At 34.2% G+C, this 72089-nt stretch overlaps 3 protein-coding genes and 2 long non-coding RNA genes across 11 annotated transcripts in view; all 5 read right to left on the minus strand.

Moving 5' to 3' along the window:
* Positions 1-23098: 23098 nt before the first annotated feature.
* On the minus strand, positions 23099-25434 carry LOC145957578 (uncharacterized). Its single transcript, XR_014433617.1, has 2 exons — positions 24371-25434; positions 23099-23348 (listed from the first exon to the last, which is right to left on the minus strand). It is a non-coding gene; the product is annotated as an uncharacterized LOC145957578 (long non-coding RNA).
* Positions 25435-37393: 11959 nt separating this feature from the next.
* Positions 37394-42522, minus strand: LOC109816297 (cytochrome P450 CYP82D47). Its single transcript, XM_020381245.2, has 2 exons — positions 39115-42522; positions 37394-38232 (listed from the first exon to the last, which is right to left on the minus strand). The coding sequence occupies exons 1-2, from the start codon at positions 40075-40077 to the stop codon at positions 37603-37605; spliced, it is 1593 nt and encodes a 530-aa protein (XP_020236834.1). The 5' UTR covers positions 40078-42522; the 3' UTR covers positions 37394-37602.
* Positions 42523-58005: 15483 nt separating this feature from the next.
* Positions 58006-62069, minus strand: LOC109816294 (strychnine-10-hydroxylase). The gene is made up of 2 exons (XM_020381241.3): positions 60108-62069; positions 58006-58728 (listed from the first exon to the last, which is right to left on the minus strand). Exons 1-2 carry the CDS (start codon positions 61056-61058, stop codon positions 58099-58101), a joined length of 1581 nt encoding a protein of 526 aa, XP_020236830.2. The 5' UTR covers positions 61059-62069; the 3' UTR covers positions 58006-58098.
* An 836-nt stretch (positions 62070-62905) lies between these two features.
* On the minus strand, positions 62906-67099 carry LOC109816269 (ferritin-2, chloroplastic). 7 transcript variants are annotated; one of them, XM_083073981.1, is made up of 9 exons: positions 66855-67099; positions 66630-66707; positions 66377-66464; positions 66149-66210; positions 65933-65998; positions 65710-65773; positions 64992-65179; positions 64806-64855; positions 62906-63113 (listed from the first exon to the last, which is right to left on the minus strand). In XM_083073981.1, the coding sequence occupies exons 4-7, from the start codon at positions 66206-66208 to the stop codon at positions 65082-65084; spliced, it is 288 nt and encodes a 95-aa protein (XP_082930107.1). In that variant the 5' UTR covers positions 66209-66210; positions 66377-66464; positions 66630-66707; positions 66855-67099; the 3' UTR covers positions 62906-63113; positions 64806-64855; positions 64992-65081. The 7 variants fall into 7 exon arrangements, with proteins under 7 accessions (XP_082930107.1, XP_082930108.1, XP_082930111.1 ...); XM_083073982.1 differs by having other exon boundaries at positions 64806-64917; XM_083073985.1 differs by having other exon boundaries at positions 64806-64917; positions 64992-65099; positions 66855-67097.
* Positions 67100-69600: 2501 nt separating this feature from the next.
* The window catches only part of LOC145957579 (uncharacterized), a 2514-nt gene continuing 25 nt past the window's right edge, over positions 69601-72089 (minus strand). Inside the window, exons 1-3 of the long non-coding RNA XR_014433618.1 lie at positions 71770-72089; positions 71581-71678; positions 69601-70039 (exon numbers count right to left, since the gene is read on the minus strand). The exon at positions 71770-72089 is cut by the window's right edge and continues 25 nt beyond it. This is a non-coding gene — a long non-coding RNA (uncharacterized LOC145957579). The remainder of the gene's footprint in view (positions 70040-71580; positions 71679-71769) is intronic.

Raw genomic sequence — 72089 nt, forward strand, 5'->3', positions numbered from 1 at the left:
CAAAATCCAAACACAAAAACGCATCGGTTAATTCTTTTGAAAAAAGAATCAAATAGAATTAGGTGCATCATACTGCATACATGCATACAGATGATAGGTGTACTGGAAGATCACTTATTCTCTGTTTATCCTCAAAAAAAAAAAAAAAAAAAAAAAAAAATCAATGCGCCCGTATTGAGTTTAATACGGGCGTAACAAGGTGAACGTTGAAGCAACGTTTCGTATTCAATACGACGTATTAAACACAATACGGGCGTATTGACGCTCAATACGGCCGTATTCCATTCAATAAGGGTCGTATTGATTGCCACATTTGTACAATAACGGTAAAGCCAATACGGCCGTATTATATTCAATACGGCCGTACTGGCGAAAACTTCTCTATAAATAAGCCTCCCCCCCTCTCATTTTTGCATACCAATCTTCATTCTCTGCATATTTTGTTTGTGAGTGCACCCTAGACAGCTTCTCAGAAATGGCAGAGTCATCCCGAAAAAGACAGAGAGCCCCAGCTCGACGTGAGATGACGGATCGACACAGGCAACGGCTGGAGCTCATAGAGACATTCAACTTCGAGCCGTCAAGGGTGCTCGACTTTGACCTTCTCCGAGCAGTGGGCTTGGAGGATGACGTCAGGGGTTACTTCGACAGCATAGGATGGGGATTTCTCCTTGATTCCCCTTCTCAGCTGTACTTGACAGCCACGAAGGAGTTCCTGGCCTCCGTCGGTATTACTGAGTCGACGAACAGTTATGGGGAAGATGTCTGCTCGGTTGACTTCTGGATGAATCAGGGGTACCGCTCCTTGACCTTGGACGAGTTCAATGTCCAGGCAGGATTTTTCAGCCGCACTGATCAGCTGGAATTTCGTGATGCCATATGCGAGTGGCCTGATCAGTGGACTCCGGTTGACATGTGGAGATTGCTCACTGGCCGAGAGGATTACCATTCAGGGGTAAAGGGTTCCCGACTTCCGACCGCTCTTCGGATCTGCCACAAGATCCTTACCAGTACTATCCATGGCAGGTCCAAGAGCCCCGAGTCGATTACTCGTCCGGACCTGCTGGCATTATATTGCATGGCCACCGGACGGAAGGCCAACCCTGGATATTTCTTCCTCGAGCATGTGAAGAAGCTGGGGACACGAGAGGGAGGAGAGTCTAGACAGGGGTATATCTTGGTCGCCCCACTCCTCTCACAGCTGGCGGAGACATGGGGATGCCCCGATGGCGAAGAGCCAAGGGCGCTGGCGCCAAAGCTGATCGGTGCTACCACTTTGATTAGCATGAGGATCATTACTAGATCAGTTGGGGGGTTTGTACGAGTAGATGGCCCCGATGCCTATGCCGACATCCTCAATGACCTCAACTTTGAGGGCGATGGCAGCCCACACCCAGAGACCGGCACCTCGCAGTCGGATAGGGCCTACTTTGATGCCCGCTTTGACGCTTTACAGCAAAGCATCGATACTCGATTCGATGCTTTTCAGCATAGCATCGGCACATGGCAGCAGAGTACAGATGCTCGACTAGATACCTTGGTGCAGGGGTTCGACAACCTCTCCGTCTGGATGCATCGCCGCTTCCCGGACCCGCCACAGGACCCGCCGGCAGAGGAGTGAAGACTGGCTTCTGTTTTATTGCTTTTTCATGCATTAGTTTGGTTGGGCTTAGCCCCATTTCTCAAATTTTCCTTGTACAAATTCATTTTTAGTAATGAAATTTGCCACTTTTGAACTCAAAATTCTCTAGCACTTTTAATTTCTGTACAGCAAAAGCCAAAAACATAAAAAAGGCAAAATACAGAAAAAGCCAAATCAGAAGAAAAGGCAAAATACAGAAAAAGCCGAAAATAAAAAAGGCAAGGATACAGAAAATCCAACAAACAGTTTGTACAGAATAACTGAGCCTGGAGAGGCTTACCAAAATACTCCTCATCCCCCAACTGTACAGAGTAAATGAGCCTGGAGAGGCTCGCAGAAATAATACTCCCCAGAGAAAACCTCAACTCAAGCTCATGGAACGAATCCCCAGCAAGAGCTATCAAAGCAAAATCAACGCAATCCCCAATGGAAGTGCGATCATCCAAACAGTATATACAAGTCAAAGGACTTAACACTTCCTCAGTGGAAGATAGCTCTCCGACTCAAAGCGCTGAGTGAGGCTAAGCCTGCAGAGGCTTCCTAAATAATACTCTGGGATACATAAGATCCCTCATTCCCCAATCGCCTACTCAGAGGCATCCCTGCAAAAGGAGAAAAAATCAAAAAATATCAATAAATATTTCCTAAGCGGAATTCGGCATTCAGCCAATCATCAAACATCAAGATAATTCGCCTACTCAGAGGCATCCCTGCAAAAGGAGAAAAATCAAAAAAAAAAAACATCAATAACTATTCCCCAAGCGGAATTTGGCACTCAGCCGAACACTGAACTCCAATTCCTCAGTCGCCTACATAAGAGGCACTCCTTCAAAAGGAAAAAATCATAAAAAGATCAATAATCATTCCCCAAGCGGAATCCGGCTCTCGGCCTATCATTGAATATCAAGATGATCTGCCTAACAGAAGAGGCCAATCACAACCAATGACAAAATCCCCTGGCGGATAACAGCCTACACAGAGGCAACAAAATCCAAAAATTAAAAAGAGTTACCCGAATAAGGATAACCGGGATACTCCACCAACGTCAAAAGGACGTCAGCCAAACATAAGGCATCGCTCAACTCAGAGAGAAAGAGCATCTGTGTCTATACCCCAAGGAGTCAGAAATTCCCCAAGGGTACCAACAATGCAATGCAAGTTGGGGCACAGGAACCTGTGAATGACTGCACATCCCCTAGACGGATCCCTGCGTTATCCAGCCCTCAGTGGCACAAAATCAAAAAAACAACCGTCGAAGCAGCATCGTGGACTGTGGAGACAAAATCATCACAAATCCCTGAAAAGGAGATATTCACACTACCCCGTCGTCACAAACACGGAGGTACACAGCTTCCGGCTCGAGCAATGAGCGAAGCTATCTCTGGAAAGGAGGCACTCACTGCTTACCGTCGTCACAAAGGTACTTAGCTTCCGGCTCGAACAAAGAGTGAAGCTAAGCCTGGAGAGGCGGTACTCACAGCTTCCAGCTTGGGCAGCAAGCAAAGCAAAGCCTGGAGAGGCGAAACTCACACTGCTCACCGTCGTCACAAAGGTGCTTAGTTTCCGGCTCGAACAAAGAACGAGACTAAGCCTGGAGAGGCGAAACTCACACTGCTCACCGTCGTCACAAAGGTGCTTAGTTTCCGGCTCGAACAAAGAGCGAGACTAAGCCTGGAGAGGCGAAACTCACACTGCTACCGTTGTCACAAGGGTACTTAGCTTCCGGCTCGAACAAAGAGTGAAGCTAAGCCTGGAGAGGCGGTATTCACGGCTTCCAGCTTGGGCAGCAAGCAAAGCAAAACCTGGAGAGGCTACTCGACAATTTTCCACCGGAAGACACTACAAGTCAGAAGGTTGGCTTATTACCCGGACAATTGGGTCAACTCCTTTACTTGTCAATCGATGCACTAAAAAGACCGTTTGACTAAGTAAAGGGGGGGCAGCTGTAGACCCCTAAAATTGTCCGGGTCGGAAATAAAGCTTGAAGACTCTCGAAGACTGAAGGAAGATCAGCCAGAAGGACTCCTGGAAGGCCCTAGGAGGGTTCTCTGTAGGTCTAGAGGTCTTAGAATAGCTCAAAATAAGGAAGTGGAGGGAATGAAGCCCAATACGGCCGTACTGAACTTAATACGGCCGTATTGAAGCTTCAATACGGCCGCAGTGAACTCAATACGGCGTATTGAAGTTTCCGAAACTTCAATACGGCCGTACTGAAATCAATACGGCCGTATTGAAGCTTCAATACAGCCGTATTGAATTTAATACGGCCGTATTGAAATTTCTGAATTTCAATACGGCCGTATTGAACTCAATACGGCCGTATTGAAGTTCAAAAATTTCAATACGGCCGTATTGCTTCTGTAGGCCGTATTGCGCCTATTCCCTATAAATATGACGTCAATTGGACGTCATTCCACACTTTCACACTGAGTTTTGACTCCCTCCTTGAGTATTCTGGGGTTTTTGAGCAGTGTTCTGCCCTAGAAATCTCTCTGGGAGTCGATCCGACGAAGTTCTGGAATTCCGAGCATTTAGCTTGGAGATTCGAACCTAGTCGAAAGGAAATCCTCCGGATTTCCATAGTTAAAATTTTATAGGAGGGAGCGAGCGGGCTTGTAGAGCGAGGGAACGCCAAAAAGCTTCCCAGTTTTACTTGAATATAAAAGCACGCTTCAAAGGTTTCTTCTTAAGTCCTTCCTTTTACTGCTTTCTGTGTGTATATTTAAATCTATCATCATGTAGATATTTAATTTACAATCGCTTATAATAAATAGGGGTAATTTAGTAATTTTGCGCTATTATTTAATAAATAATCTGTCATAGGGAACCCGAAAGGGGGCGCTGTGGGGTGCTAACACCTTCCCCACGCGTAACCGACTCCCTTACCCAACTCTGGTTGTAATGGCCGAAGTTGATTTATAAAATCAATTGCCTTATCCCTTTTTCCAATGTTTTGAGTAAAACATTGGTGGCGACTCCATGAACCCTTCCTTTTTATGAAAACCGCTAATCTATGGAGGGTCCCGCTTGGGATTAACATGGATTGGTGAGCCTTTTAATAAAATTGCTCGTTTGACGAGGTCTCAGTTTGAGAATAAGTCATTCTAGCAATCCATATTTTTAAACAAATAAAAGAGTCCAACCATCCTTCGCGAATGCCGAAAGCCCGTTTCGGGCCGGTGGCGACAATCCTTTGAACCATTGCAATATAATTGTTCTCTTTTTGGTTCATTTTGTGTGCAGATATAACTAACCCAAATTCATCTAACAATACCTTAATCCACCTCATTTTTGTGCAGGTATTGAGGAAGAGTGGAAAGTTGAAGACTCTTAGGATTGGAAACCTAAGAAGCTAAGGAGCAGAGAAGAGGTTCTGCGCCGGGCGCAAGGTGATCCGCGCCAGGCGAGCAAAACAGAGTATCTCACCTCTGGGAGCCATTGCGCCGGGCGTAATGTGAATTGCGCCGGGCTTGTCCTAAGGCAGAGAGTATCTGGAAGGCCCCGCGCCGGGCGCGAAGACTTATGAGCCGGGCGCGAAACCCTAATCTGACTCCCCAAGCTCGTATTTGAAGCCATTTTCGGGGGAGAAACCCCCATTCTCACATTGGGCGCCTCCAGGAGCTGCGGAAGGGATTCCCAGGGCTTGGGATCGTCCGTGTGCGGATCTTTCCTTCGGTTCTTCACTTCCTCTTCCATCTCTATTTTGTATTTGCCCTCTTTGTTGAGTGGTTTCACCCATTTTGTGGGGTTAGATGTAGCCAACATACTCTATTGTAATCCTTACGTTTTCAATGATATATATATTTTTTGTTTCATTCATTGTTGTGTTTGTTTCTTTGCTTAATGCTTGCTTTGGATTGATCACCCTTTGCATGATTTAAGGTTCCATTGAGTATTGGGAAATACCTTTGAAATTAGTTCTGGAACATATGCCTAGTGGAGATTGTATCTAGGGATAGAGCTTGACCCATTAGTAGTCTTAAACCCTAGCCCGTAATGCGGGTGTAGGTATTGGGTACTCAAGGGATTGATATTCAATATCCGCACCTAGGCTCTTTCTCTAAGGGATTAGGTTTGAGTAAACTATTGGGTTGACTAAGCAATGAATTTAACAAGAGATTAAGGATACATTAGTGTTACGTTCGGTGAAATCTGACCCCCACAGCCTCACAATACCATTATCCCATTTCTACTCTTTCCCATTCTAAAACTAATCTTTTTATAGTTTTAACATTCCAATAGTCATGCTCTTCATCTCACATTTACATGACAAACTATAAATTGGAATTATTCTTTAGTCACGAATAGTCAATAAATGCTTATTTTACCTTCTAATCCCTGTGGATACGATATTTTTACTACTTGAACGGCCGGTATACTTGCCGTGTTTGAGACCGTTGATAGAATTAAACGAATTTACAAATATTAACAAAAGTGTTTCAACGGAAATCTCAACAAGTTTTTGGCGCCGTTGCCGGGGATTAGAATGGCGATTTAGTATTTATAGTTATTTGTGACTTATTCTTTAACTTTTATTTTCATTTTATGGTAGCAATGAATTGTTGAAGCTGACCTGGGCGCTCTAGTCCTCTACTTTCTCTTGTATGCTAGGTACTATGAACAAGATTGACCAATCCCTCTGAGCAATTATTGAGCAATCATGAGATTGAGCACAAAGCAAGGAGGAACAAGAGCAACAGGAGGAGAAGGAGAGTAGAGCACTTCAAGTTGGTCACCGTCAGGCTCGGGACAGTAAACAAGCGCTTCCTGGGAGGCAACCCAGAGATCTGAACTGTGTTTTAGATTTTTGTTGCATGTTGTTCTGTGTTATAAGTGTTGTTTTGTATTATGTGTTGTGTTTTGTGTTATATGTTTTGTGGTATATGTTGTTTGTGTTATGTGTTAGTTGTTAGAATCATGTTTGAATGGGTAAATATAGGGTACATTTTGTTTGGAATGTGAGGAATGAGGCAATTCTGTGTCTAGGTGGAAATAAGGCCTGATCCTAATTTAAAACCTGGGCAAATTGACCTTTTAAAGTGACTACGCGCCGGGCGTGACTCTTTTGCGCCCGGCCTAGTACTCAATTTTTGGTCTCTGGAACCACCACGCCGGGCGCGTTTAATGCATGCCCGGCGCGATATCAGATTTTGGACCTCGTTGAGTTTTACTGATATGAAGCCCGGCGCATCTGTTTTGCGCCCGGCGCAAAAGCATTCCTGATACCTTGTATTTAACTATTTTTCATTCATGTTTCTTTGTATTCTGTTTGTGTTGCATTGTCTTAGTCCATTTCTATGTACATGCATTTTGTGCTTAATTTTGGTCTAAGGATATTCTCCATTGTGTTATAGTCGCTTGGTCATCACTATGTATACATTTTTGTGCTCACCATTCTTTTTCATGCTTATACTCCGCGACCACTCTTGGTTTCTAGGACTTTCAGGCATATACTGGTTGGCCTGGGGACCAGGCTCCTAAGTTTGGGGGAGTGGAGCTGCTGATGCAGACGGAGCCGTTGATGGTGGAGCAGCCCCTAAAGATGATGATGACCAGACCCCATAGATGGAAGCAGATGGAGCTCACCTTAGTTTGCCTTTGTTTCTTGCAATTTATTTTTCTGTCTTTTATTTTCAGTATTTTAACTATTTTTATATCTATCTCTTTTGGTGATTACTCTGTTGGTTCTTTTTGTGAATAGTCTGCCTTAGCATGGTTTTTAATCTTGTTGATACTTGTTTTGCTTGTGGTCGATTCTGGATTATAGTTTGCTTGATGTTTATGGTGTGTGTACCTTAGACATTTTCAAGTCACATTAGATCTTTAGTTCATGACTAGTTGCATACGGGTTTCAATGTTGATCATAGAACTGAGCTGAGCTTGATAGTTTGTGGATGCATAGCCGGGTGAGGTTTGAGCCTAAACACTGATGAGTGAACTACGCTTAGGTTGCATGATAGACTTTGCTTGAGTTTCCCTGGTGGTTTGCTTATGTTATGCACTTATATGATCAAGGCATTCACACTTCCATATTTTGTTAACCATCTAAGCCAAAAAGCCATATCCATTTTCCACTTGACCCATACCTTCCTAAGCCTAAACACCATACCTTCCACTTGTCCCAAACCATGAAAAATTAACCATAACCCTTGCTTTGGTTAAGAGAGCAAACTGAAGACATCAAATAAGTTTGGGGGAGTTGAAGAATGGGAAATTTTGGGAAGAAGAAAGTATGTGGTCAGCCATTACAAAACAAAATAAATAAATAAAAAAAAAAAAAAAAAGAGAAAAACAAAGCAAAACAAAAACAAAAATATTAAGATGCAAAAATGTAAATATGCATCTCATAAAGGCTAATGGCTTGGATCCGGTTAGGGGCATGTGCTTAATTGTTGTAATGGGGTATGGAGAGGGACATCATTGAAAAATCTTATTTGCTCTCTTAAGCTATAGCACCTTCAATCCTTGAAAAACCATAAAACTGCTACCGCTTGACCCTGCTTGACCCAGATTGCCCTAATAAAGACCTTGTGATAAGTGTCTGCATTTGTTTTACCACTGGTTTCATTTGGAAACGAAGAGCAAAGTTGAATTATGTGGCGTGAGTAGTAGACTAGAGAGAAACACTCACCCTGATACACTAGTGTGCATAGAGAGAAACATTTTCCTAGTGAGGATGCATACACAGATAGTCATTACTCTTCTCAACTCTTTGATCTCTTTTGAAACCTTTGTTTGCACCTTGTCATGTTCTATTGCAATAATTGTGATTGGAAATTCATCTGAGGTTCATGCTTGCGAAAAGAAGATACAAGTGAACTAGGATGTAGAAATTGACTCACTTGCATTGTTTGTTATCTGCTAGATTAATTACCTTTTGCTTGAGGACAAGCAAGGTTCTAAGTTTGGGGGAGTAAGCTCCGAAGACCGTAGGTCGAGGAGTTAAGTCTGAGCTTGCCAAGGGGCAGTGACCTTTCGCGTACGCCTGTCTATCAAGATGCCATGTGTCATAAGTGTCACCTCGCTCCCCGAGACGCGCGGGTGGCGTGTTAATGGGGGGTGACGGTTATGTAGACGTACCTTGGTAATATTAGGGTTTTTACTGTCTACCGACACATTGGCATTGTTAGGGTTTTACCTTGTGATTGCGGCACGGTGACAAGATTGTATTTTTATCTATTTGATGACTTGGCCTCTTTGGACCGATGTGGTATTCTAATGTCCATGTTTGATAGCCGAGCTGAGGAACTCGGCAATAATGAGTTTACTGCTTGGTCAGGCTGGTAAACCTTTGACCGAGTCAATAGATTGTTGAGGGACAAGTCGGCAACTCGGCTGGCCAACACAAAAGGTATTGTATTTACAGGCGTTGTAGGGTGCTAATACTTTCGCTACACGTAATTGACTCCCGAACCCAACTTTAATTTTAAAGATTAGCTTTTAAAGGATTTTTCAATGTTTTTCCCTTAAAATAAAATATTGGTGGCGACTCCATTAAAATTTTTTTTTACCGTCATCCTTTCGTGATTCCGGTTACAACACTCACCTAAAGTATGATCATGCTTGATTAATACATCTCTTGAGCTGAAACATCCACACCTATGATTGGAAGCATAATCGTACATGAGTCATGCACACTCCAAAATTAAAAGATACAAACTCATGTTTTTGAAGCATAATCATGTTGTCTAATATACAAGAACATACTTGTAAGATTATCTTAATTTTAATTATAAATAAGAGTTGTCCATATAACACATTATAGAATCATCTAGTTTTTGGTTTTAGTTTCTATTTTAATTATGCTCATAAGTTTTTGGTTTCACCAAAATTCCTTGTTTAGATTTAGGGAATCCGAGAGCTTCTAAGCTTCACCATGAGTAATTCTTTGTTATTCTTGTTTAGGTGCTTCCATCTCTAGTGTAAGTGCATCTACAAGTCACATCTTTTGGATTCTCCCGTCTAAAATTTCAATCTCAAGGAGGAGATCTTAGCTTTGGAGTAAGGAAAAGGAAGTTCATCTTTCACTTCACTTGCCTCACCCTATTAGAATCTATGATTGAATCCAACTTTTCTCGCATTTTATATCCTTTCATACAAACTTACATTAAGAATGAGACATGTGATCTGTAATCCAATTAAAAATCCTCTAGAGGTTGGTAGCTGACTCTACCGTGCATGAGGTCGTACCTTGCTCTAATATAAACATTTTGTGACAAAAAAATTATTTTGTAATTAATTATTTGCAGTTAAAATTTTTTTGTCCTATAATTTTACTTATTTTATCGTTTAGCCCCTATAGATTTAAAATAAATATTTTTAGTCCTTATACTTATCTTATACAATCATGTTTAGTCTCTATAGTTTAAGATAAATCATTTTAGTCATTATACTTGCACGTTTTTTTTTTAATAAATCTTTTTAGTCACTATCATTATTTTTTTTAGCATTGTTTGTTTTGTGTTAATTTGGTAGAGTTTTTCAATTTTGTGAAGATAAAAAAGTGTCTCAACAATAAACATCACAAGTAAGAGTACAAAAGAGATATGAAACGTTGAGAGACTAATTTAGAGTAATTCAGCAAAATAAATTCTAAAAGACACATAAATTTGAATCAATTCCTTTATAAAGTGACTCACATCAATACAAAAGAAACATTACAAACACTACTAGAAAAATTAATATTTGTGACGAATTTTGTGACGGAAAAAATAGCATCGCTAATAGTGACGCATTTTGTGAGGGAATTTTAAGTTTTGTGACGGACAAGAATTTATTGACTTTTGTGACAGATTTTGTGACGGAAAAATTTTCGTCTCTAAAAAACCGTCACAAATTTCATCACTAAATAAAAAAAAATGTTTATGACGGATTTTGTGACGGAATGAACTTCGTCTCTAAAAAATCCGTCACAAATTTCGTCACTAAAATGAAAAAATTTAGTGACGGATTATTCCCTCTCAAAATTCCGTCACAAATAGGTTAAAATATTTTGTGAAAAAATTTGTGACAATTGTTCCCTCTCAAAATATTAAATTTTATTTATGAAACTTTTATATTTAAGAATTATGCATAATTAAACAAAATATGTTAAAGGACTGAAAAAATTATGAAATTCATTTAATTTAAATAAAAAATTGTTAATTTTGAACATAAGAAACTAAGACATTCATTAAAAATATTTAAAAAAGAACTTGTGAAATAAAAAAAAAGAATATTAATTTAATTTTGGCTTAATTACATTTTTGATCCCTAAAGTATTGTAATTGTGCAATTTTGATCCCTAAGATTTTAATCGGATAATTTTAGTCCCTAAAGAATTGTATTTGTGCAATTTTAGTCCTTTAATTTTTAATTGAACAATTTTAGACCCTAAAAAATCATAATTGTGCAATTTGAATATCTCCCATTAAAAATATAATAATTTTAAAATTTTAATATATATATATATATAATAATTTAAAATTATACAATTATTTGCTTATTTAAGTTAACATATACTATAATTTTTATTAATGTAACAAATGATATATATTTATTATTACTAAATAAATAAAATTTATATATTATTAATAATTTAATATTGCTAATAAATTAATATCAATAATATTTTTAGTATATTTATAGATAAATTGAAAATTTGATAAATATAACTTAGTATATATTAATATACTTTTACAAAAATACAAATATAGTAGATAAGATATGTATATTTATATTTTTGTAAAAGTATATTAATATATAATATGTTATATTTATCAAATTATTAGTTTATGTATAAATATACTAATAATATTATTGATATTAATTTATGAATAATATTATAAAAATATAATATATATATATATATATATATATATATTTTATGTATTTATTAATAATAAATATATATCATTTGTGTGACACCCTCTACTCCACATACCATAACACAAATAACAAAAATTGAATAACATAATCTTTTTCATAATTGAAATACCAAACATGTTTAATTCAAATCAAAACTCATGTATTTGTGGAATTAAATAGATATTCATACATCTCATGCAACAAGGAATACAACAGAACAATCAAAAAGTAAAATATAAACTTGCATAGTTTATCTGTTTCTCTCAGGGTTCTCTTAAGAACCCACAGAGTACTCTAATCCATACAATAAACATCTTACTCATATAATTGTCTCTTACAATTGCATTCCCTTATGGTGTGTTTGGATGAGTAATTTTACAAATTCAAAGAATTTGAAATTCTTGGTATTTGAATTACTTTGATTTCAATTTCTATCATTGTTAAAATATTTTGTTTGGATAAGTCAATTCAATTTGTTTTAAATTTTAAATTGTTAATTTGGATATGATAATTTGATTCTATCATGATAAAATTGCTTTTAAAAATATATTTATATGTTGAGATTTTTAAATAAAATTTTAAAAAAAAATGTTAACCAATTTTTAAATATTTAATAATTTTAAAAATTAATTTAGATAATATTTAATAATTTTTAAAGTATTTTTGAATATTCAATAATTAAAAATATGAAGATATAAGATAAAATATATAAGTGAAATAAGAAAAAAATATGAGGAATTTCAAATTCTTACATTTTTGGGAGAATTTGAAATTCTATTATTTCCAAGAATTTCACAAATGCTTGGAATTCAAATTCTTTGTAAATTCTCCATCCAAACAAAGTATTTCACCTCAAAAATTTAAAATTCTTCAAACAAATGAATTACCCCATTAAAATTCCTCATCCAAACATACTCTTAGGTTTCTCATAGGAACCATAGAGATATTAAAATTATACATTTATATTTAAATATAAGAAAAACAACAAAAAGAAGCATGTATGGTCCGTTCTGAAACCAGAACGGTCCGTTCTGAAACCAGAACGGCCCGTTCTGAAACCAGAACGGCCCGTTCTGAAACCAGAACGGCGCGTTCTGGTATCAAATTTTAAGGTAGAACAGCCACGTATGGAACGGCCCGTTCCGATTTAGTTTTAATAGGCTATTTTAGTATTTTAGAACGACCCGTTCCAATTTGGGAACGGGCCGTTCTGTATTTGCTTATTGTTCATAAATTTATGTGTTAGAACGGGCCGTTCCGCTTTAATTTTAATAGGCTATTTTAGTAGTCTAGAACAGCCCATTCCAGTTTGAGAACGGCCCGTTCTGGGCTACTTAAAAAGCAAAATATTACAAAAATTAATTTTCATAAATATTCATTATTACGATAGTAATAATTATTAAAAACCTTTAAAACATGCTATAAAAGTCGTTAAAATAACTATAAAAAGATAATGTCCACAAATATAAAATAAATAATAATTAACTAATTTAGTTATTTATTGAAAAATATCTTTCTAATTTCATAATTTTTAATTTTAAAATTTATATTTTTAGTTAAAAATTAAAAATTTCTTATTTTTTGTTAATAAAATAATATGCATTAATTTCTTAATTTTTATGCTTAAAAGCAAACATATAAAATAATCTAATTTAGATTTGTGAAAGAAATAAGCATAACCTAAAAAATGGAGATATTTTATTTTGCATGAAAGTTATTAATATGACAGGTATTACTCGATCTTGTGTTTTCAAGTATCCTAATATTGTGAAAAATATGAGTTAGAATTGATTTAAATGAATAAATATTAGAACTATATATTCAAATGTATCACAAAGAAAAAGGAAGGGAAATAACATATGAATTAATTGACATTGTAATAACTATCCACAGTCAACGATAGAATGAAACACCATCAAATTAGGCTCAAATAACTCTAACTTCTCGTTTGCACTCTCAAGTGATAATTTAGAAAGCATGCACACTCATTATAATTTCATGGATTGAAAATGTTTCCCTTAAAATTACAAAATCATTTCAACAAAACTATATTACAAAATCATTTAAACAAATTTATAACAATATAAAACTACTCCACAAACCCGTGTTTTATAGCATTTACTTTAGTATGATAAGATCTTATAATATTATAAGTGTTTAAAATTTAATAAATCTTTGTATTTGTATAATTATTTAAATACTTATAGGATGTTATTTTATTTTAAAAATAAAGAAAAATTATTATAATTAAATTTTGATTGAAAGTAAAATAAAAATATAAAAAGTAACTAATTAAATAAATTTCAAAAATGACATTCTATATCACAATAATATTAAAATGATTTTATATAATATTTTGTTTTAATATTAAATTTATTTTGATTATAATATTTTAATGTATTTTATTTAAATATCAGTTAACATATTTTATTATATTTTCATTTTAATTTATTATAAAAGAATTAGAATATTTAATTTAGCATATTCTATTCATACGTGTATTTTCATTTTTGTTAATTTGACATATCTCTTCTGAACGTATTCTATTCATAAGTGTATTTACACTAATAACACATTTTTTAATATATTTTTAAAACATATTTAGAAAACATAAAATTTAGTGACTTTTATATCCTATGTAATGATTATCTTTCTTTATTTTTGTAGTTTTTAATAAATTCTATTAAATAAAAATAATTACACTAAAAAAATTGTGTTAGAGAGTATGTTGCTGTATAATATATGATTTGTAATTCACTTGTGTACGAAATCATGTTTATTAAATACAAGTGTGTTAAAGTATAATTTGAGTAAATAGAAGATAATTTGAACCACCGGAGTTCAATTCTTATCTATTAATAAAAAAAAGGGGGGCAGTTTCTAGTATTCTTTTTTCGACCACGTTCCTACACGTAGATTAGTAAAAAACCATAAAAATTATATAAATTTCAAAATTCAAAATTAGGCTAATTTTAAAATTGAATTTGAGTTATAATTTTTACAATATTTTGATTTAATATTAAGTGAATAAAGTTGTCATGAATTATTGGGCTTATGGGTTTTTTCCACTTTTGGGCTCCTAAACCTATTATTAGAGACCAAGCCCAACCCAACTAGCTCAACAATTCAACAATTAAAACAAAAAATTTAGGTATTTCATTGTTCCCTCCGAAATTTAACAATTCCCACTCCTTCTGCCTCAACCCTCTCTGTCTCCCCACGCGCCCTTCCTCCAATTTTACTCAAAAAAATTTCACCATTTTCCCCCCAATTTATTTTCACCAAATCCCTCCAATTTTGTCTACATTTCCCCGCGAACACCCTTCCTCGTCTCCCAACCCTTCCCCACCTCTCCCCACACCCTCGAAGAAAGCGGAAAATCCCCCCTCGAAGAACAGCTCCGTCGCGATGGGTCTTCGCCATTGCCTCCACCGCCGCCTTCGACGCCGTGTACGCGCCGTACCCAGGCTTCAGCGCTGCCAACAGCGACGTCATCAGCAGGTTGATCCGCCCCCCGCCGCCGTGCTTCAAGCAGTTGGCCGCCTCCCTCGCGCAGGCGAATCGCCTCGCGCGTTCACCGCGAAGATGCGGTCGAAGGACTCGACGGTGGTGTCGGCAACGGAGGGGTAGGCGCCGTCGTTGATGCCGGCAGAGTTGACGAGGATGTGGAGCGGCGAGTCGAAGGCGCGTTGGGCTGAGTCGAAGAGGGACTTGACCTGGGCCACTACGGCGCGCGGCGTGGCGGAGTTGGCGTTGATTTGGGCCGCGACGGAGTGGGTTTGGGAATGGAGAAGCCTGCAACAACTAAGGTCAAGGAAGCATTATCCAAGGAAGCATTGTTTTGATAAGAATAGGAACTGGCGCAAATGGGTATCCCCCTATTTTCAATTAGTCTAGGGTTTAATCAAGTGTTTTGCTATTAGTTTCACTGCCACATGTCGGTCTAATTGTATTTTGCTTGTATGTTTATGTATAGCCTAATATCTGCTGAACATCGAATACGATTGTGTCATTTAGCCTGCAAAAGTTCAGATTTTGTAATGGTTGATCAATGGGAGGTAAAAAAGCTTTTCCATCTACTAGATTGCACATGTATTTTTTTTTTCTCTTGCATGTGTTAAACTTTCATTATCCAAAGATTTTAAAAATTCAGGAATGATAAAGGTCAAGTTGGTTTGAGTTTAAGCCTAAGGCCAAAAAATTAGGACCATGAACATTGTGTCAATATTAGTCACTATTTCCAAATCTGTCAAAAATAAAATTGAGTGGTCATTAATTATATTGTTTGGCTGAACTATTCCTTTCTAGAGTTGCTTATATTATTTTTATGCAATATGTAGGTGAATGGGGAGTTGCCCATATCTTCTCACTGTGTGGGAGAACATGGTATGTTCTGGTCTTTCTTCCTTTAAATGGATCAGGATCTAGTGGGGTATATTGTGATTTTTTTTAGCTAAAGCTTTTAAACTTAAATCACATAATTGACTGATATGATACACTGTCTTTCAAAATCACCTTTAACTCTTTTTGTGACACCCTCTACCCCATTATTAATATACAACAAATGTAACAATAAAATATTTCTTTTCTTCTTTTTGGGTAAATAAAATCTTTCATAGTTGACAAATATTTCAAATATCACAAGGTAGAAGATTCACATTCGTAACTCATAAATCATAACTACAGTGTAAAAGAATTATAAAAGAAAAGAAGTTAAGATTTTCAATACAATTTAGTGAAAAACAAGAAATCATATATATACAAATAATAATAAAGGAAATATAAATTAACTCCAGTAAAGGTGGCAGTGCCTCCTGGTTAGGAATCAATTTATATTTTCCAAATCATGTAATAAAATATAAATAAAGATATTCATTCTGGTCTTTTATCAAGAACGTTCAAATTACAATTCTTAACATACATTTTCCTTAAATTATAAACTTTATCTACGTTATCTCTTCGTTAGAAATTACAAAGAAGAGAAACTAAAGTTATTAAAACAATAACATATTAAACTAAAATAACTATGCCCCGATGTCACATCCTATCAGAGCATGCCCAATTGAAGCCTTTAAGCCTCATCACCAACATCCTCATGATGCTGATCATCTGCAACACAATTTAAAACATATACAAAAACAACAAGGGAGTGAGAAACATCTCACTCAGTTTCAGGTGCAGAAATAACTGCTAGATAGCACACACACACACACAACATATATAAGTCACATGTAAACAATACATAAATAGTCAATATCACATATATATACTCATTTATCATGCTTATGATGTCATGGACTCAACTCATAAATGCATGCATGTGGCGCCATACGGAAGATTCACAATTCATCGTTGGTGACCCTAAGGTACACCTGGTTACATCACTGGTGACCCTAAGGTACACCTTGTTAGCATGTTACATCGTGGGTGACCCTAAGGTACACCTTGTTAGTCGTGGGTGACCATAAGGTACACCTTGTTAGCATGTTACATCGTGGGTGACCATAAAGTACACCTTGTTAGTCGTGGGTATGCGGCCTCAGCGGCACACCTGGAGTAATATATGCATATGATGCATGTCATACATTCATAATCTCATGGACTCAACATTTAACTTATTACATAATTTCATTTAGTACATCATATCATTATTTGTCATAGTATCATAATCATAGTTTGTCTCAATAGTCCATTCTTAGGTCTCATGTCATTTGTCCATATTTCACATGGTCATGTCATCAATACTCCTCATAAGGTCCGCATAGGTATTCATAGAGAGCATTCTTGTTCATATTAAAACTCATTTATTATTATCATTAATTTCATACTCATTTATTACTTTCAACAAAGAACAAAGTATAATAAATAGAAAATCGGACAGAACAACGGCACCTTTAACAAAAACAGAGTAGAGTAAATAGAAAATCAAACAGAACAACGGCACCTTCAACAAACAACAAAGTAAAGTAAATAGAAAATCAAACAGAACAACGGCATCCTCAACAAGGAACAAAATAGAGTAAATAGAAAATCAGACAGAACAACGGCAAGGGATTGGGGGCCAATCCGACAAACAACTACCCAACAATTATCCCCACACCCCTGAGCGAGGTTCTCACTCCCCCCCTTACCTGGATAGGCGGAGTTGGAACTTGGGCAGGACCTCCTCCTCTGGATCCCCTCTTTCTTTTCCTTTTCTCTCTCTTTCTCTCTCTCTCTTCTCTTTCTCTCTCTAGGATTTCACTTCTTCTCTGTATAAAAATTTTCACCCCCCCTGCCCTATTTATAGGCAAACTGGTGTACCCGGAACGGCCCGTATTGAATTCGGAACGGCCCGTTCCGGATCCTTCGAATTTGTGCAAATTTCTCAACTGGAACGGCCCGTTCCAAAATCGGAACGGCCCGTTCCCAAAAAGCAGAACGGCCCGTTCTAAAACCAGAACGGCCCGTTCTTAATCTCAGCAGAACGGCTCGTTCTCCATCCGGAACGGCCCGTTCTCCATACCAGAACGGCCCGTTCCAGGCCCGTTCTGGGACTACAAAAACCTCACATTTTCAACATTTGGAACGGCCCGTTCCACTTTTGGAACGGCCCGTTCCGAAACCCAAAATATCCCTATAACTTTATTAAAATTACGAAAATGCCATTAACAAAAATAATAATAATAAAGATTTGGGTGTTACAATTCTCCCCTCCTTTTAGAAATTTCGTCCCCGAAATTTACCTGAAAACAGAAATGGATGAGCTTCTCGCATCTTGCTTTCTAATTCCCATGTAGCACTTTCTTCAATATTTCCTCCCCAAACGACCTTAACCAAAGGGATTTCCTTTCCTCTTAGTTGTTTCACTCTCGTGTCATCAATCCTTAGAGGAACCGTTTCATAAGTAAGATTATCCTTCAACTGAATGTTGTCAGACTCAATGATATGGGAAGGATCATGGACATACTTTCTGAGTTGGGAAACATGAAAGACACTATGGAGATTTGAAAGAGATGGAGGCAAAGCAATTTGATAGGCCACTTCACCGATTCTTTTAAGAATTTGATAAGGACCAATGAAACGTGGAGTAAGCTTACGGGATTTCAGTGCTCTGCCTACTCCTGTCCAAGGAGTGACTTTAAGGAATACATGATCACCTTCTTTAAACTTAAGGTCTTTTCTCCTCTTGTCATTATAACTCTTTTGCCTACTCTGAGTTGCTCTCATCTTCTCTTGGATCATCTTAACCTGTTCAGTAGTTTGTTGAACTATCTCAGGTCCTAACATGACATTCTCTCCAGGTTCTACCCAACATAAAGGTGTTCTACATCTCCTACCATACAGAGCCTCATATGGTGCCATCCCAATACTAGAATGGTAGCTATTATTGTAGGTAAATTCTATCAAAGGTAGGAAACTATCCCAACTACCCCCACGTTCTAAGATGCAAGCCCTCAACAAGTCTTCCAAAGATTGTATGGTTCTCTCAGTTTGGCCATCTGTTTGGGGATGGTAAGCTGAACTCAATCTAAGCTTAGTGCCTAAAGCCTTATGCAAACTCTCCCAAAATCTAGAGGTGAACCTAGGATCTCTATCAGACACAATACTAGTAGGAACTCCATGCAACCTCACGATCTCACTGATGTACAACTTGGTTAACCTCTCCAAAGAGTACCTAATATTAATGGGAATAAAATGGGCAGACTTAGTCAATCTATCCACAATGACCCATATAGCATCCAAGTTCTTCACAGTCTTAGGTAACCCAACTACAAAATCCATAGAGATGCTATCCCACTTCCACACAGGCACATCTAAAGGTTGCATCAAACCTGAAGGTTTTTGGTGTTCTACCTTAGCTTTCTGACATACTAAGCAAGCATACACAAATTCCTCCACTTCCCTCTTCATCTTAGGCCACCAAAACATCTTCTTAAGGTCTTGGTACATCTTAGTGGCTCCTGGATGGATACTAAGGATACTCTTATGACCTTCTTCCAGGATTGCTCTCTTAAGTTCTGGCACACTAGGAATGCACAACCTATCCTTAAATCTTAAAACTCCATCCACTCCAATTCTAAACTCACTTTTCACACCTTGATTCAACTTCTCTACCCGACTCAATAAGAAAGGATCCATCTTCTGACCTTCTCTAATCTCATCTATCAAGTTATTAGTCACTCTTAAAGCTCCCAACTTAATACTCTTAGGGGTCAACTCACACCCTAAGCTCATATCCCTAAACTCCTCAATCATTTGCATTTCCCTAATCATCAAGGAAGACATTCTCAAAGATTTTCTACTCAAAGCATCAGCTACAACATTAGCCTTGCCAGGGTGATAATTTAATTGAAAGTCATAATCCTTAAGAAACTCTAACCATCTCCTCTGCCTCATATTCAATTCCTTTTGGTCAAACAAGTACTTAAGGCTTTTATGGTCACTAAAAACCTCAAATCTATACCCAAACAAGTAATGTCTCCACAACTTGAGCACAAAAACTATTGCAGCTAACTCAAGGTCATGGGTAGGATAGTTTTGCTCATGAATTTTAAGTTGTCTTGAAGCATAGGCTACTACCTTACCCTCTTGCATAAGTACTCCTCCTAAACCCAATTTAGAAGCATCACAAAATACCTCAAAAGTCTTACTAGGATCAGGTAACACTAACACAGGAGCACTAGTTAATCTCCTCTTAAGCTCTTGAAAACTCTCCTGACACCTAGAATCCCACACAAAAGGTTGGTCTTTCTTCGTCAGCTTAGTCAAAGGAAGAGCTAGCCTAGAGAAATTCTCTATGAACCTTCTGTAATAACCAGCTAGTCCTAGGAAACTCCTAATCTCAAATACTGATTTAGGTGTTCTCCACTCTAACACAGCTTCTACCTTAGCAGGATCTACAGCTATTCCACCCTTGGATATCACATGTCCTAGAAAGTTCACACTATCCAACCAAAATTCACATTTTGACAATTTAGCATACAACTGTTTCTCCTTAAGGGTTTGAAGAACGATCCTAAGGTGCTCAACATGCTCTTCCCTAGTCTTGGAATACACTAGGATATCATCTATGAAGACCACTACAAATCTATCCAAGTAAGGGTGAAAGATCCTATTCATGTAGTCCATAAAAACACCAGGTGCATTAGTCACACCAAAAGGCATAACTAAATACTCATAGTGCCCATAGCGGGTTCTAAAGGCAGTCTTAGGAACATCCTCAGCTCTCACTCTAATCTGATGGTATCCTGACCTTAAATCTATCTTACTGAACACACAAGCTCCAACTAGTTGATCCATAAGGTCATCTATCCTAGGCAAAGGATACTTATTCTTAATGGTCACTTTATTCAGTTGCCTATAGTCTACGCACAACCTCATGCTCCCATCTTTCTTCTTAACCAATAAAACAGGCGCTCCCCAAGGCGAAACACTAGGCCTAATGAATTGTTTTCCTTGTAATTCCTCTATTTGTTTCTTAAGCTCAACTAACTCTGTTGGGGACATCCTATAGGGTGCTATAGATATAGGTGGGGTACCTGGTACTAAGTCTATGCTAAACTCACTCTCTCTCTCAGGTGGTAAACTAGACACATCCTTAGGAAATACTTCTGGAAATTCTCTCACTAAGGGAATCTCATCTAGCTTACTATCAGTCTCAAGTGTTAAAGAAGCTAAGATCATGTACACTCTTTCATTGTCTTTTAAACAAGTTTCAATGTCAGCAGCACTAAGAAATTCCATACTCTTACATTCACCAAAGGAAATAGATTTCTCAAAGCAGTTTAAAAGGACATGGTGAGAAGATAACCAATCCATGCCAAGAATTACATCTAATTGACTAAGAGGCAAACAAATTAAGTCAACTAGAAACTGCTTATCAGAAACTGTCAAAGGACATTTCAAACACACTAGGGATGTAGTCACAGGACCATTAGTAGGGGTTTCAACAACTAGATCAAAATCTAACAAAGACACAGGCAAATTCAATTTTTGGACACAAAAGACAGAAATAAAGGAATGAGTTGCACCAGAATCAAATAGTACAACAAAAGGAGTCTCAGCTATGAAACAAGTACCTTGTATCAAATTTTCTGACCGAGAAGCTTCAGCACCACTAAGAGCAAATACTCTCCCTACAGTCTTTGGACGCTTAATTTGCGAACCCGATCCAATAACACGTGTTCTTCGTGGTTCAGGACATTGGGTGCTGATGTGACCCTTGCCACTGCAATTGAAGCAAGTAATCTCCTTGTCAAGACACTCAGACTGATTATGACCAACACGTCCACACTTCCCACATCTTCCTGAAGGAGTGGACACAGACCCTCCAACACTTCCAGTAGCACTAACAGTGGATCCTCTAGTAAACAACTTACTTTTATTAGCAGCAGCTTTACTCCCTTGAAATCTATTAGAAGCGAAGTAAGGCTTACTCCTTCCCGAAGTACTAGAACTCACAGCACGGATAGGACCTCCAACTCCTTTATAAAAAGCAGCACGAGCACGGTTGTCATGATCATAAATGCTGCACTTATTGACCAGAGTGGGAAAGTGATATATCTCCTGATAGTTAATTGCAGTTTTCACTTCAGGACGCAGACCATTTACAAATTTTATGCATTTAGCTCTTTCACCACCCTCACCATGGTAGTGTGTGCAATAACGAACCAAAGCATCAAATTTGGCAGCATACACAGCCACTGTGTCGTTCCCTTGATTCAGCTCAAGGAATTCCATTTCTTTCCGACTTCTCACATCATCCGGGAAATACTTCTCAAGAAAGACCTTCTTGAAGTTGTCCCAATTCAAGTGCACCCCTCCATCAATCATCCTCCGAAGTGTTCCTTCCCACCAAAAGTGAGCATCAGCAGTCAACATGAATGTGGCCAACTTCACCTTCTGAGCGATGGGACAATCCATAACATTGAAAATTTTCTCTATTTCTGTTAGCCAATTCATAGCAGCATCTGGGTCATATCCTCCTTTAAAGGTAGGTGGGTGATTTCGTTGAAATTGCTCCAACCAGTTAGGAGTAACTTCAGTCCTATTGTTATTATTCATAGCTTGTGCTAATGCTTGAAGAGCATCGGCAATCGCACGATCATTTCTACCAGCCATAGTCTAAGAAAATAATACAATCAATAAACATAATCAATCATCATACTAGCATACCAACAAGTTTAACAATCAGTTTAGTCCATCATTCATGTACCAAATAAACATAATAAATCAAGTAAGCATAGTAAACTCATAACACACGGTCGATTAGATCGACCAGCTCTGATACCACTAAATGTGACACCCTCTACCCCATTATTAATATACAACAAATGTAACAATAAAATATTTCTTTTCTTCTTTTTGGGTAAATAAAATCTTTCATAGTTGACAAATATTTCAAATATCACAAGGTAGAAGATTCACATTCGTAACTCATAAATCATAACTACAGTGTAAAAGAATTATAAAAGAAAAGAAGTTAAGATTTTCAATACAATTTAGTGAAAAACAAGAAATCATATATATACAAATAATAATAAAGGAAATATAAATTAACTCCAGTAAAGGTGGCAGTGCCTCCTGGTTAGGAATCAATTTATATTTTCCAAATCATGTAATAAAATATAAATAAAGATATTCATTCTGGTCTTTTATCAAGAACGTTCAAATTACAATTCTTAACATACATTTTCCTTAAATTATAAACTTTATCTACGTTATCTCTTCGTTAGAAATTACAAAGAAGAGAAACTAAAGTTATTAAAACAATAACATATTAAACTAAAATAACTATGCCCCGATGTCACATCCTATCAGAGCATGCCCAATTGAAGCCTTTAAGCCTCATCACCAACATCCTCATGATGCTGATCATCTGCAACACAATTTAAAACATATACAAAAACAACAAGGGAGTGAGAAACATCTCACTCAGTTTCAGGTGCAGAAATAACTGCTAGATAGCACACACACACACACAACATATATAAGTCACATGTAAACAATACATAAATAGTCAATATCACATATATATACTCATTTATCATGCTTATGATGTCATGGACTCAACTCATAAATGCATGCATGTGGCGCCATACGGAAGATTCACAATTCATCGTTGGTGACCCTAAGGTACACCTGGTTACATCACTAGTGACCCTAAGGTACACCTTGTTAGCATGTTACATCGTGGGTGACCCTAAGGTACACCTTGTTAGTCGTGGGTGACCATAAGGTACACCTTGTTAGCATGTTACATCGTGGGTGACCATAAAGTACACCTTGTTAGTCGTGGGTATGCGGCCTCAGCGGCACACCTGGAGTAATATATGCATATGATGCATGTCATACATTCATAATCTCATGGACTCAACATTTAACTTATTACATAATTTCATTTAGTACATCATATCATTATTTGTCATAGTATCATAATCATAGTTTGTCTCAATAGTCCATTCTTAGGTCTCATGTCATTTGTCCATATTTCACATGGTCATGTCATCAATACTCCTCATAAGGTCCGCATAGGTATTCATAGAGAGCATTCTTGTTCATATTAAAACTCATTTATTATTATCATTAATTTCATACTCATTTATTACTTTCAACAAAGAACAAAGTATAATAAATAGAAAATCGGACAGAACAACGACACCTTTAACAAAAACAGAGTAGAGTAAATAGAAAATCAAACAGAACAACGGCACCTTCAACAAACAACAAAGTAAAGTAAATAGAAAATCAAACAGAACAACGGCATCCTCAACAAGGAACAAAATAGAGTAAATAGAAAATCAGACAGAACAACGGCAAGGGATTGGGGGCCAATCCGACAAACAACTACCCAACAATTATCCCCACACCCCTGAGCGAGGTTCTCACTCCCCCCCTTACCTGGATAGGCGGAGTTGGAACTTGGGCAGGACCTCCTCCTCTGGATCCCCTCTTTCTTTTCCTTTTCTCTCTCTTTCTCTCTCTCTCTTCTCTTTCTCTCTCTAGGATTTCACTTCTTCTCTGTATAAAAATTTTCACCCCCCTGCCCTATTTATAGGCAAACTGGTGTACCCGGAACGGCCCGTATTGAATTCGGAACGGCCCGTTCCGGATCCTTCGAATTTGTGCAAATTTCTCAACTGGAACGGCCCGTTCCAAAATCGGAACGGCCAAAAAGCAGAACGGCCCGTTCTAAAACCAGAACGGCCCGTTCTTAATCTCAGCAGAACGGCTCGTTCTCCATCCGGAACGGCCCGTTCTCCATACCAGAACGGCCCGTTCCAGGCCCGTTCTGGGACTACAAAAACCTCACATTTTCAACATTTGGAACGGCCCGTTCCACTTTTGGAACGGCCCGTTCCGAAACCCAAAATATCCCTATAACTTTATTAAAATTACGAAAATGCCATTAACAAAAATAATAATAATAAAGATTTGGGTGTTACACTTTTACCCCTTAGTTTGTAATTTGAAATTATGGAACTTCTTATGAGGATAAATTAAGAGGAAAGGGAAATAAAATGAACGCAAGACACTTCTTATAATTAGCATTATGTCTTCATGAAGCAGGTGCAAAATTCAATGACAAGGAGAAAACAGATGACTGGAAGATACACCAAGGCAATCTATGGCCTGAAACTGATGCCTCAGTTGATCCTGAAAAGGCCATGTATGCACCATGATACCATTTCCAATTTAGTAACCTTGTGATACTGCTTTAACAACAATGTTCTCTGAACTCAGAAAATCCTTAACTAATGAATGCTTTGTATGGTGTGATATAGCATGATGCAGGAAAGATGAAGCTAGACAGCCATTGTCAAGGAAAGTAGCAATACCATCAGGCAAACTGAGTCCTTACAGAATGATGGTTGTGGGTCGGCTCCTCCTTCTATTACTCTTCTTTGAGTACAGAATCTTCCACCCAGTTCCTGATGCAATTGGATTATGGTTCATATCTGTGACATGTGAAATATGGCTTGCATTATCCTGGATGATTGATCAGCTTCCCAAATGGTTTCCCATTGATCGTGAGACGTATCTTGATCGTCTTTCAACCAGGTCAAGTGTCCTGAAGTTCCCTGCAGCTTATATCCAAATGGATCTAGTTTCACATTCATTTAATTTCTAGAGAAAGTCTAGGCATGTATTATTTATTCCGTATATAGTTTTGAACCCACCCAGGCATGTAGTTTTGATTGCAATAATTTATATATATTGTTCCTAGAATTTATTAAGTTTTACTTTTAGGTGTAATGTGTTGATGAAGTAACATAGGAGGGAGTCAATATTGAACAAAGATATATTGCTGAGAAGGTTTCTGATTTACTGAAGGTATTTATAACCTTTTTATCATTCAATTTTTATAATTATTACTGTTAGAGTTTTACTATATGAGAACATATGAATATAATATGTTGGACAATAGTAATGAGTTATTATATACAGTTGATTAATTGTACAAATTAAATATGCAAGATCTTGAATCAATAATTGTTCCATTAACATACTATAAACACATTTTTCAATGATTGTTTGCAGCTGATAGGATTATATAGCACACTTAGTTACTTGTTATTAAATTTCAGAAGACAAATGTTATTGTTTAGTCCAGAATAATAGGCTCTGGTAATCGATTACAATACTTGGTAATCGATTACAACGGTTTAAAAATCAAATTTTGAAATTTTCATCTTCTGGTAATCGATTACAAGAAATGGGTAATCGATTACCAGAGAACCTTTTAATAAGTAAATTGCGAACATATGATTTTCATTGTCTAATAATCGATTACATGTATAGGTAATCGATTACCAGACTCTTAAAAACAATGGTTTCCTCAAATTTAGTCATCAACAGTTAGTGAGGGATTCATCCCAGTTAGTGACGGATAAAATCCGTCCCAAATTGTGACGGCATTCTGGCGTCGCAAATTGTGACGGATTCTACTTAATTAAAGTCATCACAGTTTGTGACGGATTTAATCCCTCACAAATTGCGAGGGATTTAATCCCTCGCAAATTGTGACGGATTCTACTTAATTAAAGTCATCACAGTTTGTGACGGATTTAATCCCTCACAAATTGCGACGGATTTTTATTAATTTCTAAACATTTATTATTAGAAATTAGTGACGGAAATTATATTGTTTGTGATGCCTTAATTCCGTCACTAATTGTGACGGAGAAAATAATCCGTCACTAAATATTTTGTGACGCCAAATTTTGTGACGGAATCATTTCCGTCACAAGTTCCGTCACTAATTGATTTGTGACGGATTTTATCAAAATTAGTGACGGATTTGTTCCCTCTCTAATTTTAATTTTTCTAGTAGTGAAAAAAAATTAATAATTGAAACTAAGGGAGGTGTATTGGTTTAGGATTTCATAGGATTTTAAAATACTTTTTTTTTTTAGTAAAAAAGTCTGTTGGTATTCAATCAATATTTTATGCCACTTAAAAACAATCAAGTGGTATTCAATCTGGATTTTCAAGATTTTTTAAAGAGTCCATTAAAATCTATTGGTATTTATTTAAGATTTTTTACAACTTAAAAACAATCCATTGGTATTTAAAAATATAAGGATTTTAAAGGATTGTTATGTTAGAGGGATTTTGAAGGACTTTCTAGTGCTATCTATAAATACCGAATTCATAAAACAATCCCATCCAAACCCATCAGATTTTGGAGGATTGTTTGAAGTGACTTTTCAAGTGCTTCAAGAATTTCCAAGTGAATTTTTTTATCTTTTTTTTCTTCTATGCTTATGTCTTCTCCATTTTTTCTTTGTTAATAATACTATACTATTATTCATTGCTTATATATAATATTGTAGTATTGTTCTCATTCCATTCCCCTATTTTGTGAAACTCCGATATGTAAATGACAGTGTCATTGACTTGCTCTATTTTTCTCTTCGTTCTCTTTAATTGACTTGTTTTATTTTATTCTATTTAGTTTAAAATTTTTTTCTTTTATATAACACAAGAAAATGCTTGAAATTCTAACTTTTAAGTGATAATTTTTTTTATAACGCACATTAAGAAAAAGAAAAAGTGAAAGATGAAATTGATATCATGATCTCTATAATATATTAATATATATATATATATATATAAAAGATGAATTTGAGTTAGAGTTTCTATGAGTAGAATGAGATGAAAATGGATCTTTGTTGAGGGAAAAACCCTCTCAGTATAAAAATTGTGATCTCTCTCATTCCCTTGAGTTTGTTACTCTTATCCCTCTTTTTTTTATGACTCAACAATTATTTTATTTTTTTTACTATGAATTTTTTTAAATTTTTATATTATAAAATTAGGATTTTTTTTATATTTTAAAAAAAGAAAATTAACATAAGACATTACAGTATCTAATTTTTTAGAGTTTATGCCTCCATTAACTTATTTTAAAAAAAGGAAATATTGTTAAAATATTTGTTAGAATAATTTACATTTATAAACATTGTTAAAAAATTATCATATAATATATAACTAAAATACTAATATATATATATATATATACATATATAAATATTTTCTCTGTATCTAAATACTTCTATTTATATAAAAAAATTTATATATCTAAATATTTTCTCAGTATCGAATATACTGATTTTTTATATATATAAAATTATCTTATGTTTCTATATTTCCATTTTTACATATTTTTTATAATGACCAATGTATTTGATCCTTCATATTTAACATTACCTGTTAATAAAGATCATACTTTTGAGCTTATTATTCAAACTCAGGAGCAAGAGTGAGAAGATGTTAATGCTTAGATGACTAATATAGCTATGTATATGTAGGTGAATGCTATTAAGAGGATATGATATTATGGAGAATTATTATTATTATTATTTATCTAGACATTGTTTTTTTTTATATATTATTTTTGTCTTTGACTCTTTTTTAAATTTGAATGTATGAAATTTTTTTTGAAATCTTATCATATGTCAAAAATTCATGAAAATTTTACAAAATCCACAAAGTCTCGTAAAATTTATTAAAATTCTGGTTTAAAAGTCTTGCAGAATCCATTAAAATCATGATTTAAAGTCTTGCAGAATCCTACAAAATCTTAAAAAGTCATGAAAATCCTGTAAAGTCTTTTAAAATCTGCAGGATTTTTTTAACTAAAAAAGTCTTTTAAAATCCTAATTCAATACACCCCCTAAAATAATTAAAAAAAACTTTAAATATAAAAACTAAAAAATTTATTTTGAACTATAACTTATAGAGATTAAAAAAATAAAAAATAAATATAGGAACTAAAAATAAAATAAATAAAATTAAAAGAATAAAAAAGTATTTTAACTGTTATTTTATTATATTAGATTAAATTTTATTAAGTATTTATTTTGATATTTATTATTAAATATAAAATAATATATTATTTAATTAAAATGTAAGAAACAAATTATAAATATATAAGACAAAATGTTATTGGTGGCTGGTCAGGAAACTCTTGGTATGTATTCTTGTCGTTTCACTTGTTTTATCATTTCAATGGGAATATGATTAACTTACACGATTTTCCATGGATAAATTGATATTTTTGTTAAAGGTTTGGTAGAAAATAGTATATGAGATAAATCGATAATGAGGTGGTTGATATATTTTAAGGAATTAATATTCTCATAATCAATTTATTAAGATAAACTTTAAAAATACAATCGTTCATTTATCAAAATTAAGCATTATTTTCTTAACAAATAGAAATCGGCAATATGAAATCTAATTTTTGAAGCAAAATACTCCCCCAAGATCCTTTAGATCTATGAGTACAAAAGGGATAATTTACGTTGATTATTTTAAGCTTTTTACATCAGGAAAAGGTCTGACGTTAATCTGGGAGATGTAAATTTACGTCGGTTGTGATGGCCGACGTAAATTTATGTCGGATATTTTCAAGAGCCGACGTAAAAAAGTTGTAAACAAAAAAAAAATAACGAGTGCAAGCAGAACGGGCCGTTCTGTTTGGAAAACGGGTCGTTCTGCTTGTAGAACGAGTCGTTCTGCTTGTAGAAAGGACCGTTCTGATTGCAGAACGGGCTGTTCCAGATGCAAAAACAAAATCCTCTGCACGAAACAAACTTACAAACTTAAGAATCATGCGAGTTACATACCTTACCTGTAGATGCTCTATATCCTGAATTATCATAGCTGAAAGCATACCACAAAATTGAAAGAAACTAAATAAACATAAAGCTAAATATATCATGCATGAGTTTAGACTTTAGAAACAAAGTAAAAAAGCAAGAAATTTTGGTGTTGGTATGTTACTTTTGACGAAATCGAAACCAAAGAAGAAAGTAAAGAGTGACAGAAAATAAATCCGACCTAAGCGGTTGAGCTTCTTCTTTCTCTCACAACGTTTCACATGTCTCTTGTTTTCAAATACTAACGCGCGCGGGAAGATTAACGGACCGTTTTACGTTGGACCCCCTTATGTCCGACGTAAACAAGTTCACAAAAATTACAAAAATGCCACTATATTTTTTTTACGTCAATTTTTGGTATGTTCGACAATAAAGAAGTGACGTAAAAAACTGATTTTCCACTAGTGGAGTCAGGCCCTTCCCAATAATGTTAATTTAATTTTCATAATATTATATGCTTAAGATGAACTAATGGATAGTTCGGTGTGTTGCTTAAGGGATCATATATATATATATGAAATTTTCAGACCTCCTTTTCATTGAATTTTGGACAGCCTAACACTAATTAAGGTCCATTCTCCTTATGGATCGATCTCCATGCTGATAAACCAAAATCTCTTATAGCAGTCTACATATTTTAACTTTATGTTATAATTACACTATAGTTTTTTGTTGTTGAGGTTTCTATATAAACATAGTACAAATGCAATAAAATTAGTTAATTAACTGGTGCAATACATTATTTTAATTAAGTAGCTTAAATTATTTAAACGAATATTATCCACTTAAATCATTTCTTATTTTATCGAAAAACTGTTAAACTCGTGTTTCCATGAATTTTCCTTTTTTTAAATCATGCAATTTATTATATAAAATTATACTATTTTTAATTATAAAAATTTAATTTAATTCTTATAAAATAAATAAAACACACAAGTCGGTGAAAATAGGGTCTTTATAACTCTTCCTATCTTTTAGGAATTTTGTCATCAAAATTCGAATAAAGATTGCAACTTTTAAGATGAAAATCCTTGTCAAACAAGCCTCAAAATATTTGTAAATAGTTTGATAAAAAAGGATAATTGGTGTTGCGGTCCATCCTCTAACTTATCGTCATTTTTGTGACAAATCTAGCTAGAAATTTGGTCAAATCTAATCTATAAAATATAATTTCTAGGTAACTCAACCAATAAGTTACCATTCATCATCGTTCATTAGTGTTCAATATTTAACATAGCTTTGAGATGATCACTCTCAAAGTTATACAAAGATACTTAGAGTAGATGTAATATAAATAAAAGATTTCTTCTTTTTAAATAAGACATCAATATTTAACTTTTTGTTGAGTAATGTGTTGTCATAATGTGATAATATGATGTTACATATGCTCTTATAAGTCATATTTAATAATATACATGTGGCCCATTACATTTGTAACTGTTATAACATTCTAAGAGTTATTTTTAGTCTATAGATACTACAAAGTAAAGCAAAAAATAATAAATTAAAAGAAATTCAAACCCAAATTATCTTCCTTTTATTAAATTTTCTATTCACAATTTTACAAAAAGTAAATTCTTTGGATGCTAGATACCAACATCACCTCTAGAGTACCACCAATAGAGTGATATTAGAGCTATAGATCCTTGCAGCAAAAAAAAAAAAAGTGAAGAACAATGACCACGAACAACACCCCAACAATTAACAACATAATTTATAGCAATGTCCAAGTTTCTTTATTTGAGGGATAAAATTATGACTTTTGGGCTAAAATTGGAGACTTTATTCACCTCTTTGGATGTCGTTAAGCCAATACAAACAAGGTATGAATATCAAGCCACTATAGTTGCGCAACATGCAAACAGTTGATTTTGGACCTCTTAGTTGGAGGCTAATTTGTAATTTAAATTAGGCCCAACTTTGTTGTGTCCTCCGCATGCAAACATGTATTCGACATTGGTATCTCTTGTACCATTTTATTATATAAAATATTTCTTTGTTGTTAAAAAAAAAAGTTGCGCAACATGCAATATTGAAGAAAAAGAAAATCACATATGATAGAGTTCTTGGGGTGATTCAAAACAAAGTCTCATTGGCCATATTTTCAATGATCATGAGGGCAAAAACAACAAAGGAAGCATGGAAAATTCTTCAACAAGAGTTCGAAGGAGATTCAAAGGTGAGGACAATCAAACTTCAATATCTTAAAAGAGATTTTGCGAATAAAAAAATATATGAAAGAATTGGAAAGTTTAAATGAAAACTTCAATAGATTTGTTTGAATTGGTGAATCAAATGAAGTCCCATGGAGATACAATCAATGATCGAAAAATTATTGATAAAATTCTTATTAGTTTTACTTGACAGTTTGATCCTAAAGTGATTCATAGAAGAAACTAAGGACTTGTCAACCATGATTGTTCAAGGGTTGATGAGGTCATTAAGATCTTATGAGTAAAGATTGTTACGTCGTGTTGAAAAGTTAGTTGAAAACGTGTTGCAATCCAAACTCATGGTATTATCTCAAAATGATAAATCAATATATAGTGGTGAGTTTTTTAGAGGTGATAGATTTGGAAGAGGAAGATGAAGAAACTCATGTGGAAGAAGAAGAAGCTATTATGGTAGAAGATGAAATAATGGAAGATCAAACAAATGGTGTGGAATTTGCAAGAATAATAATCATGAGGAAAAAATTATTGGAACAACGGCAAGCCACAATGTTATAGTTGCAAAAGGTTTGGGCATATTCAAAAAGATTGTCACTTTGGAAATCAACAACACAATTCATTTAGTGAAGCAAAAAATGGTGATGAAAGGAATTGGTTATTTGCTTGTCAAAAGACAACTCAAGAGCATAAGAACATATGATATTTGGATATCGGTTGTAGCAATCATATGATTGAAGATAAAAAAAAGATTTTGTTAACATGTATTCATCATTTGCCTCAAAAGTTAAATTAGGCAATGGAGAGTATGTTAAAGTAGAAGGAAAAGGCAACATTGTAGTTACAATAATGCAAGGAGGTAAGGTGATTCATGACACTCTTCAATTCCAAAATTAGATGAAAATTTGTTAAGTATTGGACAAATTTTGGAACATAATTATTCTTTTTGATTTGAGAATCAAGAGTCTAGAATTTTTTATTCAAAAGAAAGAATTGTTGCTTTGGTTAAAATGAAAAATAATAGAAGCTTTCCACTTTCTCTTGATTATGAAAGAAAACTCAACTTAATGGCCAGAGAAGAAAATAACTTTTATGTATGACCCAAGAAACTTGGCCACTTAATTACAATGGTCTTATGTTGCTTTCCCAAAAGAACACGGTGTTTGGGCTACCAAAAATTGAGAAGAAAAATGGAGTATATGAAGGATGTATGCTTGCGAAACATCATCTCCAATCATTACCAAAGGAAGAAGCAATGATAGTTAAAGAAGTGTTAGAATTGGTGCACAAAGATGTATGTGGTCATATGAGTACCCTTTCTCATGTTCAAAATAGGTACTTTATCTTATTTATTAATGACTTGACTCGCATGATATACGTGTATTTTATGAGAAAAAAATTTGAAGTATTTAATGTATTTGAAAAGTTTAAATTGCTTGTTGAGAAACAAAGTGGTAGGTTCATAAAAATATTGAGAAGTGATAAGAGAAATGAGTATGCCTCTAATGAATTTCAAAAGTCTTGTGAAGATGAAAGAGTAGATAGACAACTTATTGTTGGCTATACACATCAACAAAATGATGTATCAAAGAGGAAAAATCAAATTGTGATGGAAATAACAAAGTCCATGCTGCTTGAGAAGGAATGCCTAGAGGCTATTAATACAACAAGGTACCTACTGAATAGATTTCCAACAAAAGTTGTTTGGAACATGACACCATTTGAAACATGGAGTGGAAGAAAGCCTTTAGTGAACCACCTTAAAATTTTTGGATGTATTTGTTGTGCTTAAATTTTGAAAGAAAAAAGAATAAAGCTTGAAGAAAAGTGTGAAATGCATCTTTATTGGTTATAGTTTCATGTCAAAGGGTTACAAACTTTACAACTTGAAGACTAAGAAGGTGATCATTAGGAAAAATGTCATATTTGATGAGAAGGCTTTTTGGAATTGGTAAGAAGAAAATGTGGAGGAGAATATAGTGTTAAGAATTATTTTGTAACAAAATTCAATAGTTGAAAATGAGGAATTAACCCCAAATACATCAAGTTCTTCATCCTTGTCAAGTGCTCCAAACTTAATTTCATCATCTCCGAGTTCAACTCCTCAAAAAATAAGTGGTTTGAGTGATATTTATGCAAGATGCAATTATTGTGTTGTGGAACTAGAAAACTTTGAAGAGAGAATTAAAGAAAAATCTTGGAGGAAGGCCATGTAAGAAGAAATTAATGTTATTGAAAAGAACATGACATAGGAGTTGATTGAGAAGCCAAATGGCAAAGAAGCTATTGGTGTGAATTGGTGTACAAAGTAAAGCATAATCCATATAGCTTAATCCAAAAAGAATAAAGCAAAACTTGTTGCAAAGGGTTATATTCACAACAACCTGATGTTGATTTTGAAGAGACTTTTGCTCCTGTGTCACATTTAGACATCATTAGAGCTTTAATTTCTCTTGTAGCTCAAAAAAGGTGAAAATTATTTCAATTGGATAATGAAGTCATAGTTTTTGAATGGTGAATTGAAATAAGATGTCTATGTTGAGAAATCTCAAGGCTTTGTGATTGAAAGGCAAGAAAAAGGTTTATAAATTGAGGAAAACTCTTTATGAGTTGAACCAAGCTCTAAGAGCATGGTACAACAACATTGACGATTATTTCATAAAGAAAGGCTTTAAGAGAAGAAAAAATGAGCTTACCTTGTATGTCAAACAAAAAAGTATGATTGATATTTTAATTGTTGCACTGTATGTGGATTACTTTATCTTTATTGGAAAAAATATGAAGTTAATTGAATATTTTATAAGAGAAATGATGGAAAGATATGAGATGAACAACCTAGGTTTGTTGCATCACTTTCTTGGAGTAGAAATTTACCATGAGCATGATGGGGTTTTTATTTTTCAAAAGAAATATGTTGATAAAATATTGAAGAACTTTGGAATGTTTAGGTGTAATCCAACTGATACACCACTAGTTGTGAATGAAAAATTAAAGAAAGAAAATGAATGACTGAAAGTTGGTGTTAGCAACTATAGAAGCCTAATTGGTAATTTATTTTACCTCACTAATTCAAAGCCTAATATCATGTTTGCAACAAGTTTACTTTCTCAGTTCATGAATAGTCCAAATTATATCCATCTAGGTGCAACAAGAAGGGTGTTAAGATACATTCTAGGCACTTTGAGCTATGAAATAAAATATGACAACAAAACTAAAGCAATGTAAGTTGGCTTTTGTGATAGACACTGGGTAGGATGCATGGATGATATGAAAAACATTTCTGAATATGTTTTTTCACTTGGCTCAGGTGTATTTTCAAGGTGTACAAAGAAGCAACAATTTGTGTCTCAATCTTTTGTAGGGGCTGAATATATTTCAATTGGCTTAGCAACCCAACAAGCAATTTGGTTGAAGAGAATACTTGAAGATTTAGGCAAAAATCAAAATGTTGTAACTATCCATTGTGATAATAAATCAATCATTGCAATGGGCAAGAATCTAGTCTACCATGGAAGAACAAAACACATAGTCATCAAACATCATTTTATTTAAGAATCAACGAAGGAAGAATAGGTGAATATGAGTTTTGTAAGTCCAGTGATCAACTTGCTGATATTTTCTCAAAAGCTTTGCTAAAAGACAAATTTAAGAAAAGATACATTTGAAGCACTTTGAGCTATGGAATAAAACATGACAATAAAACTGAAGCAATGTTAGTTGGCTTTTATGATAGTGACTGGGCAAGATGCATAGATGATATGAAAACATTTACAGATATGTTTTTTTCACTTGGCTCAAGTGTATTTTCATGGTGTGCAAAGAAGCAACAAGTTGTGTCTCAATTTTCTGTAGAGAATGAATATATTTTAGCTGACTTAGTAACCCAACAAATAATTTAGTTGAAGAGAATACTTGAAGATTTTGGTGAAAATCAATATATTGTAACGATCCATTGTAATAATAAATCAATCATTTTTATGTGCAACAATCTAATTTACCATGGAAGAACAAAACACATAATCATCAAACATCATTTTATTTGAAAATCAATTGAGGAAGAAGAGGTGAAATTGGAGTTTTGTAAGTCTAGTGACCAATTTGTTGTTATTTTCACAAAAGCTTTGCCCAAAAACAAAATTCAAAAAATAAAAGAAGCTTTGGGAGTTCAAAAGCAACACATTAAAGGGGAGAATGTTGAGTAATGTGTTGTCATGATATGATAATATGATGTTAAATGTACTCTCATAAATCATATTTAGTAGTATGTATGTGGTTCTTTACATATATATATATATATATATATATATATATATATATATATATATATATATATATATATATATATTGTCATAACATTTTAAGAGTTATTTATGGTCTATAAATGTCTATGAATGTACTATAGAAATAGAATATAAAAAATATAATAAAATTGAGAGCGATTTAGACCCAAATAATTTTCCTCTTATTAAACTTTCTATGCATAATTTTGCACAATTTCGTAGAAAGTAAATTTCTTAGGTGTAAGATACCAAAATTACCTCTGGAGTACCACCAACACTTTTAGGTAGATCATTGTCTAGTTGTAGAAAAATTGTTGTTATCCAAATAATGTCTTAGTGGAGAGTTTCATAAGTTTGAGAACATTGAAGGAAAAACCCAAATTATTATGAGACGACAATTTTACCTAGTCTTTAAAATATCCAAAAAAGTTTGTTAAGGAAAGCAGTTATCTTCTAAACCAAGGTAATGGCAAACCTATGCATTTCAAACTGAGAAACAATATATTTCATTTGAAGAAAGAAAATATTTCTAATATAAAGAAGAATAAACAGGTTAAACTTAGGTATTAGATAGAAAAAAAAAATCATCCATCAAATGATAAAAACACACATAATATACAAATTATCAAGGTCCTACACTTTACCAATAAAAAAAGCATAAAAACATAAAACAAAAAATAACTATGAGTTCCCTTTAACCCTTAGTCTTAAGAGTTCTCTACCCTAGTCCAACTCATTGTTAAAACTCTTCCACCAGTCCTTGGTCTTCCAACCGTTATTTCTAACAACTAGAACTTTTGTCTTACCTTTCTATTGAAATAATGCAGCATATTGGAAAAGTAATATGATTTGCCATATGCGCACCCTAAGTCAACTCTCAAAAAAAAAAAAAAGTGAGTCACATTGAACTAATTAAGTATCAAGTTTTTATTAGCCAAAACCTTCCTTGAAATGTACTTTCTACCGCACTGTACTATTACCAACAACAGTAAAATTCAAAGAAGACTTCCCAATTCCTTTGAAGCTATGATTCCTCAGATGTATGTTAATGTTGCTTTCAAACTTCTATGAGTTGAAAAGAAAATCATCTATCTATATCCCACACTTCTGTAACAGAGAACAAAAAAGACAGAGCAAATGATAGTCAAGTCCATAACCCAAATCTTGACTTATAGACCAAACTATTTGATACCACTGAATTTCACACTTCGTTACATTGGACTTAACCTAATGTTAGCTTATTTTATTGAGTTTGTTTTTAATAAAACCATTGAATTTTTTTTTTTGTGAAGACATGTTACAAAAAAAAAGAAAGATATAAAGACCTTTAATTAATTCAAAAGAAAATGATACATTGACAATTACATCTTGAAACAGAAATACAGAGAAATAAACTAGTACATCATAAGTAGGATTCCAATTGAATTAAAAGACTTACATTAACCTCACAAAGCAGAGTAAACTCTATTAATCATACGTGGTACATATTCAAAATACTTTTTATCATCTTTCACCATTTAAATTTCATCATAAATATGAGCAGATAATCGTGGTGTAAGAATGACATGAAGTGGAGAGGCCTTGATGGTTCGTAGTCCATTTTGTTCAAGCAATTCGACAGGTCTTTCATTAGGAGTTACAATGTGAAACTCGTGCAATATAGTAGCAAGTGCTAGTTGTATTACTGGAAGAGTAAAAGAGACTCCAGGACACATTCTTCTGCCCGCACCAAATGGAATCAATTCAAAATGTTGGCCCTTGACATCCACATCCTTGTGGGTTGTTAAAAATCTCTCTGGACAAAATTCTAAGGGATTAGAATATAATGAGGAATCTCGTTGAAGTTTTGAAATGTTAGTCAATAGACGCGTCCCAGCTGGTACATGATATCCTCCCACAATGCAGTCTTCCATAGACTCATGTGGCACATTAAGTGGTGCAGGTGGGTACAAACGTAATGTTTCCTTAATGATACATTGGAGATACTCTAGTTTCTTCAAGTCTGATACTTCTACCATTTTTTCCTTCCCAATTTTTGTCTCTAATTCATGAATAACCTTATTTAAGACTTCACGATTATTGAGAAGTAATGATAGAGCCCAAGTCAATGTCGTTATTGTATTATCAGATCCAGCTATAATTAAGACCTACAAAATACAATAATTAAAAACCCTTTTACATTTGCATCACTAATTAAAAATCACTTTTTACATTAGATATAATATACGCTCATATATTATTTAAAAGTGTAAATATAAATTATATATAATTATATGTTAAATAGATTTATATATATATATATATATATATATATTTATTTTGTATCTATAATAACATTTTTTATAGTGTATAAAAATAGATAATTTTGATATTAACAATATATGTGAATAAAAACTAAATTTTACGTGTGATGTTGAAAATATTAATAAAGATTTCACATCAAACTTTTCAAATTTTATGAATACATGATGAAATTTTTATGGATGGTGGCTTATCTTAATTTAAATTTTATAAAAAAAAAGGAAGAAATTTTCGTTAAAAGTGGATAAATTACAATTTAACGAGATTGAAATCAGACAAAATGACAAATCATGTTACGATAAAAAAAGTGTAGCTGTATATACACTGGAATTTTAATTCATATTTTTAATCGTTAATTTGTACTTTGTTTCAAAATGAACTAGTACTAAATCTGCAAATGCGTCAATTCAATCTAATAATTACTGAGTTAAACTTATTTAAATTTTCAATTAGTGTATGTGTTAGTGTTACTGAAAGTTAAATATCAAGTTCGACAACTATTATCTAAAAGCTTTATGATGCTGCTGTTGTTTGATTTATTATTATTATTATTGATGGGTTATCCTATTGAAAGTATCAACTCACTTCCAATAAGGTTTTTTATTTTTTATTTTTTATTTTATTATACGAAGAAGGTGAATTAAAAAACGAAGTTCAAATTTTATTTGCACACAGATGAATTTATAAAATGTCTAACCTAGAAACCTAAAATTAATGATGAGACGTACCAGGCATGTAGCTTTGATTGTGGTATCAACATCATGACCGTCAAACTCTTCACCCTGATCAGCAAGTTCAAGAAGCACGTCCATGAAATCGTGCGTAAGCGTAACAGAACCGCTATTCCTGTTGCGTCTGTGTTCTTCGAGCCAAGCTTGAGCGATCTCATCTAACTCTTCCGCTGTTCTCTTCATCTCCTTCTCTTGTCCATCCAAATCCAACCATCTCAAACACGGAATAACATCAGAGACAGCCAATGACCCGCTGAGATCAAGAAAGTCCCCCATCGCCTTGCGGACCCGTTGGCTCTCTTCATCATCATCACCATCTTCACTAACTAAGCGTTTTCCAACAACCGCCCGTAAAATAACGTTTAACGTTATGTCTCCAAACAACTTCTTCATTTCAATCTCTACCTTCTCGGAGGCGCTGTTTTTCTTCTTCAGCCAAATATCTTTCACTGATGCCTTCACCTCTGACTCCATCATGTGTTTGAGCATCTCTATCCGCTGAGCGGAGAAGAGCTCCAGCGTGGCAATTTTGCGTAGATGACGCCAATAAGAACCGTAGGGACTGAACCCAAACATGGAAAAGTTGAAGCCCATAACTTCAAAGGCTAGAGATTTTGGACGGCTGGCGAAGGCTCTGTCACTGACAGTAAAGCACTGTTTGGCCATTTCCCAATTGCTGACAATCAAGGTTCTGTGAGTGCCAAGACGCAAGGTGAAGACGGGGCCATATTTGTCGGCCATGTCGCCCAACGTCACGTGAGGTGGTTTTGAGCCACCTAAGAGGTGGAGGTGGCCAATCAGAGGCCATGCACCGCTAGCTTCTGGTGGCGCAGGTGCTTTTTTAGTTGCACCATTGCGCTTTCTTGATATGGTTGAAAGAACAAAGATAAATAACAATAGACCAAAGATTGTGAAGGTAAATGGTACTGTTGACTGCGACAAAGGATTTTCCCGGTGCATGGTGCCGGAGGATCTTATGATTGCTTAATATTATGAGACTATGATATCAACTTCTTGCTGGCACAAATATATATATACATAAACTAAAGGCAATTAGATCCAGTGAGTGTTCCTTCAATTGTTGGATTCATAGGTGAACGGGCACGCAGATTAATGCAACTCTCGTTATGAATGTATCCCTGTCTCCGACATGCATGGATAAATAGAAACAGTTATTAAAGGTTTCCGACATGAGACGACAGTGTTCTTGTTATTTCAATAAGGATAATATAAAGTTACACGCTTTTCGACACGATATTTAAGGTTTGGTAAAAAATAAAAAACAGTTGTATTTTCATAAAAGAGATAAATCGATAATGGTGTAGTTGATGTAGTTGAAAATTTGTCATTTTCATAATTGATTTATTTAAATTTATTTTAAAAAATAGAGTCATTAATTTATTAAAATAATATTTATAAGTTTTTGGCTTATAAAAATCAAAATAATATTTGTACTATCCGTTTCGTACCGCTATGCCAAGCTCGACGCGCTAGACCACATCAGCTCGACCAAATAGGTCATAAAATGATCTCAGGCCCAAGGCCCAACAAAACCCTAAATTCACACAAAGGTACGTGCATTACTTATACTAAACTCATACACCCATAAATACTAATTTTAGCATCGGAGTCTCTTTTGCAGGTACCACCCCCGCCTTGGAACAGTAAGCGTACCCAGTGAAGGAGGCTCACCGATCTTACCCAGCAGATCGTCCCCTACGACTGATCTCCGGTAAAAACAATATTATTATTTTTGATAAATAGAAAGAGAGTTGCTACGGTACCCTCAAAGATGGAGGAATTTCAATATATTTTTCTACGTAAACTTATAAAGAAATTTAAAAAAATTAATTTAATTATAAAATGAATAATCTAAATTATACTTATAAAATAAAAAGTAAGATAAAATTATAGAGATTAAAATTATAAGTTTTCAATAATATTATAAAATATTAAAGAAAAAGAAAAAAAATTAATAAATAGTAGAAATAAAAAGTTATCAAAATTACAATATAGAAATTCAAAAATTCAAGACAAAAAGACAAAAAATATACTTAAAAAATTATTAAAATTAATATATAAAAATTCAAAGATTTTAAGTGAAAAGATAAAAATATACTTAAAAAATTATTAAAATTAAACTATTTAAATATATAATAATATTATTACAAATAAATTAGAATATCTAAAATAAAAATAAAATGACTAAATAATTTAAAATTTGAAAGGATAAAATATCACAAATATTATTTAAATAAATTACTAAAAATATAAAATATAAAAAACTGTACCGGTACCCTCTCAAATAAGATGGGTACCATAGAATTTCTCAAATAGAAAATCAACAATGTCAATATCTATTCTTCATAGTCGATTTTTTAAATTAAAAATCTAATATATATTTTACATTTTATGTATATTTCAAACACGACTTATATTAATTCTAAATTCTGTCTAAAACATATATTGTTTTTTAATTCCAAACATGACTTTTATTTTGTTTAAAAGTGTAATAAGGACTGGAAAAATATTATCCTTCTAAGTGACTTCTAGCGTGTGAGATATTTTAAAAACTATTTCTTATTTAAAAATATTTTCATCTTAAAAAAAAGTGCAATTGTTGCCTTCTAAAATTTTAATTAAAAAAAAAAGAAACTTATGGTCAACCAGTAAAATTTTTAAAAAAATAATAAAAAAAAAAGCAAAAGCAAACAATGATATAATAAAAAATAAAAGTAGAGGATACCATAGTCGATTTTAAAATTTAAAGAAAAATATTAAAAAGAAAATTACTTATTACACACCACTTATCTTATTTCTGAATTTTGTTTAAAATATATCTTGCTTTTGAATTTCAATCATGACTTTCATTTTATTTAAAAGTTACTATACCATAAAATTATTTTATTTAATAACTTATAGTTTATATTGTATATCAAATATTAAATTAATTTTTAATAAATTAATTAATATTATTTAAAAGAGAGAATTATATTCTAAGAATAAAATTAATTAGTTTTCAAATAGTCTCCGATGAAAATTTTTTTTGAAAGGAAATGGCCAGAGCCCAAAAGAAAAATGATTGAGATTCCGAACGAACGCTGTAATATTTAAAAGAAAAATGATTGAGACTTCAAATGCGTGTGGCGAATTCATTTCGAATCATTAAAATAATAATTTGAATTATAAAATATTTAATTAAATAATTATTTTATAATAAATTTATTAAAAAAATATTAATATTTTAAAGTTTTGGACAATAATTCAGACAATCGTTCGGATTGTGTAACAATTCTATTTAAAATGAGTTATGCTATACAATTTCCGAATTATGATCCGAATTCTTAAAATATTAATATTTTTTAATAAATTTATTATAAATAATTATTAAATTTAATATTTTATAATTTAAATTATTATTTTATTTGTTCGGAGAGAATTTCGCTAATCACGTTCGGGGGCCGAAGCATTTTCCATTTAAAATTCTTCTTAGATCCACAGGTACCTTTTGGCCACGATGACCAAAGAGATCTTCAATAGCTTTGATTGGTTCGCGTACAGATATTTTAGGGGTAAGCCTGGATGGATAAGGCTAAACCTCATTTTGACCTCACATAACGTACGGTACTTGTTTGCATAATTGCATCTGCCATTTTCCAACACTGCATTTTTCCTTCACCTTCTCTGTTGTATGGTGGAGAAAAAATTAAATGGTTCAACAGAAGAAAAAAAAATGAATTTTTAAAAACTTTTTTTGTGTGTATTAAAATAGATTTTTTACTTTCCTTTTAATTTAAAAAAAGATATTTTGCTATATATTTTTCTTTTCTTTTTATTTTAATATACCATAAATAATTGAAAGGGAGTGACTCACGTGAGTGTGTCTGAACAATGAACATACAAATTGAGAGAAGAGAAAATAACTATAGGGGAGAAATTGCGTTAGTCCGTAGACACTAATTGTGAATGCGACAGAACTTTTATTTGTAAGTATTAAAGGCAAGATGGACCAACAATGGATTTATTCAGACGAGGGTAGCAATATAATTCATTTAACACTTTTTTTTGTAACATTTTTATAAAATTATATAAATTTAATTTAATATATAAAATTAGAAATATGACATCAAGTGTTTGACAATTAACCCTCATAAATTGTTATTTTCTTTTGTTCTAACTTATCAAAGTATACCATGTTTGAGTTTTCACTGTTTTGCTTTCACTTAACTAATTTCCCTTGGATTCTTCTATGCTGCATTGAAGTTTCCTTAAATTCATAAGCTCTTTCCTCATTATCCCTCTGGTCTTTCTTAGTAGAGACTCAATGAAGTGATAATTAATTAAGATTTAATCATCTATATATTGTAACTGTAAAATTTTTTTACACTGGCAATTAATCACATCTTTTAATTGTGTCATGTCACTATAAACACATTTATTTTTAACAGTGACTTGACACAATTAAAATATCTAATTGGTTGCTAGTATAAAAAACTTTACACTAACAGTGTATAAGTGATTACACTACAACAAAATTTAGTATTACTGACAATTATTTAATGACAATAAATTAATTGCCTCTATTTTATTATTTAATAAAAATATTAATGACTATTATATAATAGTCACTAAAAATGTATTTATATCACATCAAAATTCACTATTAGTGACAATTATTTGTTAGAGAAAACTTAAGTCCCACATCGACTAGAAATAAAATAATTAAAGAGTATATAAGTGAATAATAACTCTCACCTTACAAGTCTGCTTTATAAGGTTGAGTTAAGCTTATAACTTACTATTCTAAGTTGGTATTTAGGAGATAATATAATTAAAAAAATTAAAGAATATATACTTAGAAGATAACCTTCATCTTCTAAGTCCCACATCAATTAGAAATAAGGTAATTAAAGAGTATTTGTACTCATCTTACAAGTCATACATCGACTAGAACTAAGATAATTAAAGAGTATTATAAATCTTTTCTTAAACTTTTACCGGCAATTTTAAATGCCAGTAATAAATGACACAAAAAAATTATTCACTTTTCCCGACCATTATGAGGGTCTTTACCAGCATATAGAGTAATTACAGGTAAATATTTTAGCGACACTGCATACAATGACTAATGTATGAAATGTCGATAAAAGATTTTGTAACAATTTTAATTGCCACTAAAAGTCATATTAAATACCACTAAAAATCTATTTTATTGTAGTGAATTAACTCATTAATTAATCAAACACAAATTTAATAATATATACAAGCATATAGGAGATACATGTCATTTCAATTCAAAGTCCTTTACGGAAAAGAAATTTTATTTTATTTATTCGATCAGTACAAAAGAGTTTCCATACTGTTGAGACTACTCGAAAACCAGGGAAATCGAAAGATGTACTTATGAAGCTAATCGAAAGATGGAGGAGGATGAACACCTATCTGGAACGTATTAGGAGTTTTATATATTCATGCTAGAAATATAGTCGAAAAGTTTGAAGCATACATAAAACTTCTCGAAAAATATTGAGATCAACTCCTGCTAATAACAGTTGATTCGAGATCGAAGACAATTATTTCGAGTTGAACAATGTTCGAGATTTGGTGAAAGACAGTTAGCGTCCAAGTCGAGAAGTTAGTATACGCGAAGAACGGTTATGGGAAGTTACACTTTAGAAGCCACATAATGAGCATAGTGGGTAGCGGTTATCTCATAATGGCCTACATGCACGAGCGTTTGAGTGAGTTAACCGTCATTGATTCACTCTATAAATTCAAGTAGCTTGCATTGTCACAACGGTCGAAAAAACTCATACTATTAGAACTATATTCTCAAGCACTCTCCGCCTGCGCATATGGCTTTCGTGCACAGAATCGTCTTTGGGTATGACTAATTCTCGGCTACTTTTCTCTTTCTTTTTAGGAGTAGAACTAGCGTAGTTTTCTTAGTTTATCTTTTTTAATCCACGTAGTTATCTTACTTTAGCATTGTAAATTTGGAACATTATGCAAGTTGAACCATGATTTGTATTGCAAATATCTCAATTATCCATTCTGTTCATCTTCGCATTTATATATCTGGAAACTATTGCTTGTTTATTATTGAAGAATCTTTAGGAACAAGTAATTACTAAATTTGCCTACTCCATCTTCTGTTCTCAAATTAAATACCTAAATTGAAACCATTTACGTGCTAGTTCGAGTAAAAAGAATCCATAAAACAAATTCCACCGTAAACAAATTGGCACGCCCAGTGGGACTTGTTTAAATCAAACATAATTGGACTAGTTTTGGGTATGTGTGTTGCATGAGACTTAGGAGTGTAAGAACAATGTCTACATCTAATAGAGAAACAGGAACGAACAATAATAATCACGTAGATGTAGAGCAAGCAAATTTCAATCCCGATAATGTGACTAATGTGACCAGGGGGCAACGTCTTCATCCCCTGTGTTACGCGAAAACACAGCTAGGCAAACAAATGTTACTCAGGAACTAGCGAATGTCACTAGGGAATATCCCTGGGGTATGCCACAGAATTGGCGAAATACCCAACCTGTGCATGTCGAAATGCCAATACCGTTAATAAGACCTAATTCACAAATGCATGTATCCCCACAGGGATATAATCCTGGGCCGAATGGCATGGGTTTTGTTATGCATGACCCATATCAACATGTAGGGACAAGTTAGGAGGGTTCCCTGATTCGACAGGGTAGTTACATACCTACTGGTATTAGTAACCAAGCTATGATGGCTCTTCGACAACAGATGGATCATAGTAATCATGACATGGTTAATCTGTTGTCAACCCAAATGCATAATATAATGACTCCTTTGTATGAATTAATAAAAAAAATAGGAGATAAATTAGGTGATGGGCCACCCTCGAGAGCCATGAGTGCGAATCTGAATGAGTTTGAAAATCTTGGCGGGAATGGGAATTTTCACCAGAACGTAGTTCGACCTAATAGAAATCCCAATGATAACTTAGATCAAATGGTAGAAAGGATATTAAATAGACATGGATTCGACGTAGGTCGAAACGAACGTCCTTATTTTGTGTCAGCCTTCCCTAATTATGTAACCTAAGCAGAACTACCTAGAGGAGTAAAAATCCCAAAGTTTTCAAAATTCGCGGGAGAATTAACTGAATCTACAGTCGAACATATAGCTAGATATGTAGTCGAATGTGGGGACTTAGCGAACAATGAATATTTAAAGATGAAGTATTTTCCAAGTTCGTTAACTAAACATGTTTTTACTTGGTTTACAACTCTGCCCCCTAATTCGATACACACTTGGATTCAGTTAGAAGGTAGTTTCCATGAACATTTCTTCAGAGAAGAAACGAAGGTTAGCATAGTCGATCTAATGAACATTAAGAGACAAAGCCATGAAACTTTAGATGATTATTTAAATAGGTTCAGGCAATTAAAATCTCGATGTTATACTAATATACCTGAACATGAACTAGTTAGGATTGCAGCAACATGGTTAGATTTCTCGATACGTAAGAAGTTAGTAAATGAGCAATTGAGAGATATGGCCCAGTTAGCCGAAAAGGTTAGGAGGATTGAACAGATAAAGCTCGAAAAAGAAAGGCTAAGAAAGTTTGATAAATTTATTCGAAAAGAAAAAATGGCTTATTTGGAAAATTCTGAATTCGGTGAAGATCCTAGTTATGAGATTTCGAGTGAAGATTTTGAGATTAACTTAGCAGAGTTACGTCCTGGTCCTACGTACCAATGTCAGATGTTAAAACCAGGAGATAGTATAGAAGGAAATTCGATTAAAAAATATAGTTTTGACGTGAGTAAGGCAGAAAAGATATTTGATATCTTATTAAAAGATAAACAAATTGTACTCCCAGAAAATTATAAAATCCCACCATTCGAGCAAAGGAAAGGGAAGAAATTTTGCAAATATCATAATATGTATGGACATTGGACTAATAATTGTGTACGTTTCAGGGATCTGATCGAGAGAGCGATTACTGATGATCGCCTTGCTTTCGAGGAAAAGGAAATGAAAGTGGACACTGATCCATTTGCTGCCCATACTGGATATGTGGAACCTGTGACAATGGGGATCAATATGGTGGACGTTGCTGTTGAGGATGATGAGAACATTAAGCCTATTTCTGATGAGAAGCTCGAGGAATTAATGGAAGATTTTGCTAAGGAACAGGAGCCCATCTACCCTAAAGAGGGAGATAACTTAGTCGAGTTCTTATCTAAAAAGAAAGAGGCTGATAGGGAAGTAATGTTATGCCCCCGATGCAGCGCTGTTTTCGATAGAGCTGCTGCTAGAGCCTTTGAAGAATCAAATATGATGAGGAACTATAAGGCTGAAAATCTTCGACAAAAGCCCAAGTTTAATGCTGGATCAAATGCTGGGTTAACTATGAGGCAGGTTCATATGCCTCAATACAATGCTCCAGTAGGAAAGATGGAGATGTACAATTCGTCGAGATTTGGCAACACTTTCGTGCCAAATGCAAATGTTCCTATTAGCAAATGGAATGCACCGCCAAGACCCATGGTTGGTGGAATGGGTCGAGGGAAGCAAGTGATGACTTATGCAAGGAACCCAGTACAAGGAAATCTTGGGAAGTTCTCAAATATGGCTCTAGGTTCTAGGAAGTTCTCAACTGGAAGTTATGGGCGAGGATTTCGACAGCCTTTCAACAATCTGACCAAAACCTAGTGGAGAAGACAGCAAAGGATGCAGAAGGCTACCTTTGAGGGTCTTGGAGGAAACTGTTTCTCGGTTCCGGTACCTCAGAAAGGGGAATCATCTCGGAAGTTCATCGAGGATGATGAAGACATGATTACAGATTGTTTCGAGAGTGGTTTTGAGGACTCCCTAAAAGATATTTGTGGAGTAGTCTCCATTCTACCCTCCGAGTATGCTGGGGCTATGGAGTCAGTGAATGAACAAGAGGATATCCATAGGGAAGACTTCTTCGACGACCCCAACTATGAATCCAAAATCATATGGGTCAATCAAATCTCGAGGGTTATCCCCAAATTCAATTCTGCTGTGTTCGACTCTCCCACAGAGGAAATGAAAGGACACCTTAAGCCCCTATTGTTGACATTGATGATCGAGGGGCAAGAGGTGAATAAGGTCTTGGTCGATGGAGGTGCAGCTGTGAACATCTTACCCAAGACAATGCTAAAGAGGTTTGGGAAATCCTTGGCTGATTTGAAGCCTCACAATATAATGATCTCGGACTATGCAGGAAAATCTTCGCACCCTGAAGGCATGATTCTGCTTGATGTGCAGATTGGGAGTGTAAAGAGGACCACTATGTTTATAGTGACGCCATCCAAGGCGAATTTCAATGTCTTGCTAGGTCGAGAGTGGATTCATGGGGTAGGTGATGTTCCTTCCATGGTGCATCAAAAGATCTTCTTCTGGAACGATGACGAAGGGTTGGAGGTTCTCGAGGCTGACCAGAGAACATATGAAGTTGGTATGTATTTTGCTGATCAACAATTGACAGCATTTGCAAAGACTAAGCCTTTCGATGCTTACAATTCTGGAGTGATGGATGAAGAAGAAGGGATTAAGAAAACTTTTTGCTGGGACGTGAAAAAAGGATTTGTGATTCGAGCCGAAAAAGATTTGGCTCCACTCGATGAATGAAGGGTGAAGATCCTTACTCGAGCTTTTTAGCTCGAATATTGGCCTATGTGGCCGATCGAACGGCCAACATGGCCGAGGAAAACGAAGGTGAGGAGGCATGTTCAAAGGAAATTGATAAAAATGGCATGGTCACTTTGGCCGAAGAAAAACAAAAAAAAGAAAGGGAAAATAGATTTCGAGGTCGAAAAGGATAAAAAACAAAAAAAGAAAAGAAAAAGAGATAGACTTCGGAATCGAAAAGAATGAAGGAAAAGAAAAAACAGAGAAAAACCGGGATCAAGTTGTCTCGAGACAAACAGAAAAAGAAAAAATAAAAAGAGACCAGGAGGTTGAACAATCAGAAGAAGGCAAAGAGCAAGAACTAGAACCCAAGTTAGACTGTATTTTCGATGATTCGCCCCTGGGATTCGAAAGGGCCGCCAATGAAGAACATAAGTTAGAATCCCAAGACCCACTTGAAGAAATTAATCTGGGAACTGTCGAAAATAGGAAAGTAACTTATATCAGCAAGTTCTTGCAAGGGGAGTTAATGGAGGAAATAATTCGAGTTTTGCATGAATACAAAGATTGCTTTGCATGGGATTATGATGAAATGCCAGGATTAGATCGAGAGTTGGTAGAGCATAGGCTACCCATGATCCCAGGAAAGAAACCTGTGAAGCAAAGTCCTCGAAGATTCGCTCCTGAAGTAATTGAAAAAATCAAGGGAGAAATTGAGAGATTACTGAAAGCGAAGTTCATCAGAACTTCAAGATATCCCGAGTAGATCTCGAATATAGTGCCGGTTATGAAGAAAAACGGGAAACTCAGAGTATGTATTGACTTTCGAGATCTTAACATGACAACTCCCAAAGATGAGTATCCTATGCCCATTGCTGAAACTATGATAGACGCTGCTGCAGGTAATGAAATTATGACTTTGTTCGATGGTTATTCTGGATATAACCAAATTTATATTGCAGCTAATGATGCATCGAAAACTGCTTTTCGATGTCCAGGTGCTCTAGGCATCTATGAATGGGTGATGATGCCATTTGGATTAAAAAACGCAGGTGCTACTTATCAGAAGGCAATGAATTTAATATTTCATGATTTAATTGGTAAGTTTGTACAAGTATATATTGATGATATAATTGTTGGGTCGAAGCAAAAAGAGGATCACCTAAACCATTTAAAATTATCTTTTGAGAGGATGAGAAAACATGGTTTGAAAATGAATCCTCTAAAATGTGCTTTTGGTGTTACAGTAGGAGAATTTATGGGGTTTGTCGTACACCAGAAAGGAATTGAAGTTAATCGAAATAAGACGAAAGCTATCATGGAGACTAAACCTCCATCGAACAAGAAAGAACTTCAATCTCTCCTAAGTAAAGTAAACTTTCTGAGAAGATTCATATCGAACTTGTCTGGTAAAACTAAAATATTTTCTCCTCTTCTACGTTTAAAAAAGGAGCAGGAATTTCGATGGAATGAGGAGCACCAGAAAGCGTTCGATGAAATCAAAGTTTACTTGGCTCATCCTCCAGTGCTTGCACCACTCTCTAAAGGGAAGCAACTAAAGTTGTACATTTCAGCTAGCAATTCGACTATTGTGGGCATGCTGGCGCAAGATGATGATAATGGCATCGAGAGAGTCATTTATTATTTAAGTCGAATGTTAGTAGGAGCAGAAACTAGATATACCCCTTTAGAGAAATTATGTTTAAGTCTTTATGTTGCTTGTACTAAGTTGAAGTACTATATTAGAACTCGTGATGTTGTAATATTTTGTCGAAGTAATATAATTAAGTATATGTTGTGTAAAACTGTGTTACATTCTCGAGTTGGCAAATGGGTACTTGCGTTAACTGAATATTCATTAACTTTCGAGCCGTTAAAATCAATTAAGGGGTAAGTAATTGCAGACTTTCTTGCAGATCACTCGAAACAAACTGAGGAAATTAATTACTTAACCACCAAGCCTTGGGAATTATTTTTCGATGGCTCGAAATATGAATTAGGCACTGGGATATGGTTATTAATTATTTCACCTGAAGGGATTCCTACTAAGTTATCATTCAAAATAGATAGAGGATACTCGAATAATGAAACTGAATATCAAGCAATCATTACTAGACTCGAGATCCTTAAAGAATTAGGTGCTAAGAATGTAATAATTCGAGGTGATTCACAACTGGTCATCAAACAATTAACTCAAGAGTACAAGTGTTTAAACGAAAAATTAATTGAATCCAAAACTCAAGCTGTGCAGTTACTTAACGCGTTTGATGAAGTTCAATTACAACATATTCCTCGAGACTCGAATATCATTGCGAATGAATTGGCTCAGATGGTATCAGGGTATAAAGTAAGTAAGGAATGTCTAGAGTATCTGATTCATACCGAAAATGAATTGATAGGCCATCTAGAGGTTCTAAGTGTTGGTTCTTTGAATCAACAAGATTGGAGAAGCAAATTGGTCGAATATTTGCAAAATCCCAATGTGAAGGTCGAAAGAAAAATCAGACTCCAAGCCCTCAATTATGTCTTGCTAAATAATGAATTATATAAAAGAGGTTTCGATGGAGTTTTATTCAAATGCCTTGGAAATCATGAAAGTTATATAGCTATGGCAGAAATACATGAAGGCATTTGTGGAGCACATCAAGCAGGTGAAAAGATGAAATGGGTGTTGTCGAGGAAAGGTTTTTATTGGCCAACTATGATTAAAGATTGTATTGAATTCGCAAAAAGCTGTGAAGAGTGCCAAAAATATGGACCAATACAAAAGGTACTTGCAAGTGAACTACATTCGATTATTAAACCTTGGCCATTTCGAGGTTGGGCAATCAATATAATAGGGCAAATACATCCACCTTCCTCGAAAAATCATAAATATATATTAATGGCCATAGATTATTTTACAAAATGGGTTGAAGCTATTCCATTAAAAGAAGTCGAGCAAAAAGATATAATCGATTTTGTCGAAGATCATATTATTACAAGGTTTGGGATTCCCCAAACAATCACTTCTGATCAAGGCACAGTGTTTACAGGTCGAAAAGTTGCTCAATATGCTGAATCTCGAGGAATTAAATGGATGACTTCAACACCATATTATGCATAAGCAAATGGTCAAGTAGAAGCCGCGAATAAAGTGGTGATTGGTTTAATAAGAAAACATATCTCGGGCAAGCCTCGAAGCTGGCATGAGACTCTCGTTCAAGTATTATGGGCTTACAGAAATTCTCTGAGAGATGCTACAAAAACTACCCCATATAAACTAGTGTATGGGCACGAGGCTATTCTTCCTATAGATATTAACTTGCAATCAATTCATATACAGAAACAGAATGAATTACCGATTGAGGATTATTGGAATTTAATGTATGATGAATTGATTTCTTTAGAGGAGGAAAGATTAATTACATTGCAAAACCTAGTTCAACAAAAAGAAAGAGTCGAGAAATCATATAATAAGAGGGTCAAAATACAACGATTCCGAGTTGGGGACTTGGTATTAAAAGTCATCCTTCTCATAGACCAAAAATCTCGATACTTAGGGAAGTGGTCATATAATTGGGAAGGTCCCTTTATAGTTGAGCAAGTATATTCGAGCAATGCGTATGTGATTAGAGAATTAAATTCGAATGCAAGCAAAGTAATAAATGGGAAATATTTAAAGTGCTTTCATAAAAGGGTAGAATTTTGATTGTTCAAGGATAAATAAAAGTAAAGATAGAAAAGGGAAATCTAATTATTACAAAATTTTGATCTAAAATCTTTGAAAGACTTATAAGCTTCATCCAGGCTTTGTCTTCGAGCAGTGCATTGGCCTCCAAGTGTTTCTTCTGTTCCAAGGTCTTCGCAAGTCGAGAGGATATGGCCTTGCCTTCATCTTTGAGATCCTTTTGACGTTGCTTGATCTCTTGGCTTTTGACTTTGATACCATCTTTCTTCGAGCGGGTATTGTCCAATTCATGTTGAAGACTCTTGATGGTTGTTTCTATATCCTCCCCCTCTTTTTGTAATCGCTGCAAGGAAGAAATCATTTCTGCCGTCGAGTTCTTGATGGAAATCAACTCCTCACGAAGGCTCTCGAGCTTATCACGGTCACCCTCGCTTTCGATCTCAATATGAGACACTTCTTGGAAGGCAGTGGACCATTGAGCTCGAAAATCCCATGCGAGGCTGAAGGGCTTGATAAATTCTTGCAGTTCGAAATGGACTTCAGGAGGAAGATCTGGATAAGACAACAAGTCTTCCACCATCTGCTCAACCTCTGTCTTAAACTCTGGGATAAGAAAAGATTGATCAAGGTCTTCAACATAGGCTTTTGAGCGAAAAGATTCGAGCAGGGGTTGATAAGAAGGTGTCTCAGAAGTTTGCTCGACAACTTTGTCTTTTTCCTTCTCTAAACCAGAGGGGCCACTCGTCTAGTTATCCAAGACCTGGAAAATATTTTCGATGTCTTCATCCTCTTCGTTGAAAAAGCTCATCAAATCCAGATCCGTGGAAGGAATTGAAGAAAGGGCTTGAACAGAAGAAGTGGCACCACCTTGAGTCGAAGGGGAAGCAGTGAAAGTTCGAGGTGACTCAGTCGAACCTGTACAAAAAAGAGAATATATAAGATGATGTTATTAAGAATCATGATGAAATTGTACAGTCGAAAGAAATATACCCTTGTCCGGACTCAAGGGAGGTTGTAGCGCAAAAGAGGGTTCACCTTGAACAGAGTCTTGTAGAGTTGCCACATTTGCTATGGGTTCCGATTGAAGAATTTTATCCTCCTCGACCTGAGGAGGGACTTTCTCCTCGACTCGAGGAGGGACCTCTATCGAGGCCATAACCGAAGCAAGTGTAACAACATCTAATTGAGAGTTGGCCAACTACAAATAAATCATAAAATTAGAAGAAGTTCTTGGAAAGAAAAAACAAAAACTAAAAGAAAAGAACTAACCTATTGAGATGACCCAGTGAGGGAAGGAATATCTCTCGACATTTCTCGAGAGGAGTCGATGTGGATGACTTCCGCACCCTATAAATGGATAAAGTGCTTAAAGCATTTTATAAATGTCTACTTAATAAGGGAATTCAGTCGAAATCAAGAATGAAAATACCTTAGGCACCGATTTCATAGCATCTTGAAGAAGCTTCACAGTCAGAGGCTTCTGAACCTTCTTGGAATGGGAGACTACCAACTTTCCCTTCCCTTTATCAGGCTTTTTCGTGGTCGAGACCTGAAAGTGAAAATAATTTTATTTGCTAAAAACTCGAGAAGGAATGTAACACTGGTATGTGGGTCAATTTACTTACAGTTTTAGTACTGTTTGAGCCCACTTTTTGTTTCTTCGAGGTTTCAATACTCTGCAAGGGAAGAGCCCAAAAAAGTAAGGTGAAATATTCTAAGAGTCTTAGCAAAGAGTGAAATCGAAAAGAATGGTACCTTGGAACGTAGAGAAACCTTGTCAGCAGCGGTCTTTCTTTTTTGACCTTTCTTTGATGACTCTTTAGTATCATTCTCGTCATCATCACTCTCCCAATTGGAAGTTTGCTCAACATGTTGTGGAACACGTTGAGGAATGGCAGTTGCGAAATTCGAGGAAGAAGATGAGACAAGTACAAAACAAAATTCGAGGAGGAGTTTGGCTAAAGTTATTTACCAGGAGGAGGGTTAATGTTATTGAGCCAACATAGTGGCCACCATCTACGTCGAGGAAAATCATACACGGAACATCTCGCATAGGTAACTCGATTCTTTACAGGAATCTCTTTGTGCTCAAGGTAAAACAGGTCGAGTGTCTTCACCCAAGGAGGGTGAGATAAATATTTAACTAAACCAAAAAGAGCATTTGGAAGAGGAGGTATGTGTTTTGGACAAAATTTTTCAAAATCAGTTTTACCTCGAGGATTTATTACCTTTTTTGAGCGGATGTTCCTTTGTACCATTTTCGATAATGAGACAGATGCGTCATAGATGGTTCGACTAACATTGTCAGGTCGATAACAAACCTTAAAAAACTGTTCAAATTGATAAATTATAGTTCGATTCTTGAAAGTACCTGATTGTTTGGGACCCTGCGAAGGAAAGGGAGAGTTAATCAGCTTCTTCAAAAATACATCAAAATTGAGAAGTCTATCTACATAATAGGCACACCACCATCGAAGGTAACATCTCGAAACTAAGAAAGAAAGAGAGAAAGTAGAAGGTGTGAGCTCAAGTTCTGTGTCAGGATGAAGTATAAAATCTAGCACTTCTTGGTAATTCCCTTCTTCAACACAAATGTCGGCATCAATACTTTCTGAAGGTCGAAGAGGAAGGGGTTTCATTTGTCAAAGCCCAAACTGCCGGGCGAAGAGTTGAGGCTGATAAGGGTAAATTCGAACGTCTTTTGGGCGCACTCCTGAAAATATAACATCCCATGAAAGAAAGCCAAACCACATTTCGAGAGAGTCTCGAGATATGTGCCCCACTTGATTATTCTGTTGAAGCCAAGAAGGACCCATCAAGGTAGTTCGAATGAAAGGTGCCAAGTCTTCACTGAAGTGTGTAAAACTCAAGATAGCTTCTATGTATTTGGCAAAGTTCTGGGGGGAGCGTTTTCGAGGAGTAAGAGTGGTTAAACAAGCTCCTTCCAGTGTACAAGGTGGAGTAAATGAGGAAGTCAAAGGAAGCTTTTTCTCGAAAATGGCGTTGAGCCATAGTTGAAGTAGCCATAAGGGTCCCGAAAGGTTTCGAGGACCAGTTTCTCGAAAAAGGCTCTCGGAGGCTTCATCAAGACAAGTATATAAAGAATCTAGTAGAAGTTTTCTCAAACATATTCGCTTTTTCGAGTGTAAAGCTTGAGCCAGGGCATAGTAGTATTTTGGAACTTGAAGTGAAGGAGTGCAGAAGACACATGCAGATAACCAGTATATTAGAAATGCGATATGCTCAGAAGTCGAAACAGAGGTCCCCGATTGTCCTACGTGGGCAGTAATAAAAGCCAGATAAGTCTTCTTGTCCCACGAAATGGAAATTTCCTTGATTGGGATTTCTTCCTCGAGAATATCAGGGTGGAACCTTTCTCCTATGGGAGCCAATCCTGTGATTGCTGCGATATCCAACAAAGTAGGGCACACAAAGCCACAAGGGAACTCGAAAGCCCGAGTTTCTCTATTCCAAAAGAAAATGGCAGAGAGAAGCATTTGGGGGTCGAAAAGATGTAAATCAAACTTAGCAAGTTGAAGAAAGTCAAAAATACCAGTTTCGATCCAGGAAGCACTCATTTCATTCTCTATACGGGTTAACCAAGACAAATGCCTATCTTTAATAGGAGGAAAGGCTCTAAAGATTTTAGTGGTGTCTCCAAACAATGATAAGTCTATCTCAGCAGAATGAATAAAGGGGAGGGTAGAATCATCTTCAGGCAGCAAAGTATTGGGGAATTTCTTCTTATTCTGACCTACGAAGGGCCCTAGGAAAGCATGCACACTACCATCTTCAAGAGAGAAAGGAAGCGGTACCTGAGATTGAAAGATCTTTAGGCTTGCCTCCTCCATACCAGGAATAGGGACAAAGGTGTCATCCCCATCTGGAACCTTGCAGATTTGGGCATTGGCCATCAGGAGAGGGCCCATCTGAGTAAAGGCCGCAGTAGCAGTGGCCATGGTGGTTACAGGAGTCATAGCGGACGAGCTTGTGGTTGCCAGAACCGGAGATGAAGCCGAGACAGCAGTAGGAGAAGTAGTGAAGGCTACGGCAGCGGAAGTGGATGCAGCAGAAGAAGCCATTGAAGCACGAAAGCAAAGGACTTGGAACGGAGAAGAAAAGCGAATGAGAAAGCAAAACACTCAGAGTTCGCCGGGGAAGAAAATCAAGAAACACGGCAGGAGAGAAAGCAGAGAAGGCTTGGGCGCGAAGGAAGACAATGGTGAAAGTAGTTTAACCCTAAGGTAAAAACAAGGTTTTGAACGTTTTGGTGGGCTTGAGACAAATGGGCTTGGCAAACGGTGAAAGTATTTTAACCCTAAGGTAAAAACAAGGTTTTGAACGTTTTGGTGGGCTTGAGACAAATGGGCTTGGCAAACAAATTCAAATGATTAATTTGAATATCCGTAACAGCCGCCAAAAGATTTTCCCCAATGACAAATTTATGGAACAGAGTGAACACGCGCCGTCAGGGTAATCAATTTCCCATCAAACGGTCATTAGCATTAAATGAGACAGGGATAGATTTTAATCGAACAAATATAACGATACACTATCCAAACGTCAATAACAAACTTCGATAGGAACTCGAATCTTTCTGGCTGATGTACACATCAAGATTGAATTCCTAGGGGGCATTTGTTGAGACTACTCGAAAACCAGGGAAATCGAAAGATGTACTTATGAAGCTAATCGAAAGATGGAGGAGGATGAACACCTATCTGGAACGTATTAGGAGTTTTATGTATTCGTGCTAGAAATATAGTCGAAAAGTTTGAAGCATACATAAAACTTCTCGAAAAATATTGAGATCAACTCCTGCCAATAACAGCTGATTCGAGATCGAAGACAATTATTTCGAGTTGAACAATGTTCGAGATTTGGTGAAAGATAGTTAGCGTCCAAGTCGAGAAGTTAGTATACGCGAAGAACGGTTATGGGAAGTTACACTTTAGAAGCCACATAATGAGCATAGTGGGTAGCGGTTATCTCATAATGGCCTACGTGCACGAGCGTTTGAGTGAGTTAACCGTCATTGATTCACTCTATAAATTCAAGTAGCCTGCATTGTCACAAAGGTCGGAAAAACTCATACTATTAGAACTATATTCTCAAGCACTCTCCGCCTGCGCATATGGCTTTCGTGCACAGAATCGTCTTTGGGTATGACTAATTCTCGGCCACTTTTCTCTTTCTTTTTAGGAGTAGAACTAGCGTAGTTTTCTTAGTTTATCTTTTTTAATCCACGTAGTTATCTTACTTTGGCATTGTAAATTTGGAACATTATGTAAGTTGAATCATGATTTGTATTGCAAATATCTCAATTATTCATTCTGTTCATCTTCACATTTATATATCTGGAAACTATTGCTTGTTTATTATTGAAGAATCTTTAGGAACAAGTAATTACTAAATTTGCCTACTCCATCTTCTGTTATCAAATTAAATACCTAAATTGAAACCATTTACGTGCTAGTTCGAGTAAAAAGAATCCATAAAACAAATTCCACCGTAAACACATACCCTTCAATATATTATATATACACAGACACACCATAAAAAACTTGTAAGAAAATGTAATTCGATAATTAAAATCCTTAAGTAGAGTAGGTACGCTACATATTAATATTCTGATACACTCCATTATCTTTAACCATTTAAATTTCATCATAAATATGAGTAGAGAGACGTGGTGTAAGAATGACTTGGAGCGGGGAAGCCTTGATGCTGGTTAACCCAATTTGTTCAGACATATGAACAGATTTTGCATCAGGAGTTATAATGTCAAATCCATGTAGTAGAGTAGCAAGTGTTAGCTGCATTACTTGAAGACTGAAATACATTCCGGAACACATTCTTCTGCCAGCACCAAATGGAATCAATTCAAAATGTCGACCCTTGAAGTCGATATCCCTATGAGTTGTTAAGAATCTTTCTGGTCGAAACTCTGAGGGATTAGGATATAATAAAGGATCTCGTTGAAGTTTTGAAATGTTTGTCAAAAGACGTGTTCCAGTTGACACGTGATATCCACCCACAATGCAATCTTCCATAGATTCATGTATCAAATTAAGTGGTGCGGGTGGGTACAGACGAAGTGTTTCCTTGATAATAGATTGCATATACTCTAACTTTGTCAAGTCTGATAAATCAACTACTTTCTCTCTCCCAACTTTTGCGTCTAATTCGTGGACAGCCTTATTTAAAATTTCACGATTGTTGAGAAGTAATGAAAGAGCCCAAGTTAATGTTCCTATTGTTGTATCTGTACCTGCTATAATTAAAGCCTACAAAATACAATAATTAAAACATTTTTATTGTTATACTTCTATATACCAACTTAATCGAATCAAAATGACAAAATGGACAACGGTGAAATTTAAATTCTACAAATATATAATGTAAGTGGTGTTTTTATGAGAGACTATTTTAAGTAAGAAAATTTTAACAAAATTCTTAACTCAATTAAAAAAATTATCAATAATTTGAAATTTATGAATAATAGAACAGATGAAAATGACATTATCACAACATTTTTTTTATTCATCGGAAAAGTAACAAAACAAACTCCCACGACTATCCTTCAACAAGAGTAAGTCAAGAGTTTCACTTAACAATTTAATTTTAATTCACTGTCAATATAAGTTTTTACGTTCTTAAATTTTTAAATAATATTATTATCCTAATTCTAATTATAAGTAACATAGGACAAATTATTAATACTAAAAAAATAATTAAATTATTTATTTTTAATTAATTTTACCACATTAATTTTATTCTAAAGATTTTTTTTGTTTTAAGTGATTGTAATATTTAATATTAATTATAAGTGAATGCATAAGAAATAAAATTAACAATAAATTAAGAGTATAAAAAAATTATTTTTGAATATAACTTTAAAATCTAATGATTGTTACTTATAATTAGATAAAAAATAATTTGTTATTTATAATTAAGATGAAAGATAATATAATAAAATAATTATTACAAAAATTAATAACTTTTAAAGTAATATATATATATAGAGAGAGAGAAAAAAAATCCATTTACTCTATAAGTAAATTTACCTAAACTTATTTCGTTCAATAACTCATGTTTTACATAAACTTTCAATGATCTAGCCGTTGAAATTAAAATTCTTAATGCATATATCAAGTTTGCAAATTTTAAAAATAATTTGATATTTCATTTCATTAATTTATCATTAGATACTTTATTTCATTAATTCAAATTAACGGATAATCATAAAATTTTATATATTGATTCAAATTAATAAAATGAAGTATCAAATAATTTTTAAATTTTTTGATCTATACAATAAGAATTTTAAATTTAATGATTAGATTATTAAAATTTAATATAGAACATGATTATTAAGTGGAGTAAACTTAAGTAGACTTATTCTTAGAATAAATGAATCCCTTTATATATATACACACTTTAGTATATAAAAGACATTCGGTGTTTGAATATCACAAGTAGTAAATGATTATTAAAATAAATATTTATATCAAAAGACTTTCTTTTATCTTTATAAAAAATTATTGTATAATTTTTTTAAAATTAAAATTGTTAACAATAATATATACACTAAAATAAAAAAAATTCTGTTAGATTTAAGTTTAAAATTTAGGATTTATACAAAGATATAAATAATGACACATACCATGCATGTAGCTTTGATTGCGCTATCAATGTCACGGCCGTCAAAGTCTTCACCCTCGTCAACAAGGGTAAGAAGCACGTCCATGAAATCCTCATCTTTCCGTTCACCTGAATCACGACTCCTGTTGCGTTTGTGTTCATCAAGCCAAACTTGAACAAAACCATCTACCCCTTTCGCCGTCTTCTTCATTTTCTTCTCTACTCCATCCAAATCCAACCATCTCAAATACGGAAGAGCATCGGAGACAGCGAATGTCCCCGCAAGTTCAACGAAGTCCCTCATTACCCTTCGGATTTGTTCGTTCTCTTCATGTTTATCATCACTAGCAAAACGTTTTCCTAGCATTGCTCTGAATATTATGTTAAAGGATATGTCCCCAAACCATCTCTGCATCTCAGTCACTCCTTTTTTGGAATAATTCTTGTAACTCTCTTTAAATACTGCCTTCACTTCTGATTCCATCAGGTGCTTGAGCATGTCTACTCGGTGAATAGAAAGGAGCTCTGTGGTAACAATCTTACGCACCTGACGCCAATAAGAACCGTAGGGGCTGAATCCAAACATGGAGAAGTTGTAGCCCAACAGTTCAGTGGCTAAAGTTTTGGGACGACTAGCAAACGCTTTGTCGTTGACGGTAAAACACTGTTTGGCCATTTCCCAGTTGCTCACGATCAGTGTTTTGTGAACACCAAGACGCAAGGTGAATATGGGGCCATGTTTGTCCGCCATGTTGCCCAACGTCACGTGAGGTGGTTGTGACCCAACCAAAAGGTGGAGGTGGCCAATCAAAGGCCACGCGCCACTAGCTTCTGGTGGTGCTTTCCTATTTTCCACTCTGCGCCTCCTCCATAAGGATGAAACAACAAAGAGAAATAAAAGCACCCCCAAAAAGATGGTAAATAATCCTCTTGAATCTTGCAGATCCATGGCGTAGGAGGATATCTTGTACATTGCATATATATGCTTTCTTGCTATATATAGTGTATATAATAGACGGCTTCTTGATAAGGTCGGTCTAACTCAATTGTAAAATTATCGACATGAAAGGTGAGTGGTAGTTTCTACTTAAAGGAAGAAAACAAAGCCGTAAGTGCCTGATGCGTCATTATTTAAGTTAGTCACGCTAATTTTTTTTGACTTTACAACCAGGGACGGAGCCAGGATTTCAATACTGGGGGGCCGAGAATTGGAATGATCAAATGAGGCGCTACATTTTTTTAAAAAAAAAAAATTCCAAAGTGATACCACATAGCAGGCCGTACCAGAAGTCCAAAAGTTGAATAAAAAAATAAATTTGGGTTATTCATTTAATTATACATATGAGTTTATATTAAAAATAGGGGGTGCCATATAGTAATATATATGTATATAAAAAAAAATTAAAATTGTTGGGGGGGCCGTGGCACCCGTAGGTCCCCCCTTGGCTCCGTCCTTCTTTACAACCCCATGCAGTGTAGAATTATCGTATGACAAGAATGGCAAGAAGTACCATCTGAGTAGGTATCATAATTATGTCTTATTTGATTTTTTTCAAAACTTATATTTTTTCTTTTATTTTTTTTTGGTTGAGATTATTTCCAAAAGTTGAAATCGCAGCTTTAAGTAAACTAATTTTCAAAAATAAAAAATAAAAAATAAAAAACAAACTAATTTGATAACCAAACAAATTATAGTTCATCTTATTCAAATTTAAAGTAAAAAATAATAATAAAACAAACTAATTTAATTATTTTAGGTCAGATTTCCAGAATCTTTAGATAAATGAGAATTGGTGAAGACTCGTAATTCACCCTTCTATTTGAGTCGTTGTTGTTGTTGTTTTTTTTTTTTCCTGCTGCTTTGAGTGCATCACATGCTTATATCTATATTATGAATTTTAGTTTTCAAAAAAATGGGACGGCTAACTTATATATTTATTATCTTAATTTTTATTTTAAAATTAAAAAAATGTAAATAGAAGTGAATTCTACTGTTAATTGAAGCTGGGACATCATAATATGAATAAAATAATTAATGCTACCTTATGTAACGATTCTTGAACATATGTAACAATTTTAATGTTTATGGTGATGAAAATAAACACTACAAGAAAACTTGTCTTTAGAGACAAAATTTTTAGTCTCTAAATTAACAAAATCAGTTACTAAATCAATAAGTGACTAAATTAGATACCAATTATAGAAAGTAGCTAAACCACTGGTTGCTAATTTTAGCTACCAATCTAAAGTCTAATTTAAAAACTAATTTAATGACCATTTTTTTATGACCAATTTTGCGACTAATTTTATATTGACCAACTTAGTAACTTATTCTACAATGACCAACTCATTGACCAATTTTATAACAACTCTTTTAATTACCAATATTATAGTAACCAATTTAGATACCAATTTTGATAACAACTAATTTAGTAACCTATTTTATAATGACTAACTTAGCAACTTATTTTGTAATAATCAACTTAGTGACTGATATAATAACTAATTCTAAAGTAACCATTTTAGTGACCAAATTTTAAAATAATTGAATTAGTGACCCATTTTTCAATGATTCAAAGTGACTGATATAATATATAAAAAAAAAGTAGTCGCTAAAATTTTTCCTTATTCATCTTTCTTATTTATGCCATTTTCTTTCATATTTATTATTTTCTTTATTCAAATTCACCACATACCTAACTTCAATTATTTTTCTACTAAAACATAATAATTATTTAAGTATAATATTAATTATTTATTTACTTCACATATTTATTTTATGTTAAACTATTATGCAAAAAGTCATCATACACTATATAATAACATGAAAATTAAGTAATTAAATTTTTTAATTTTTTAAAACTACACATAATATCCACCAAACATACAATCCTCACTATCTATTTGAGAAAGCGATGTTTAAACGATGACCATCTAGCATTCGAACAACAATAGTAATTGTTTCATTACATAAAGATGGTTCCTTGGAAAGCCTAACTTCTTCCTTGTCAAGCATTTTTCCCATTTCCTGCAATCATGAGGCACACAAAATTCAGTACAAGAATTTGAATAGTCATACAACAATAAGAGTCATACACCCACACAATGGACACAAAAGGCAAAGATTGTCATATAGCAAAATTAGAATTTGAATTGTCCCACACTCTTAAATATAAGTCTCAATTACACATCAAATGTCTAATGAATGTCCAATACGATTTTGAAAGGCAACCTTTTAGGAAGCGTGTAGTATGCTTCTTAGCAAACACCACAAATGCAAAAGACAAACAGAATCAATAATCAATACAATAAAACCTTGCAATATAAATGTTTTATCAATAGAAAAGTACTAAAAGCCTAAAACTCTCTACAATAATTGTTTAACTTTTTCGAATATAAGCAATTCTGTCACACAAAGCAGTACATAAATTAGCAAACATAGGTGAATATCATATTTGTGGCTTGACCCTTATTGGGGTTTGGTAATTGAATATTGGAATTCAGCTTCAAAATAATTGAACTTAATCTCGTTTTCATTTCTAGATTTATTTATAACCTAAACCAGAAGTTTGTTAACACAAAAATAAAAGCGATCCACAATTAGATCTCTAAGCTTAGGGTCTATACTTTATTTGGTATCAAAGTCAGTACATAGTGCAAATTGCAAACATCAAAATCCTCAATGAATTGAAGGAAGCAACTTAAAAGGAAAAAGCAGATTAAAAACGATGCAACTCAAGATTTCACAGATCATTGATTCTCACTAGTATTAAAAACCACTTAAAAATCAACATGTCAGCATACTCAAAAGCAAGGTTTTAAATTGCACCTACATCTACAATCTACAATCTAGAACAATGAAACTTTAAAGCAAAATCCAACCAATTTATTAGCAGATGCATATTAAACTTTAAAGAAAAATCCAACGAATCATATCCATTTATTAGCGGATGCATATTAAACTTTAGTCTATCATACATCCAACCACGACTTTGCCGAATATCCATCTTCTGTTGTGTATAAAAATATTATAATTAATATAAATCTAAAATGTTAAGCAATGTTTTAATCTTTTTTTATTTCTTTCTTATTCCAAAGATACCTCTCTCTCTCTGTTGTTGCTATTATTATTATTATTATTGTTATTATTATTATTATTATTAGATTAGTTTGTTTTTGTTTCCTTTTGAGAGTTGTTTTAAAGTGAATTCTTTTGTTCTCACGTATGCATTCGAGTCCAAATTCATACAGAGGAATAGGAGGATCAGTTATTTTATATTAGCTAGACTTTCCTGTTTAAGGTAAGTCCGTTGACTCTTGAAAAATTCTATGCAATTTCCTCTTGAAAAAAAAATTATAGAATTCCTAGTGGCCTTCTGTATTAGTTACTAGGTTGCAATGGATTACAACCGTAGGAATTTTTTTGGCATTAATAAATCCACTTAAGCCACCACACTAAAGGTTAGGAACAATTAAGAACAATAGAAATTGTATACAGAAAGTTAGGAACAATTAAGAACAACTAAAGGTTTCAATTATAAGAAAAATTAGACATCAATCCAAACAACTTTCAAAACTCAAAATTTGAAAAAACAGCTCAAAATTAACAAAAGAATATCAATAATTTCAATAATACAAGTAAACAACTATAATAGACATTGTGATATATCATAAATAGTGAGAAAAATATCTCGAGCACCACAAATAATGAGAAAAATACCTCGAGGAAATTGAGGAGATAATGGCTATGGCACAAGCATTAGAGCGAGACTATAGAAGAATCCACGATATCCATTATCATCACATAAGAAAAAAAAAGGATAAATGTGAAACTAAAAAAACACAGAATGAGAATTAGAAATGAATATTACAGAGAGAGAGAAATCAGAATGGAGAAGACTCATACCACACAAGCATCTTTTCTGTTACTCCACTTTTCTGTTACTCCACGTTACTTTTTAATAAGACGCTCCATTCTGTGCTTTTTCTTGTATCCTCATTGGCCACGTGAACACTCCACATGTGGACAAGAAGAAATCGTGAATGCTCCTATACTTGACCCGTAATTTTGTGCTTCTAATGGAGGCTCTTCATCTCAACACGCAAATATTTCATTTTTTTTTCAAAAAATAAAAATATAATATAATTGTATAAGTATATATTTGTGCGATACATTTTAGAAACCAATTGTTTAACCATCTGTCTCTAAAACAATGTTTATGTCCATCCATATTTGAGTTTTTATAAGTTTAAAAATAAAAATTTAAAGATTAGGCTTTGATAGTTATAAAATTAGTTACATATTATATTTCTAAAAATTAACAATGGGCTTTGGTAAGTTAGACAAAATATAAGTTTAAAAATTGGGCTTTGATAATTATCAAAAAGATTGATATTTATTTTAAAAAAATATTAAAAATAAAGTAAAATAGAATATAATTGAATGTTTATGATTTTTATTAATAATTTAAATTTATATTAATTTTTAATTATAGCTCGATTTATCTAAAATAAATTAATATGTAATGTAAAACAGTCACATACTAATTTGCCATGTTGACCAATAGCAAGTGAAATGAAAAGAAAAATTTTATGGGGCCATTGAAGAGATTATATATGCATACCATGACCCTTTCCAACTAATCTCAGTTGGGCCACATACTCAGCAATCTTCTTAATCGATTTAACCTGTAAAAAGGGAAACAAGATATTACAAACGCGAGATTACATTCTATGTAATAATGCAAATGTAATCATGATGTTATTGAAAATTGGCTTTAACAGTACTGAAATTTTGATAGAAAAATGCTATCATATCATATATTCAATGGTCAAGGAGTATCTTACCTGCTCATACAAAAACTCGCTCTCTATGAAATCTGCCAGTTGAGGATCATTGTTACGGCTTGCCACCTATTGTTCAGAAAAAAGAGAGATTTTCTTAACAAGACACTATCCAAGCACAAAACTCAAATTAATTGGCCATTTAGCATCGTTAACTATAGCTGTAATAATCTGTGATTTTGTTAGAAAACAAATTCATTCCATAGCTACAGGCATTACACTATGAACATGCAGAAGTTTCTCATTTGTCAACTTCTCCAAAGACAAAGCTAATTCCATGGCTGAATCAAAGGAAAAAAGAAAACCAAGTCAGCATAGATATCGATTTAAACATGTCAATATGATAAATGAAAATGTATAGCACAAATTTATGCAGAGAAAAAAACATTCAGTGTTATGTAACTAAACATAGAATAGAAGCTTGAGCATAGAAAACAACAAACTCACCATACAAGGCATCTCCTTTCTCCGAATGCTCAAATTCTGAGGGAGGACTTGTAATAGGGTGCAGCACCACTCGTCCTCCACGAATGTTCTACACAGATAAGAGCCACGCATATCAATAAGTCTCAGTTCTCTTAATTTTTATTTTCGTTTCTCAAGTCAATTTTTTCCTGATTAAAACATGACTCCGTATTTTGATATTTTCTAACACTTCAATAATCAACTTTGTATACATAAAGAACTAATTGAATCTCACTTATGTTAATCTCTTTATAAAGTCCTTGCAAGCCACAGCCACTGCCTGAAGCCCTTCATCGCATATCGAATCAAGCACCTGTACAAGAACAACATCCAAACACCAATCAGCCCCAAATCAAAATTCAAATCCACAAGAATACAATCAAAACACACAAACACGAGATAATCCAGTAAAGCTCAAATGCGGCGGCATAATCCAGCTCTTGATCGGAAACCAGCGCACCTTCCGTAGCACTGAATGAACACATCGGTTCAAATGAAGCTTCTTCAAGGAAGGTGACCTCCTTAGCGGCCTAAACACGAGAATCGAAATTAGAAGGTAAAGGTGAGGGTGAGGGTTTAAAGATGAACACTCCACACGTGGACAAGAAAAAATCGTGGATGCTCCTATATTCGACGCGTAGTTTCGTTTCTCATGGAGGCTCTTCGTGTCAAAACGAAAATGTATTGATTCATTTTTTTTAATGTTTTTTTCAAAAGGTTCACCTTTGTTCATTATTATTAAACTATTCAGTAGTCCTTGAAACCCATCTCTTACAGGCTAGATCTTTGATGCTTTAGGTTTCTAATTTATTTTTTTTGGTAGATAATTAATCAGATAATAATGGTATCGATATATATTCATGTCATACACTTTAGAAAATTTTGAGTTTTGATAAATTAGATAAAATATAAATTTAAAGATTACGCTTTGATAGTTATACAACAAAATATTATATAAATAATATTAATATTTTAATTTTATTAATTTTAATTATATACTTAAAAAAATAGTTTCTAAAATGAGTTAACAATGACAAAAAAATATCAATGTTTAGTGTATTTTAATGAGAATCTAATTTATCTAAAATAAATTAATAATGAGTGAAAAATTAGTTGTATATTATATTTCTGTATTAGATACTAAAGAAAATCTAAAATGAGCTAATAGTGAATAAAAAATTAATTATTATTTACTAGTGTATTTTTTTTAGAGATCAAATATTTTTGTGTCTAAAATAATTTAGCTGAAATATTAGTTTCTTGTTATATTTTTATTAGAGACTAATAAATTGGTTTCTAATATAGAACAATTAGATACTAAAAAATGGTATCTAAATTGAGTTAATAGTGACCAAAAAATCAATCTCTAGTAATATTACAATTAGAGACTAGAAAATTTAGTCTCTAATTTTAGTGCATCTTAAGACTAAAATATTGGTTTCTAAAGTGTTTTAACGGTGACCAAAAATTTTGTCTCAAATTATATTTTAATTAGAGACTAAAAATGTTGTACCTAAATAAATAAATAATATTTTTTAAACTATTAGCTACTAAAAATTTGGTCTCTAATTACATTAAAAATATTAATGACAATAGAGATTGAATTAGGGACCAACTATAATCAATCTCTAAAATAGTATTTAAATAAGTTGCTAAAGTAACTATATAAATTTGGTCTCTAAATAAGTCTCTATTTAATGAATTTCTTGTAGTGAAAGAAGTTTAATTCAACCATTAGCCTATGGGTGATGGAGAGAAAAAGAGAGAAGAAAGGAATTTACATTTATTAAAAATATCATCACAATTATTATATAGTTTAGGACTTAGGGTCTAGATTCTAGAAACAAAAATTATTATATCGTATTTATATGAAGAGAATTTTATTTTATTTTATTAATACTACAATTTTTTTTGTCTTCCATTCTTTCGTTATCCTTTCTTTTCTATAGCATAACTAAACAGTTATTTTATTTTACTTTTTACTTTTTTTCCTTTTCTTTTCCTTTCTTTTTATATTTTCTTACGTAATCTAAATAGAGTATTAATGTTTAATCAGGGCTGGCTCAGCTATAAGATTACTATACTTTATAAAGGCAATATTTAATATTAATATTTATATCGTTTTTGTAAAGTTCATAAGTTTTTAGTTATTTATTTTACTTAAAAAATATTATGCATTAAATTAAACTAATAAAAATATCTCTTCATTGATTATATTAAAGTCTCTTAATTGACCATATTAAAAGTCTGTTTTAAATAGAATGATTCTTAAAATTTCTATTATTTAAATATATTAATATATTAATTCAATAAAAATATAATTACTTTATTAAATTTTTTTAAATATTGTTATTAATTTTAAAAATACCTCGTTTTAAAATTGTTTCAGACGTACAAATATATTGGTCGGTCCTGATTTAACAATTCTTAATTAGTAAAATAATATTTTTTTTAGACAAATATCTTTAGTAACGTTGTCAAAGAAGAAATTAAAGGGTGATAGACTGAATCACTGATGACTATTGGCTGATACGTACGTCATTTTTTACACTACACGGCTCTGGTCCCAATAGGATAAGAAATTTGACATTTTTGGATTTCTCAGTTTTTTCTTAGATTCGGATTTAATTTCTCAAATATTTTATCTTATTCTATTTTTTTAATTTAAAAATGTTTTTTTTTGTTTTAAAATAGTTTAGACAAAGCTTATAAGTTATAACCATTTTAAGCCCTTTTTAAACTACTTGGTGACCAAAAAATTTGTATTTTCAAATTAAAAATTAAAATATTAGAAATTCAAAATTGAATTTTATTTTTTTAAAAAAATAAAAGCATATCTTATTCTATATATAAATAACATATCTGTGTTGACATATTTATTACTTTAGGTTAAATATATTTTTAGTTTCTAATTATTTTGAATTTTATTTTTTATTTGTAGACAAAATTTTGACTCATTTTATTTTCCAAACTTTTCTCATGTAACATCTTTCAAATTTAGCATCTCAACAACTCTACTATATGTAGCATCTTTCATTTTATCTTGGAGTGTCCAACTCGCGAAGAAGAGGAGGCTCACCAATCTCATCGAAGAGGTCATCACTAAACCAACTTCATGTGAGAATATCTTGGTGCCCACCGTGGGGCCGAAGACAAATTCCCCTTCTTCGGCCAACCTTATGGTTTCTACCCGAAGCCACAATAAAAGAGCAATAGATGACAAAGATCAGAACGTGCTAAGGATGGAAGGAGATGCAACACTTCGACGATTAATTGAGCAGATCAAACAATTACGATAACAAAATGTTGAAGACCTTGAGGCCATGCGCACCTAACACCAAGATGATCTGGTGGCCCTGTGTAACGACCCGCCATGGTCTCTACACTTACTGGAATCACACTACTACTAGTGAACTAAGGAAAATATTAAATTGGATAACTCATACATACATGTATAAATAAGAATAAAAATAACCAAATTCTTTAAATACAAAATAAAATGCCATATATGTACAGTCATCTCAAAAATAATATTCCCTAGTGCCGGTCAAACAGACAAAAATCGCTACCCAAAATGGTAACCCTAACACGAGGATCAAACTCCCCGTCTCGCAGCGGTCACCTCGACTCCAAGCTAGCCCTGATCTGCTCCCATACCAAGTATGATCATCGCAGTTCCACCACATGGAAACAGAAGGGTAAGCTAGAATTCACAAATGAATCATAATAATCTATACTACACAATCGTATTCATAGAGTCACACCATACACTCTATCCAATACTACTCATGCATAAAATACAATCCACCAATCATGAAGTCAAACACCACACTTCATCATATTAATAATCATGCAATAAATGCATCTCATGACAGATATCAATGCATATCAATCATCTAATGCGTCGTCACGCATACACCTAGGAGATCTCCACAACAATAGAGCTGTATAAGTGACATTCCATCCTACCGAAACCACCCCAACCGTTTTCACGCCCAATGCGCCCGCTCGGTCACAGCTAAACAGGATATATAATCCTCCCTCGGGTTTACTCGGATGATGTCACTTACACAATTGGAAGTCCAGATCCACCGTCAGGTATAGCACAGCTGGGTACGGGCTTACCACGACCTTGGCATGCATTAACCAAGTCAATTGTGGAGTTCGCCCACCGACTATCCGCAAGGATCCACGCACCTTCCCGAGTACTTGGTTAAGGGAATAACCCTCGACCTCATACCCCGCTCCAACACTAGCTAAGGACTTAGAGGAGACTCACCCAACCCAGTAGCCTATCTGAGCACCACTCTCCCAAATCCAGTGGCCTCCCAGAGCACCACTCTCATATATCAGTGGTCTATCCAAGCACCACTCTCAAGAAACTCTATGTGAGCTCTTCCAGTTCGAAAATATTTTCCTCTCCTCAAGTCCTAGGCTAGACTCATGCCATAGGCATCACATGCAATCATGCATCATACATCATAATGGTCTGCCCACCATCATGATCAACAATCATACACATGTCATAAGACATCACATGCAATAATGCATCATACATCATAATGGTCTGCCCACCATCATGATCAACAATCATACACATGTCATAAGACATCACATGCAATAATGCATCATACATCATAATGGTCTGCCCACCATTATGATCAACAGTCATACTCATATTCAAACATTCATACGTATCATCACAAAGCATACATATGAATCACACCTCACCATACATCATATATCATACATACATGATCTAAAACTTTAACTTTAAACATGCATAAGCATCAATTCATTCATAAACTTATTCACGCTCGGCGTAGCCTGAGCTCGCCCAGCCTAAACCCAGCCTGAGAGTCCCAAGACTCATCCACGCCTAGCGCATTCAACCTGCGCCCGGCCTAAATTCCAGTAACAGAGTTCACAAACTCTCATCCACACCAACAAATCCAGCCACATGCAAACACAAAATACAATGCATAGGCTCCATACAACTTAAATAAACCTAGAATCAACATGCACCCATCTGATGCATCAAATTCACCAGAAACCCCATTTTTTTTCCAAAACTTTGAACAATTAGCGAATTCTCCGATCCAGCCATGGATCCTCAACTTCCATGCATCAATTGAGTTTCTAAACTCACATGCAACTTAAATAACAAACATTCTAGCTTCCCTTACCTGAAGATTGGCTCAGATAGCCAAAGACTGAACAAAAGTAGAATTTCCCCTCGAGGCTCAACTCGGAACTTCAGTCCTCCCAAAACAAGTTTTCTAATCTGAATTTCAAGAAAAGTCAGAAGGAGTTAGTGATCTAGAGGAGAAAAGGAGTCAAACAGAGAAATTTGGGAGAGAAAGGAGCTCATTGACCCAGAGACCTTCTCTCTAAAACTTCTCTCTAAAAACTCCAAAACTCCTGAAGGCCCCCAACCCCCTATTTATAGACTTTCGGATTGGCCCAGAACGGCCCGTTCCGAACTCCCAAATCACGCACAAAATTAACGCCCAGAACGGCCGGTTCTGAAATCAGAACGGCCCGTTCCGGGACTCATCCGGAACGGCCCGTTCTCCCTCCGGAACGGCCCGTTCTCCCTCCAGAACGGTCCGTTCTCCCTCCAGAACGGTCCGTTCTCCTTCCAGAACGGCCCGTTCTCAACTACAATATGTAGTTCAATTCAGTAGCTTGGAAC

Source organism: Cajanus cajan, chromosome 4, assembly GCF_000230855.2.
Source record: "Cajanus cajan strain Asha chromosome 4, NIPB_CcT2T_4, whole genome shotgun sequence".
Lineage (NCBI taxonomy): Eukaryota > Viridiplantae > Streptophyta > Magnoliopsida > Fabales > Fabaceae > Cajanus > Cajanus cajan.

Coding starts and splice junctions, on each gene's coding strand:
- LOC109816269 (XM_083073981.1), bottom strand. CDS start 66,208: ATGGAATTAGCTTTGTCTTTGGAGAAGTTGACAAATGAGAAACTTCTG. Junction 65,999..66,148: donor AACTTCTGCATGTTCATAGT/GTAATGCCTGTA, acceptor TCTGAACAATAG/GTGGCAAGCCGTAACAATGA. Junction 65,180..65,709: donor ATTAGTTGGAAAGGGTCATG/GTATGCATATAT, acceptor TTGCGTGTTGAG/ATGAAGAGCCTCCATTAGAA.
- LOC109816297 (XM_020381245.2), bottom strand. CDS start 40,077: ATGCACCGGGAAAATCCTTTGTCGCAGTCAACAGTACCATTTACCTTC. Junction 38,233..39,114: donor CAATCAAAGCTACATGCCTG/GTACGTCTCATC, acceptor TGTATTTTGTAG/GTCTTAATTATAGCTGGATC.
- LOC109816294 (XM_020381241.3), bottom strand. CDS start 61,058: ATGTACAAGATATCCTCCTACGCCATGGATCTGCAAGATTCAAGAGGA. Junction 58,729..60,107: donor CAATCAAAGCTACATGCATG/GTATGTGTCATT, acceptor TGTATTTTGTAG/GCTTTAATTATAGCAGGTAC.